The 72089-nt window shown below is 44.9% G+C and overlaps 3 long non-coding RNA genes and 1 pseudogene across 3 annotated transcripts; 1 reads left to right on the top strand and 3 right to left on the bottom strand.

Moving 5' to 3' along the window:
- Positions 1-11086: 11086 nt before the first annotated feature.
- LOC123146372 (uncharacterized) lies at positions 11087-13958 on the top strand. The gene is made up of 2 exons (XR_006472709.1): positions 11087-11368; positions 13586-13958. It is a non-coding gene; the product is annotated as an uncharacterized lncRNA (long non-coding RNA).
- Positions 13959-24814: 10856 nt separating this feature from the next.
- Positions 24815-31988, bottom strand: LOC123142274 (protein SAWADEE HOMEODOMAIN HOMOLOG 2-like; annotated as a pseudogene).
- Positions 31989-44761: 12773 nt separating this feature from the next.
- On the bottom strand, positions 44762-49053 carry LOC123142275 (uncharacterized). Its single transcript, XR_006470567.1, has 3 exons — positions 48987-49053; positions 47354-48526; positions 44762-47118 (listed from the first exon to the last, which is right to left on the bottom strand). It is a non-coding gene; the product is annotated as an uncharacterized lncRNA (long non-coding RNA).
- A 247-nt stretch (positions 49054-49300) lies between these two features.
- On the bottom strand, positions 49301-51655 carry LOC123142276 (uncharacterized). Its single transcript, XR_006470568.1, has 3 exons — positions 51260-51655; positions 50774-50952; positions 49301-49674 (listed from the first exon to the last, which is right to left on the bottom strand). It is a non-coding gene; the product is annotated as an uncharacterized lncRNA (long non-coding RNA).
- Between the last annotated feature and the right edge of the window lie 20434 nt (positions 51656-72089).

Genomic DNA, 72089 nt, shown 5'->3' on the forward strand with positions numbered 1-72089 from the left:
TGCACGTCTACTATCGTGATCGATCTCTTTGAGTAATAGGCATTTATTAAATTCCTGATTTTTTTTATAGTAGTCATTATTGTTGCTATAAGTTTATAATAAATTGTCAGCTAATGTGTCTTGTTTTGCGAACAGTCTTTTTGGAACTCATGAACATTTTTATGTCTCCATGAACATTCTTCACATTCATCAACATTTTTAAAATTTGTGTACTTGTTTAAATTAGTGAAAAATTTCGAATTCAGGAATGGTTTTAAATATACAAAGCACTTTTTTAATTGTTTCACATTCATAAATTTTTTGAATTCGTGAAAAAAAATTCACATCCAAAAGATTTTAATAAATAAACTCGGGAAAAAATAAAAAAAATCTGAAAACTAAAATATGTGTTGCTCGCTGGTCCCGAGCCTGCTGTCGCGCTCCAATAGTTTTTTTGACACTCGCTCCAGTAGGTGGCGACGTTAGCTAGCGATCTCCTTCCTGCGTACTGGGCCCAGTCACTGGGTCACAGTCAGTGTTGCATCGCAGATTGCTCGCTAAGTTTATAATAAATCCGTCCACTAATCATCTGCACGTCCAGTATCGTGATCGATCTTTTTCTATTTATTAGCATTTTTTAAACACGTGAATGTTTTTTCTGTTCAGGAACATTTTTGAAAATTAGTGTATTTGTTTAAATTAGTGAAGTTTTTCGAATTCATGAACATTTAATAAGTATGCAAATATTTTTTTCATATTCAAATTTGTGATCATGGTTTCAAATTCGCGGACATTTTCTAATTTGCGGACTTTTTCACATTAATAAATTCTTTAATAAAATAAATATGGGGAAATAATAAAACAGTTAAAAAAAGCAAAATTAAAACATTTGTTTTTTGAGGCAAATTAAAATATTTTTTGCTCGCTGGTCCCGAGCCTGCTGCCGCTGGCAACATGAGCTAGCGATTTCCTTCCCACGAGCTGGGCCTGGCCCATTCACCGGATCGCAGTAAGCGACCTGTTGCGGATTGCTCGCTACGAGCGACCAATAGCAGCGCCTGCCTCCTGAACATGCAACATACATTGCAAAATCCCACCTCAACATGCAAACATGCATAATAATTTTTATTCTATTAAGATATTTATTATAAATACTTTACAACTATACAAATAAACACAATAAATCGTATGTATTTAAATTTTACTTCTAATATTATTACTCAAAAAATTAATTTTCTTGAAATTGTAAAATATTTTCTCAACAACATGTGGGGTATTATCTAGTGGTTTGTAATTTGGTTCTCCATTGAAGGGAGATATTTAATTCAAAAAATTTATAGAAAAAGGGCACATAGCAACCCTTCCATCCCTCATGTGCATGGGTAGAAACCCATCAAAGGCGACAAGTGACACATGGAGGTTGGGAGTAACATTGTTAAGGGGTACCTCTGAACTAGTGATTTTAAAAACATACACATGCGTGACTAGAGAAAATCGTTGGCATCAAGTGAACCTGGTCATAATGCTTTGGTTTTGCCCTTAGTTGTCTGCACAACCTAATGTCCTATGGCCTGACCACAATAAGGTGCATAATGACTTATTTGGTTGGTGGCTAACTTTGTGTAGTTTGGTACAGTAATTTTCCCAACTTTCTCAATCTTAGGTGCTCAAATTGTTAGCCACACTTTGGCTTACTTTATGGAATCTGGCCACACTTTTACATGTATGGCGTGTGAGGTTTATTTCCCATTAAAAAATGCCTTTGGTGTGGCTAGTACCAAACACCTACCTAACTTGCTCAAACTTGTCTAACTCGAGGTGTGGAATGCTTTGAACCAAACAACCCTCAAATACTGCCATTAATGATGGTAACCTATAGTGGCACACATACTTAGGATTTCACCTACGTGTCACATTCTAGAACAAGATGCTCATCATGAGGCACACCTCTGCCAACAACACCCTTCTTGGAGCATGCGACCTTTTTTGAACGCGGATGTAGGGGAGGGGGAGCGATGCTCAATAAAACTGGCTTTATAATTTTATAATACCTAAAGTAATATAACATTGCACAATGGACCCCTAACTAAACAAAAATCACAACCAGGTGCTCCGGTTTTGAAAACAAGACCCCAAATGATAGTGATATTTGTTGTACAAAAACGTGATTGGGTCGTGAATACCTTGCAAGAGATGTTATGGCCATGTGACCATCCAACTTGATAGTGACATTTGATGTATGTACACACTCGAGGTTTAATAAATAATCCATCTAGGGAAATAAATGAGCATTATGTTCGTCCATATGCATATATACAAGCTCCACATGTGATTTAATTATTTATTGTGCATGAGTATTATTATGTAAATGTATTCTTGGGTGGAGAATGTGAAGCGTGGATATATGTTGTTGATGCTGAGATGAAAGCTTTTATCATGGAATGTGAAGGGGGAGGTTTTTTCTTACATAGACAATTGTGCAAAAGGAAGGCGTGAAGCAATGAGAATTTTGCGGAGTGGTCACTTCTCAATCGTGCAATCTTTCCATGAGCTTGGCGCACTGCTCATCCGACCCCCTCTATTGACGTGCACCCCCTCCACCCATCCAAAGTAAATTATCATTTTACTAGCAACTTGATCAATTTGCTGACTGAAAATTTACTTGGATACTTGTCACCGAATATGTATACGCATTTTGTAAGAAATTTTAAATGAAATAGAGATTTACTTCAATTTAATATGCATTTAATTTGGACTATACGTGTTGAAGGTGCATATATTATGAACACATATTTGCGGGAGAAGCTTGGTGTGTACAAATGGAGATACTAGGTACTTGATCAATTAAAGTTCTGGACTGAAAGATACAATTTTGATGGGAGGAGCAATAGTTTTTGTACCTACCAATATAAAAAGTTCCATTCACTCAAGTGAGATACTATAAATACAAAACATACCATCTTTATCATTGTTAATTCTAATCCAACCATTCTAGATATCAGCTACAATAACCTGTGTCTGAATTTCAAAAACCACCCTGGACCGATGACGGCGCCTCCGCCTCTTCCTCTCCATCCAACCAAAGAAAGATAGGGAACGGGAGATGGTGGGACATGCAGTTTGATGTTTAGCTTATTGCGCACGGTTGTAGTCATTCATTCATGATTATTCCCATGGCTAGAGGTTGGCGAGCAAACAAGGAAAATTAAAGTTACCAATCCAACAGTGAATTGATATTACTCACGTAGAGGTACATACCTATAGTCAAGTAGTACAATTTGCAGTACAAAAGAGGAGGTGACCCAGATAAAAGTACAACCATTAGACTCCCATTTGCCACTCCACCCAGGAACTTATTTTAGTAGTGACTAATACATTATATGAATATAAGCTCCATGTATAATTGGGGGGGGGGGGGGCACTGGCCCCTTAAAAGCATTCTAACCCAATACGATAAATTTCTATTTCGGATTGTTACTACGTTCATAGTATTTGCATAATCATTTTGCTCTGCGAGCATGTGACGATGCATATGTCACTTGTCATGGAGTCAACATATGTTATGTGCTTCAGATTGCAAAGTATAGTCCCGCTCCTCTTTGTCCTCATCATGTGTGTGTTTGCCCGTTTAGTGAGGGCCCTGACTCTAGTATTCATCGTGTGTGTGTTTAATAAAGCTTGCCCCTTTGTGTGTTCATGTGTGTTATAGAAAATTGAGCTATATATGTGTTGTTTCTAGAAAACACCGTTGAGACATGCTCTAGTGTTTGTTCCATGTGTTGCAATATGTTAGTGGTAGTCTATGTTTTGTCTCCCTAAATACACATTTGCAATGCCCCTGTTGCCTATATACTAGAAAAAACTTATTTATGGCTGTAGAACAAGGGTACATATGCATGCAACAATATATATTCTTCGTCACAGGCAAAACAACGAACACGATAGTATTAGAGTATAAGAGGCAAGTATTCACCCAAGAATTAATTTTAGAATTGCTAAGATAGTATTAGAGTATAAGAGGCAAGTATTGTGGGGGTGGAGGGAGGGGGGCAATGCCCCCTACACAACAGCTCTATCCCTATGTGGTACATTTTTGCATTCCAGATTGTTAATACATTCGTAGTCTTCGCACATACAGTTTGCTTTGCGTGCGTCTGACAAGTCACAATGCTATGGACATACGCTAATCAGGCCAGGCTAAATTCATTAACGATGTATCGTTTGCCAATGGGACTCATCTTTGATGATATCAAACAGTTGGCGTTGTTCTTTTTCGTCTATTCATTTTAGTCATGTATAAATCATTTGTCGAATGTGGCAACACATATTCTAGGTAGATCTTGTGAGTTCTCTAGTGACCCTATTCTCTAGTGAACTCTTCATTATCCTTGATCAATAAAGTGTGGTATTCTTTCTCCAAAAAGAAAACAGACAACACCATCCTATGAGTCGCCAGTGCCACTCCAAGGAAAGATATTGACATCGGGAAATCCGATGAATGATTATTCCCATTGACGTGCTGCTTCAAGTTCACCTATGACGAATAACTTGAAGACCCTCGAGACACTGACTAGACACCTAGATCCAGAGTTCCCAATGGCGAAGACAGGGGGACCAGCAGGGGCCTTGGGCAACCCTAACATCACTGATTTAAGCCCAATAAGCATATAAATAGTGATTTTATTTCATCCTAAAATGTTATATTTTGGTGGACTGGCCCTCCCCAACAATGCTTAATAGTATTTGTCCCCCCTCATTTGATTTTCTTGTCTCCGCCATTGAGTTCCCCCACCTTCCGGTCGTTGTAGAGGGCGGCAGAAGGCAAGGAAACCCGCGGCGGGACGACAAGAGATCGAGGGGAAGTGCTGAACGCCTCCTAGTCATCTCTTGTTTTCTAAGCCCTAGAAAAATGATTTGTATTGTTATCCTCCTACGTCGACAAACGACTTCTATAAATACGTTGGACAATTGTGCAGGCTAGCTAGTTGCATATGTACAAGCTCCACGCATGATTAATCTAATGCGCATGAAGTACATGTACGCATTGGAGGGTATACACAGCTGTATCGATCGATCATTCGTTGTAGTATTATAGTACTGATTTTCATGTCATGCAGAGCTATAATTAGTCCCACACCGGTAAGCGGACAGCGAGAGGACCGGCACAAATAGGCGCATCGCGCAAATAGGGTATATACATTGTCGATCTATCGATGATTCGCTAGAGCATCTCTAGCAGCAGATTCCGTAAAGTTGCGTGTTCCTGGTTTCAGGGTCATTAATCGTCTGCACAAATGTTGACCAATGCAGGATAAATGCTATAGGCAAGATAGTACCCTATGGTATAGTCAATAGTCATGTCCATGGATGGTACAGTTGTATGCCGGAGCTTTCCCACTAGCTAGCTGAGCAAAAAGATGAGATCAAGGCAAGACATTGATATCATTGAGAGACCAGCAAATCAAAGAAACAATGACAAATCTATAAATCATGTGAAGCCATTGCTTGAAACACAATGGTGAGTTTGCGTTTGTGGCCAGTGTATTGCTCTGCCCAAGCCACCGGACAATTCTTCCACCTCTAATGCATGCAATCAATACTAGCATGCCCAGCCATCCCATTTCTTCGTTCATTGCCATGAGCTTCTTTGTGTCTTCCTTGTTTGGATCTTGAAGGTACTTCCGGCCAAAAACTCGAATCATTGTCTTTGCAAAACCTGAACGCATTTGATGGTGGTATCTTCTCTAAGGCAAAGATATTCATCGGCGTAGTCGGCGGGAACACCAGATGCAATCACTCACATGGCCACCGATATTTTTTGATATGCACTAAACACAAGCAAACCGGCGGGGCATTCCTACGCCGAGTGAAAAAACGGCAATTTTGCTCGCAAGCTTCAACGATGCGCATGAAAATAGGCCTATGCATTCGATATCGCCTACGAAATAGGTGAGCCGGATATGTCGGTACCTCGACGAAGTAGTCATTTATGAGCATTTCTTCGCCAAGAGCTCGGTTGCGAGGAATGCGGCGCTTTTTTTTCGAGCCCTTCTCAAATATGTCCACGAGAGGCAACAACACTAGGTTGTCAAAATCCTAGTCCAGGATTATCTCTTCTATGCCTGAATCATCTGACAAAGACGATGATGAACTCCATTCTATCTTTAAAAAATTCACGCCAATGAATTTCTGCTGAGACTAGCGATCGAAATTGAATCAAAATAGTTGGTGAACATACCTTCCCCCAAAGCAAAGCCGGCCGTCCCGTTCTTCTCCCCCTCCGCAACCGGCCGCCCCTTTCTACTCTCCTTCTGGCCGAAGTAAAGCCGACCGCCCCTTTCTTTTCCCCCTCCGGACGAAGCAAAGCTGCCCCAAAACCCTTCCTCCGGCGCGCGCGGCTGTCCCTCGGGCGATTCCGAGGCTCACCGTCACCGGAAACAACCGGGTCCGCCAGCTACAAGATTTTCAACGCCATCCTTACTTGAATAGACTTGTTTTCAAATCCACCCCCACCATAGGACCAATTGCCTCGCTGGGGAAGAATCTGAAGCTTCTTTATTCAGTGCAGCCATAACCGCTGCCGAAGCCAAGACGATGAACAACAGAAAAAAAGGAAGCTACTTGGGCTTAACCTAAAGCTACACGATCCACACACATAGATTCAGCGACCCCCCCCCCCCCCCCCCCCCAGCACCGATGACCGAGGTCACCGATGAAGTGGAGCCGCCGGAGAAAGGCGGCGGAGGGACTCTCCTGACAATGGCTAGGGTTTCTAGTCCCCCCCCCCCCCCCCCCCCCCCCCCGAGGAAAAAAGACACGCGTCGTGCGTTTAGATGTATTTGAACAGCAAGCTGATCATTCGTCGCATACGTGATGCAGTGGCGAATCCAGCAGGGAGGCTTTGATAGGCTCGAGCCTACCCTCCAAATTCGCAAAAAGAAAAATTAGCAGTAGGCTTCAGAATATTTGGCAGGTCCAGCCAAGGAAAACTTGTCCAACCAGCCCATCTAAGCAAATCAGGCGACCACGAGTCCACCAGCACACGCAGGAGCAGCCAGCCACGAAGCCTAGCCGCCGGACGTCGTCTATCCACCAGAGGCCGTCATCAACCGAGGGAGCCGGGGAGCTCGTCGCCCAGGGCCCACGCGGCCAGGCCCTCTGCAGCTCGCCGGGTCTGCCATCGCTCGTCGCCATCCAGTCCAGGAGGCCCGGTCGACGGAAGAGCAGGCTGTTTTCCTATGTCTACTTTCTTAGTTCAGTGACTTCAATCCTGTGCAGTGCTTTAGCAGTTTAGCTAGTTCAGTCCTTCACTAGTTTAGTTCTAGATATATCAATCCATCTAGCAAAAAGATTCGAATATATTCAAAATTTGATGTTTTCCAAAAAAAGGAAAAATTCTAGTAAATACTAAATCTTTTCAGCAGTAATCTGGGAAAATTTCATTATATTTGCACATATGGATTAGCGAGAGAGGGTTTGGAAAGCCTAGCCGCTGAAAAGATTCCCAGAAAGCACATATGGATCACTGCTGAAAAGACTTCACGGATAACGGCATCGACGACCTGGTGGTTTGGCTGTACCAGATGGAGCTCGACGGCACGCTCTTCCTGCTCTGCTCCTACGGTCCTACCTACGTCTCCGCCTACAAAAGCTCAGACTGAATTCACTCTCTGTAGTCTGTACCGCACAGTGGTTCAGTTACTGACTGAAATGTTGCATTAGGCAATTAAATGACCTCCCTCGCTGGGTTTGTTCTGTTGGAAGCTGCAAGGAGATCATGGAGAAGCATCTCAGAGCAGTCGGTGCTGTCGAAGCTTCCCTACGGTTATGACTCGGTCCTCATCGAGCACGGAGGATGACATGGGTATTCCATTTGATCTTGAAATTAACATCACTTCTTTGTCACGGTTGTTGCCTCCACTGCACGCTCGGCCTAGCTCCTGCGCCCCCTGCGGGCTCGACCTCCCGCTGTACCTCTCCTCGACCAACTAGCCCGCCTCCCCACATGCATCACTGTGCTCCCCAATGGTGTCCGTGCCTCCGAGTATGTCCTGGTACTACCTCACCTTCCCCCCTCCTCCTCCTTCTGATGATAGGTTCATAGCATCGTCTGCTGCGGCGTTGTCGCTCTCCACTGACGCTCCTTGTGGTGGCTTTCTAGGTCCCTCGGCATGCGTGGGGGTGTTCGTGGCGTCGGGCTTGATCAACGAGTTGATGGAGTCTTCCGGCATGACGGACCTGCCGGAGAAGTTGGCGTTCAAGGACACGGAGCCACTTGCCGATCGTGCAGGAGGTGGAGGCCACGTCCAGGTAGCAGTTGGTGCACAGCTACGACGTGCTCATACATACCGAATCTAACATACTTCAAGAGATAGCTTTCTCTTGTCCTTTAGTTTTCCTTTTTTCTTTCTACGGTACAATGCCTACGAGAAATAGGAAATATGAATTCATATAAAAAATGCAAGAAACAAATCAGAAGGTGATTTAGTTTTTTTAGCAAAAGATTTGTACCCAGGAATACTGTAAGCCTAGCGAATTTTCACATTCTCTTTTTGCTAACATGTCTCAGGGGCTCCATTTTCTCGAGTATGGCCCTGGTTTAAAATCCAGCGCCAGGGCGCAGGCTATGCCGTGCTCTCTTCGACCACGCCTCCAACACGCCCCTCATGGTCGCACACGCTGCTACCTTCCATGACGGCCTCTTCGCCACCAGTGTGTGCCGCGTTGCTGTCATCTCCATGCCACCCATCAGTAGCGGTGGCGACTCGACTCCTACCTTATGCACCTAGACCCATCTGCTTCTCTGATTTGATTTTTCTGGGTTGCACTAATCTCTCTCAGTACATGTCTATTTGCAGAGAAATTATTTAGAATTCAGGCTTCAGGGAAGACTGGTCTAGAACTGGCGACCCATTTCTAAACATTGTGCTTTTGACATCTGTGGGAAACTTCACTGAACAAATTATGATCCTTTAGGTTTATGAACTTTGAATTCTGATTTATTTTAAGCCAAACATTTTGTCGCTGTGTCATTTATTACATACATCTCTTTGGTTCTTCCCAGAAAACCAACGTCCTTATCTGCATTTTTGGGCAACTTCACATAGCCTTCTGATCTACTTATATATATATATATATATATATATATATATATATATATATATAGAGAGAGAGAGAGAGAGAGAGAGAGAAAGTCTATTAGTAACCCAGGGTGAAGAATTACTCATTCCTCACCCGGGTCGAACCGAGACCCTGGCTCCATGGCAATCGCTCTACATGGCTCAAGCCGCACCGCTGTCCGGTCAAGCTTTTTTTTTTCAAGGCGACGGTTAACCCACTCTTCCCGTCGATCAAAAGTAAAGAAAAGAAAAATGGATAACCCCGGCATTTTGGATCTAAGCGGCGAGCAGTTTTTCGGAGGCGAGCGGCGGGAGGTTTCGACGGCGAGCTGCCGGCAGCTGCTGCTGGACACGGATGCGTGTGGCACTAGTGGTGCCCCATTTGCCGGAGGCAGCACCGAGGCGAGCGGCCGGTGCTGCAAGAGGCTTCACGGCGGGTGGCGGCCTCTTCGGCGGCGACAGTGTGGCGGCCCGTGGCGATGGACGAGGACCATGGCCCGACCTCCTTCTCCATAACCCGCACCCGCGCTCCCCTATTTTGGCCGCTGGACTCTCGTCGCCACGGCGGCGGCGGCCCCTGCCTCCACTCCACGCTCCTCTTCTCTTCGTCGCGCACGGCGGCATAAGGAGGGGTTCTGATGGGAGCAAGGCTTGCGACCCCTCCGTCACAACTGCTCCGGAGCCCGGACAAAGCCGAGGCCGTCTCTGTGAACTCTCCAGCGAGCTGACCATTGCCCTCCTCCATCTAAGATGCAAGGTAGCAGCAGCAACACAGGTTCCATGGCCTCTGTCGCATAGCTGCCACCCAAGCCGTCCCCAGGTTCTCTCTCTCTCTCGATGCTTGTCTGTATCTTCTTATTAGTCACTTTGCTACTGCCATTTAGATTAATTAGCATATTATATAGGAAGAGAAGTGTGCACCAAGCCTCATCAGTGAAGTGATAAAGAATTGCAATCATATCTGACTACCTTAGACATTTACTTACTTGCTAGGTTCATGCTTCGGCTGTGCTTTCTTGTATAAGGTTGTTCCCAGTAAGGAAACATCTACTGTATATTCATGATATAGGAGAATGTTTTCTCACTCAAGTTCAGGTTGGGTTGTTGATTAAATATCAGGCTGCTGAGGCGGGGGTAGACAGACCCAGGGGGGCCTTCTAACTCCCTCCTTTAATCTCCTATTGCTCTCCCCATCATTTGCCAAACATGCCGTATATGAGGTGCTCTGTTTGATGGTAGCCTGAACCCTGAAGCAAAACCAGAACCATTGGTATTCCGAATGTTAGGACTGTTGTTTGAATGCTCTTCGGTTTATTAGTCCCAAATTTTGGTTTGCATCAGCCGCTTCAGGAGATGGCCATGGTGCGCCACAAAAATAGCTTGATCTTAAGATAGTACGAGTAGGCATACTCCCTAGCTCCTAGTGTAGCAGGCTGTACTATGCAGCTATCTGATTGTAATTCGGAACTATTGTCTTTGGTAGTTCCAACAAATCAGGGATTTAGTATAAAGCTTATGGGTGTTTTTCTGTATTCGAGTTTGCTCTCCTTAGTACAGGGATAGCTTTGCCTCCAAAATATATAGTGATAACTTTACAAACCAATGAAAAAAAAATTGTTTGCTCAAAGTTCCACCATTGTCCTGTTCAAACTGTAATATTTAGATGACATGAATCGTGATCTAAGAGTTCAGTTCGGATTCAAGGCGTGGAGAAAAATAATAATCAAATAGACTTATGACCATCACCGTGTTCACTTTGTTTTGGTTTCAGCTAGCCTGATGTCTCTGCGTAAATATTGAATTAGCTGCCTGAAACTTTCTTCATAACATGAAAATATATGAAGGGCTACCAGGTCATCTATAACTGGATTAAGGAAGTGCTGAGTTAGCTCAAACAGTCTCCACATAGATTACTGGATAAATAAGAAATTTTATGAAGTAATAACTTCAAAAAGAAAATCCCAGTGCACTTTTACTTATCACTTGCTATGACCATAGTAATACAATCAGTATCGCCCCCTCTCCATCAAATTATATGAGTATGTGTCTTATTCTCCCATCCAATATATCTGCTCGAATTATGTGTTTATTTGCTGTTTTCATATAGAACTTCTGTTCTTGTATAATATTTTAACATCACTGGCAATCATTGTTAGGGTGCGGTGATGGTTGGCATTCTGTTTGATGCGGGCTGCATCTACTCCCACGACAACGGTCAGCAACTAGGTGTTCACCATCGGAGTTCTTCAGTATCGCCCCCTCTCCGTCATGTATGTGTAGTTTACTCTCCCATGCCAAGTATCTGCTTGAATTAAGTTAGATTCAGTAAGAAAATTGGTTAGCTAAATTTAGATGGATTGTGTCCCCAAGTGCAGAGCTGAAACATTATGTATTTTATTTTGGTCTCGTCCCCAAATATTTTTTTTTGGGCATAGCTATCCTACAAGCTTAGTACTCGGGCTGTCATAATTTCTTTTGCGTAGTTTGTATGTGCTTAGTCAGATATCTTATTGGTTTTGTTCATAGATAGAGTCATTTATTGAACCATCAAACAGAGCACCTCATCTATGGCCTGTTTGATGGTGGCCTGAAGAAAAACAAGAACCATTGGTATTCGGATTGGTTAGGAGTGTGGCTCGATTCATCTTCATTTTAATAGTCCCAAATTTGATTGCATCAGCCGCTTCAGGAGATGTTCATGTGCGCCACAAAATTAGCTTGATCTGACAATAGTACGAGGCTACCAGCCAGCTACTCTGTAGCTCCCAGTGTAGCTGGCTGGACTATGCAGCTATTTAATTGGCGTTCAGAACTAGTGCCTTTGGTAGTTCCAGCAAATTGGGGATTCAGTAGCGCACTTCCGTTTTTGAGTTTGCTCTCGTTAGTACAGGGATAACATTGCCTCCAAAATATATAGTGATAGCTCTACGACCAAACTGTAATTGTTGGCTGAAGGTTCTACAATTGTCCTGTCCAAACTGTAATATTTAGATAACATGAATTCTGATCCCAGAGTTCAGTTTTGATTTTCAGGAGTGCGAAATAACTGTAATATCTGCTTGAATTAAGTTAGATTCTATAAGAAATATAGTTTCCTGAATTTGGATGGATTACGTCCCCAAATGCAGAGCTGAAGCATTTTGTATACTATTTTGATCTCGTCCCCGGATGTATGGTGTTTTGGGCATAGCTCTCCGACAAGCTTAGTACTCAGACTGTCATATTTTGTTTTCCCCAGTTGTATGTGCTTGGTCAGAGTTTTTTCTTGTTTTTGTTCATAAATAGTGTCATTTCTAATTTAACTTTACTCGACATGTACATGTCAATTCATAGTTTATGACTATGGTTATACATTCATATTACTTTGCGCCCATCTCCTTATAATAAGAAAATGCTATTGTTTCCATCCTCCATTGATTACGGGAGGAAGAGTGTTCAGCGTTGTCATATACCACACACGTGATGTCTTAAAAAGCTTGATACAGTGCATGATTGAGGGGGGGGGGGGGGGGGGGGGGGGGGAGTATTAGTACCATTACACAGAACCAAACCTACCCTAGGGCCCTTTATAAACTCTTTTGTAAACTCTCTAGTTTAGAGCTCCTTCTCTTTGCGGTTACTCTATAACCTTTTCCTCAGTCATGGGGAGAGAAGGAATAGGGTGATACTCCAGCATTTAATTGTAAATTGTGATTCATGAATTAATACATGTCAGTAGGATTGTACGAATCTTTCCTACTGTCTTTGATGGTTAAAAAAAAGGTTTGATTTCTCAATACATGAAACTGTAGATTTAGGTGACCAAAAAGAGTAGGTTTTGTCCCCAAAAATCAATCTTCAGTGACTTCTGGCTTCCTGTGATGGTTTATTTTGACTACTAGCTTGTTTTAATCTAGACTAGATAGACTGATGGCATGCATCTCCATTACTGATTGAAATTCCCGGCTACAGACTAGTTTGTATGATTCCTTGAAAAAGAAAATGTGGTGTACAAATTTGGGTATGAGTTTAAATTATCATGACAGGCTTTTAGCTCATAATCATACAGAATTTTTATTAGTATACGAAGAGGAAATCAGAAGTTTAAGGTTCCCTTTGTTCTTGTATAATCTGCTCATTTTGATCATTTGCATATTTATATTAGTTTTTGCTCTGTTTGGTTTACTGCATCATTCAGATAATCCACGAATGTTATATGTTCTTGCGTGTTGGCGCCTTGGCGGCCTCTACCTGTTTGTTGGTATGCTTCTAACAGCGGAGTATGTTTTTCAAGTGTCTATTCAAGTGGATGACTGCTAATATACAAGGGATAGAATGTACAGTATTTTATTTCAAACTGGAGTGGATTTCTGGAACATGTCTTCTTATTTTATTGTTTGGTGGGTGCAAGTAATGTTAGATTCAAATTTTGGGATCTTCCTTTACAGTAGCAAAATTCAGGATTGGCGAGAAGAAAGTGAACATAAAGGCTTCAGATCTATTAATAGGATACGATGTTGCTTCCAACTCATGGATATGAATGTTCCAGTCGCCGGAGAGATTGTTGGACAGATGAAATTGATGAGAAATCTTTGCCCCCCTGCAAATTAAGCAGCTTGAAGACCAAGCTCAAACCTGTACGATGGCACTGAAGTTGCGCCTCCAAATCTCTTTGCATCTTGATGTAATTAGCCCAGTAGTATTCAGTTCTGTAGTAATGATTTGTGATTTTTCCTGCTGCTGGTTACCGAGTGCCAAGTGGCATTTAGTTTCTCCAAAGGAATTTCATTTGTACTCGTATGGATGATTTTTATTACGTGAGATATTTTGTGGAATCATCAGTTTTTTTTCTACATGGAATATATTTATTTGGCTTTGTTATTCCTGGGCCATGTCGTTGTTATTCCATGCAGTATGATTTAAAGGCCACCAGGTTAGTTCTTGTCTTGGCTCTCAAATTCTGTACATTAATGCCTCTCACGGGCCTGATTATCACCTTTTAGAGAGGTTCCAATAATTTGTATGTTGGCTACAGATTTTTCTTACGTCATGGTTGTCCAAATGCCTCCTGTACAGATTTGTATGTATGCTATTTTATACGGGTCATAAAATTACTTAAGAGAAAATACAATATAGGAATGCAGGCTTCTTATCATATAAAGAAAATTATGAACACCACCCCATTCATTGCCGTAAGATTACAACACTATCTTTCGTTTTTATAGCATGATTTTGGTGCACGTTTCATGGACATGACGTAACTTACAAGCATGCATTCCGTAAGATTACGTGTCTCTCTTTGTGCGATGGGAGACCGGTCTCTTTTCTCCCCACTGTAATCTTACCTCAATTATTTTCTTTCTTATGCTTTCAAGTCTTGCCGGTGAGATTGGACTGGGGTGAATTCCTCGCCCTGGGTGACAAATAGCGCGACCCTATATATATATATATATATATATATATATATATATATATATATATATATATATATATGGCTGGACTATTCTGTTACTAGTAACAGAATATTATTTTGTTACCCCTCGGTCCTATAAGGGCGCGACGCGCTGGCCATAGCAGAAACTCCCCGACCCGACCCCAACCTAACCCGCCTCTTACCGCTGGAGGCAGCCGTCGCGGGCGAGCGAGCGACGGCGGCAGCCGTAGCGAGGGAGCCCGCGGCGCCGTGACGGGTCGCTCCTCCGACCCACGCGCTGCCGCCGGCCGGCCGTCCACACGCCTCCCCGCCGACGGGCTCGCCGGCCCCTCCCCGCGCACCTTCCCTCCGACGGGCGCCGGCCCGTCCCCGCGCACCTCCCCGTCGACGGGTGCCGGATCCTCCCCGCGCGCCTCCCCTCCGACGAGCTCGCCAGCTCGTCCCCGCCTCCAGCGGCTGCCGTGCACCGTCCCAGCCTCACTCGGCCGCCGCGCACCGCCATCCCCGCCCCGCGCCGCCACCCCGCGCCGTCACCCCGAGCCCCTCCGCCGTGCGCCGCCACTCCGAGCCCCGCCGCCCTGCGCCTGTCAGCCCCCGCCTTGCGCAGCATCCTACCGACCGGACCAGCCGCCGGCCGAATCCAGCCTCGCCCCCGAGCTTCGTCTTCTTCCTCGCCGAGACACGCGACAGCCACCCCAGTTCGGGCGTAGTAAGTACCTCCGTACGAGTTAAAAACGGTGGTCCGTTTGGAATAAAAGAAATGGCAGAAATTCAAATTGTAAAAGTTCAAGCAAAAAAAGAAACCCCATGAAAATCCTGCTTAGTAAATACCTCAGTACAAGTCGTGAAATGAGAGAAGTTCAGAACATCGTTGTCAAAAAAAATTGAGTTCAAAAAAAAGAAACAAAACAAAACATTTTCTTTTTGAATAAAATATCACTCAATTCGATGATACAAACCATGCAAGTACAGGGGCGACGATACAGTAAACCGTTGAAAATTTACAAGCAAAAATATTACCCAAAAACAGAGCAAAGTCTAGTTAGTGAAAACATGCTTAGTACAAACCCATGCAAACATCAGTACAAGTACTCTTTTTTCAGAATAATTCAAAATTACTCTACAAAGAATAGCTCAGTACAAATACACATATATCAGTACGAGTACTCTGTTTTTCAGACGAGAAAACAGCAGGATCCGTCTTGCCGTATTCAAAATTACTCTTAAACAATTGCGAATTTGAGAAAATATTTAACATGACTAAGTTTCGCATTTTCGGTAGCTTTTCAATGGTATATTATTTGCACCATTTCAATAAACTTTTTAACAAAATCATGTTCAAAACCAATTTTAACCGTATTTGAATTCGTATTTGAACCGTAAGGAACTAGAAAAAACTTTCCATACGCAAAAGTTGCGCATTTTCCATAGCTCTCCAACGCCGTATCATTTGCGTCAATCCGACAAACTGTTTGCAAAAAACAGCGAAAATACGTTTCGCCCAGAATTTCACGATTTTTCATATTACTTTTAAATCATATAGAATTTGAAAAAATAGTAGATATATGGAAGATGCGGATTTTCACAAGCTTTCCAACGCCATCTCATTTGCTCAATTCCGACAAACTGTTTGAAAATTAAGTTCAAAATACGATTTGCGTTTTCGGTTTTGAAAAAAACGGTTTTTTTCAAAACTGCTCTTAAATCATAACTTTTTTGCCAATTTTTTTATAAAATTGTAATGTAGATGTCAAGACCTTTCCAACGATATATTACACGCCCCGTTCCGACAAAAACAATTGCAAAACAATTGAACTAAAGAAGACGATTTTTAACAGAAATAGAAAGCATCAGTTCAAGCACTCGAATTTCATCAGTTTAACCGCTTGAATTCATCAGTTCATGTATGGTAACAGAATAATATTCTGTTACGCGAAACAAAATAGCCCAGATATATATATACATGGTTTTGCCATCTAGCTAGAAGCTGATTGGTCAAGCATGCCTCAAAAAAATTAGTTAGGTGCATTTCTCGGAATTAACAGCCCCATAACTTGCGACAATAAACTGATTGTGGGATCGAAACTTGCTGCAATTTACAGCTAGGAAATCTTATAATTGGTCAGCACAATAACAGAGAGGAGAGTTGCTAATTCACTTCTAATGAATGTGCTTTGGGACCCCTAGCTTGATTATTCATTGGGAATAAGAGGGCACTACAGTTCTCATCTGCTATACATTTTTGGAGACTTTCGATTTCCTACCTAGGTGCATGATTTCCTACCTAAGAGAACTGTTAGGTGCATCCACACTCCTGCTTGATGTCTGTTCGAGCTCCCTCCTTTGCATAGCTAAATCTGTTGGTGACTTACCGGACTGAAGGGAATCGCTAAGTTGATGTTCCATGGAATTGCTAACCACCTCTCAAAGGTTTAATGTTTGATCTCTTTGTTATTGATCTAAGAGAGAAATGGGTTCTGCAGCTCTGATGTGATAGTATTTGTAACAAACACTGAAAAATCAATACCTTAACAGGCAATTACTTTGATGCTTGGAAAAAATGTGGAGTCGTTAGTGCCTCTCTTTAAAGTGTACATGTTGTAATATAGCAAAATTAGAGAAACATCTTGAGTACCATGCCCATGTACAGTGTTACTTGCATTGCATATCCCTTAGATGAGAATAATCGAATGTATGCATATATGTATATCTTTAGTAGTCAATTGATACCTTTTTTCTCCGTGTGGAGAGTCCAATTTGTGATATTCATCAATGGAACCAAAACATCTTCAGCTCTGTTTCCTATTTCAAACTGATAGTGCATCGTTGATGGCCTACAACAGTATTTTGTTCCATTAAAAACACAACTACATTTTATTCCTGAGAGGGCAATCTTATAGAGAAAATAATAATAATTCTTATATGCATCCGGCATCAATATGTTTCTCATGAGGAAGATTTTCATTCAGATGATCTTATATCCTACGCGTTGCAGGTATGTGTTTCTCTCTACTTTATGCCTCAGATTTGTTTCCCCTACAATATGGAATATTAATGTATATTCTTTTGATTTGTATCTTATAATGTTGTAGTACATACATAGTCTGTGTGTATTTATTTGTATGCTGCAAACCTGGATCGTGCAGGCAGCAGCTGGTTTTTCCATTTGCTATCTTTCTGTTCTCGGAAGCAATTAAATTTCTCATCGTGTACCTGAGACGAACCTATAATCTACATAGAGCACAAGGAAAATATGATGGGAATCACTTTTGTAATGTACAAATCATATTTCATGTATGGTGATCAGAGTAATTTTATTCGTATATGGTGATCTGTTGTAATGTACATATCATTTCTCATATATGCCGAAAAAGGTTTCCGCCCCGCTTTATATATAAAGCACCACAACCAAACTGATACATGGTGATGAGGAGATCCTTTTACAAAGCAGACCAAAGAAAAATACATGAATACATGAGAGACCACACCTTAGCACAAAGCAACCTAGACTACCGACAGGGAAGGAGACTCGCCGGCAATGGAAATCGCTAGACCTTGTTTCGCCGCTCACATCAAGTTACCATTGGAGAGGCCCCTTGCCCTCCCGCTTCGGGTCATGGAACCGAGCCTGCCTGCAGAAAACGAGGGTCGTGAGCAAAATCAACGAGGTCTTGTGTAAAAGAATAAGAGTCAAGTGAACCTGTGTAATAGAATAGGAGGCAAGTGAATCCGCCCATGCCAAAACCGAGGGAGCTCCCAGACAAGATCTGAAAACGTCCGTCGATGACGACACGGCGCGCCAGAGAAACTTAGGCTCCACGACGATGCCCTCAGGAGGGTAGCTGCGCAACGCGTCACCATCGCCGAGACCGAGGAGACAGTCAAGGGTTTTCACCCGGAGCCCTGGCTCGGTAAGAGGGCCACAACGACGCCCCCAGGAGGAACGCGACACCCACATGCATCATCGTCACCGGCGCCGGAGCACAAGGCTTTCACCCGGCTCCTCTCACCCATGTCAAACCGAGTAGTCCCGATAACCTGCCCACCCTGAGGGAAGGCATGCCGCTGCCAAACAAGACCTCCCAGGGTCGGCTGTGACCAATCCTATCCACCATATAGCTCCGCCCTTGGCTGAGGCGGCATTGTTCTCGGTTATTTTAGCTCCATAAATAACATTATAATATTTTTAAAGCCCGTGGCAACGCACGGGCGTTCTACTAGTCTATTATAAAGATTCACCAGAAGTACAAAGCATCTCAAACATAATAAAAAAGACATCGAGGTCCGTAGACCACCGAACGACCATTGCTATGGCCAGAACGAGCCGCCAATGCGCCGCTGAAACCCGGCAAGTCTTCGTGCACGTAGCCCTAAGGACTAGCGCCTCACAGCCGCAATCGTCGCGGTTGAATCCTTAAATCGATCTGAAGAACCTGAGATCAAATATCCATCGATCCAGTATACTAAGTGCACATCTGGGCACACACATCGGCATAGCGTCCGGATTATACTCACTGAAAATATAAGGCAAATTTAGCTCCAGCTCATATCTTTTCATATTTATCTATATTATCTATGTATGAGTCCCAACGACAAGTTCCTGGAAAACCGATATGCAGCCCAACAACAAGTTGTCTTACATTCTAGAGGGAAGGCTTGTTAGTTGGGGGTATTCCATCCTGTGTGACAAGTTTGTAATGAACTGTACTATGAAATTTTCTTAGTTATTATATGTTAAGGATTTAGAAAAAAAAACATGTCATACATTTCATAGGAAACATACAGATTCTAGATTGTTTGATTTGCTCACACTTTGTGATGGGCAACCATGAACAAGAAATATTTATGTAGATGGTTGTTGGGTTGCACTTCAGACCTCTCAAACAAGATTTTAATTTATCTTCAAATAAATATACAGACTAAACTTGATTCTAGCGGTACACTTTATTTTGTGGAGTCTAGACAGAGGGATTATTAGTTTAATGGAATAATATCTTAAGGGCCAATTGTTAGCAATGGAGTGACTAACCTTCCTTTCTTTGACAAATAAATTTAAAATTCAGTGCAAATAAAATTTTCAAGTAAATATATTAGAACCACAATGTCATAACATTAGAAATCTATTATGAGGTTATCTTGCTAAATATTATTGGAAAATGTTTCATTAATGAGAGTATCGTGGTCACTTCTTACCATACGATGGGCTTTGGAGTTGCTCAAACGTCACCAGTAATACAGTGATCATAATGACAACTTATAGGTTCATCTGAAAGTTTGACAAGTGGCCGGATAGCTCAAGAGAGGGATTTTCTCCTCCGACAATATAGAGATATTCTTAGGGTCCTCTTGGTGTAACGGCATCAATCATCGTCTGGCCAGACATAGGTGACTTCGTCACGGGGATGCCGGAATACAATAATGAGAAAGAAGAACAAAACCAGTAACGAGGATTTCGGTATAGTGAGCATGGTGATGACTCAGGAGGATACTGATGCATCCCGGGTTTAGTATCGCGAAGCAAAGTGAACACCACATGATAACCAAAGGTTCACTCGAATATTATTCATGTGCTCATAGGGTCCGACACGGAAGTCCACAGTCCCAATGTCAGTTGTTGAATGAATGGTTTCCGTTCATCTCTATGAGTTACCGAACCAACGGGGTCATAAGCTTAAGACAATCACGATCTGCTGAGTGTTAGTGGGACGGGATATATTTGTGGATTTGTTTCGTGAATATTCAGAATAGTTCCAAGTGGATCCGGAAGCGTTTCAGGGTCACTGGAAGAGTTTCGGTGAATATCGGGTATTACCCATAAATATATATATAGGTGGAAAATGTTTTCGGGGATGTTAAAATATACATAAAATGATCTAGAGGCATTTAGAGCATTTAAATTTAATTTTTTATATCAATGGGCCTTAAAAGGCCAAGAGGTGTAAGGCAACTTGGGCCACAAGAGCCCAAGTAGGGAAGGCGCCCCCTTTCCTTGTGTGGGTGGGTGGGTGGGTGGGGGGGGGGGATTGGACAAGGGGAGGGTGTCCCTCCCTCCCCATGGCCGGCGCCCCAAAGGGGACGCCCCCTTGGTGGCTGCCCTCTCCTCCTCCTCCTCCAACCTATATATTAGTTTTTTTGCTCTATTGCATACATAGTTTTGGAGCCTCCTCTAGTTCTTCTAGTTCATGTTTTAGTTGATCCTCATTGACTAATTAGAGCATGCCTATTCCTCTTGGTCTCATAATTAGAAGCCCAGTGTGGTTCTAATATCCTCCCTCTAATTCTGCGACGATGATTAGCTCTGGACGGCGAAGCGCTACCAAATCATGGAGGTTGCACGCTTGCAACCAAGTAGAGAGGCCGTGCTTTTGGTCTTCGGTTCGAGGGACTGTTTGTAGGCGGTACAAGGGATCGTTCATCAATGGTTCGAGGGACTCCAAGTAAGATCTACACCGACACGTTCTTCTTCTGCTATAACTCTATGCCGGTAACGATCGTGATCCCAACCCGTAATGCAACTTCATATTGATCTTGGGTAATCGTAGGTGCGAAATTTTTGTTTTCTACTACGTTTCCTAACTAAAGGTATAATAAATTTTAACTCTGTCTATTTTTTTACTAAATCAGTTACCTAGAAACTATCAACTAAACCCTAGAAGCTATCCTAAACCAAAGTGTTATATATCAACTAGAAATTATTAACTCTGTCTAATTTTGTACTACTTGAGTTAACCATACCAAATAAGTGTTATATATCAACTAGAAACTATTAACTAACAAATTGTTACATATCAACTAAACCCTACTAATTCAAAATGTAGTAGGGAGGAGGGGCTGTGGATGGAGGAGGGAGGAGGGAGGAAGAGGAGTGGTTGGAGGAGGGAGGAGGGGCGGCGTATGGAGGAGGGAGGAAGGGCGGCGGATGGACGAGAGCACTGTTCAAGACATCTTCCGATATTCCGATAAATCGGCCGATTTATCGCTTATCTGTGTCTGGACGATAAGATAAATCGGCCGATAAATCAGACGATATGGCGATAAATCGACCAATATGCCGATAAAATGGCCGATTTACCCCTTATCATGGGTCGACCGATAAGTTCCCGATAAGCGATATCCCCAACATTGGACGAGAGAGGAGGAGGAGGGACGAGGGGCGGCAGCTGGAGGATGGAGGAGGAGCAGGATGGTGGAGGCTTACCGAGGCCGGGGATGGTGGCAATGCAGTGATGGCGGGACGAGGACGGTTACGACGGGGAGAGAGTGAGGAATGGGCGGCATAGAGGGGATAAGGCTGGCTTAGCAGCAGCACGGGGCAAGGGCCCACGCTCCTGCTAAGCGCAGTAGCTGTAGCGCGTGCCGTATAACCCCCACCGAGGGAGCCCTAGACTATGGGGTCCTCGGGATGCCGGCCTGTCTCACATGGGCCGGACTGGTGGGCCGCACTGAATCCAAACCGAAGACCTTTTGTGCCTTGGTGTGTACCCCAAGTCAAGATGGAAGATCCGGCGTTTCCTTGATGTAACCGACTATCTGTAAACCCTAATACCCCTGGTGTTTATATAAACCAGGGGGTTTAGTCCGTAGAGGCCAAGAGAATAATCGCCATCCTACTAGTTAGGGTTTTAGCTCATTCGATCTCGTGGTAGATCAACTCTGTAATCCCCATATATAGAAGCAATATAATCAAGCAAGGCGTAGGGTATTACCTCTTAGAGAGGGCCCGAATCTGGGTAAATATCGTGTCCCACGTCCCTTGTTTCCCATCCATCCAAGATCCATAGTTTGGGACCCCCTACCCGAGATCTGCCGGTTTTTACACCGACACCTGCTGCTACTAAGTGGGGCCCACCTGCCGGCCCCGTGTAACAGTAGTAGCACCGCGGGGTATAGAACGCGCGATGTTGCTATCAGTTTAGTTGTAGCGCATGTTTTACACCCGACGCTGCTACTGTGCCTATCCCCGCGGGGGGGGGGGGGGGGGGGTACTATGGGGCCCACTTAGCAGCAGCGGTGTGTGTGTGCGCACCCGCACTGCTACTAGTGTGTACCCGTAGCAAGGTTCGGCTCACACTACTACTACTTAATAGTAGTGTGGGGCTCTTACCTGGTGCTACTCCTAAGGATCTACATATAAGCTATTTTCTAATAGTGAGAGTTTATGTCCGGCTGTAGCGTCGACTATTTGATCAATTCGTGGTAACAGAAAGGGGTCCTTCGGACAGGCCTTGTTGACGTCCTTTGAAATCGACGTAGAGGTACCAAGACTTTTCCTTCTTCGGTACCATGACTAGGTTCGCCAATAGATTAGAGTGTTTGATTTCTCGGATGAATCGTGCTTCCAACAATTTGGCCAACTATTGCCCCATTGCTTGTCTCTTCGGCGTGGAGAATCTTTGACGTGCATGCTTTCCTGGTTTAAACCCCTCGATGATGTTGAGGTTGTGTTCTGCGAGCTCTCTAGGTATACCTGGCATTTTAGAAGGGTGCCAGGATGTCCCAATTTTCGCAAAGAAAACCGCGCAGCGCTTCGTCCAGCGAAGCATCGAGGTGGGTACCGATTAAGGCCGTTTTGGATGTATCCTCGGGATGGACCTGAAATTTCATAATCTCATTGACTGGTTTGAATTATGTGGATTTGGATCGTTTATCAAGGACAACGTCATCTTTATTGACTGTTGCACGTAGCTCGGATAACTCCTCGGTGGCTAAGGCATGTGTATATTTTACCGAACCTGCAGGGTCACACACTTAAGAACCTTTGATCCTGTTGAGTCGTAGATGAGTTAGGAGTATTGCATAATATCACTTGGAATGTTTTGGAGGTAACATAAATCGTCGAGAGGGAGAACCAGAAGATTTGGTGTGTTTGATTTTTTATAGTACTTTCACCGAAACACCTAAAGGTACATTAAAAGATTGGAATAGAAGACACCATCTTTGTGACAAAAAATTGGAACACAAGACTTGCTGAAATGGTGTCGGTGTTCCCATCGTTCGGAGCCGCCACTCCGGCGACCAAGGGGATCCACCTTCACCCATCACGCACCTCGCGGCGGACCACAAGCAGGCAACCGTCCGCCCCCACTGTCGCACTGGCGCAACTCCGCCACCCACTACACCCCAAAGCTTGTACATTGCACCCGCATGGAAATGAACCCTAGATCTGGGTACTGAGCGCCCAGAAGTAGCCACAAGGTCCAGCAACAATGGGAAGGCCATGCCCAAGGAAGCTAGCAGACGGATTAGGAGCCTATTGGATCTGGCGGATCCAACCTCGAGCGGCTGCCAGGAAACCCTCCACGACCGCTGCCCATCCGCGAGTAGGTGCGCCAACATGACACGGTGGTAGTAGCCCGCCTCACACCCATGTGCTCCGAGCGTCGTGCCGCTACCAAGCAGGGCCACAGCTGGGCGAGACGGGGGGGGGGGGGGGGGCTCTGCAGGGGCGAGATCCGTACCTCGTCTTTGCGTGAGATAGAGGGGGAACGCCCGGGTAGCAGGGGGAAGAGGAGGAGGTGGAGGAGGTGCCTTGCCGCCGCCGTGGCCTAGCTGAAGGTCGGCGGCCATGGCGACCGAGAGGAGAGCAAAGGAGGAGTTGGTCGGGGCGGCACCGGCGTTAGCCCCGTGAGTCACATGAGCAACCCACGAGATGCGAGCAAAAACTTGGTTCAGGTATCCTAAACTCAATTGCATATATGACTATAGTTTGGATTTCTATATCTCTTCTTTTCTATAATTAGGTGGGGAACGGTGATGAAAATCGCCATGGTAAAGCAATTGAAAATCGGGTTATACTAAATAAGTTTTTCGAACCTACAATTATCATTTGTCCTTTATACAAAAACAAAATCGTGTTTGTTTGTAACATTGACAAATCTGATTCATAAAAAGGGATCTTACATTCCTACGCTTCTACTCCCTCCATTTCTATATACAAGGCCACAAACTCATATTACAGATACCAAGATAAAATTTAATTTCTTGCTTTGAAAACTCGTTTTTCTTTTTGTTTAGTGGGATCATTAATACAACACATGCATGCAAAGAAGGGATTGAAAGCTGATTGGAGTGTCATTATGACTGCATGCATGCAAGTATTAAATATGTTGCTAGTTCGAGGAATTATCATTAACTTTTGTCTCGATTAGTGTTGGTGGCCTTGTATAGATGCAAAGTATATTTTTCATTGTTGCCTTGTATAAGTAAACGGAGGGAGTATTATCATGATGAAGGAGCGCCCATCTCATCTAGCAATGTTGCAATGTCATAGGGTTCAGGTTTTGAAGCACAACAATATCTTCTCTGACGACATACCTATATAGATATAGATACCCAATCCGACACAATCAATCCACTCAACATGGGCAATTACAGTTACTGGGCAACCAAACATCCTTCGTCGATTGGAAGTTCTTAGGCGAACATCGTTTTGACTAAAGGTCACAAGGAAGTGAAAGAGCTACGCTCCCACATCAATCTTGTCGCCATGTGCTTCATCTGCACCTTCACCATTTGGGGTAGCCTCAGTACCCCCCGCCTCAACATCTGCCACTGAATTGCTGCCAGTGCTAGTAGGCGCGTCTAAGTAAGGGAGCAACCGGCTTGTCAGATGGACCTCCTTGATCTGGTGGAATGGGAACCCCGCCCCCGGTCACCTTGTCAGTGTTGACATCCATCATCTCGGGCGGCTCTTGGGCTCTCTGGTGCACTGATCGACGGCATACCTTGCTCAGTGGAACAAACTCCTGTCACGTGAAAAGAAATGCAAAAATAAATTATTTGGTATAAACATCACAAAACAAACTAAACTCATTACTCTGCTTTCCGTTTTATTTGACTACATAGTACTCCCTCCATCCAAGTGAATAAGTCATCTTAGGTTGTGCACCGCAATCAAGGAGAAGGGAAAACGAAAGAACTTAATGTTTATTTGCTAATTAATAGCATTGCATGCAATGAATTAACCACTCCATGTCGTGTTTGATAGTCTCAAGTCATTGAAAGCACGCACATCCCACATCTCTTATTGGTTGATATGTCAAGAAATAAGAAACGAGGTGTACCGCGCCTAAGTGTTTTGGGATTATTTGATTTTCGTAAGGTGACTTATACACCTAGAGGGATGAAGTAAGATAAGTAGCCTAGAACCAAAAACATAGTACTCCATTCATTCATTTATACAAGGCCACTATGAAATATACATTTTGCATCTACTCTCTCCGTCCAGGTGCATAAGTCATTTTACGTTGTGCACCGCTACTAAGGCAGAGGGGAAAACGAGAGAACGTAACATTTATTTGCTAATTAATAGCATTGCATGTAGTGAAGTGACCACTACATGTCTTGTTTGGTAGTCTCTAGACGCCCCACATCTCTTATTTGTTGATTCATTTATTTATGTCAAGAAAGAAGAAATGAGGTGAGTTAATGTACCGTGCCTAAGTGTTTTGAGATTATTTAGTTTTCATAAGGTGACTTATGCACCTAGATGGAGGGAGTATACAAGGCCACCAACAGTAATCAAGGAAAAATTAATGATATTTTTTCGTACTAGCAACCTATTTAATACTTGCCTGCATGCAGTCATAATGACAGTCGGCTACTTCATCCACTCAGTTTCCTTGCATGCACGGAGCGTATTAAGGGCATGTACAACGCTGGCGCTTAGGCCAGGCGCCAGGATTCAAGTCCAGGCCGTTATGGGTAAATCCCGTTCGATCGAAGGATTTTCGCTGGCGTTGATGCTTTTCTAGCGATCGGGCGCTTCCTTTTTTTCTCCCGTACGAACCTTTTTTAACGAGCACTATCCATTTTTCCCACGCGAAAAAGAATTAGATTAGCACTCGAGTAGGCGCTCCTCCGTTGGGGAAACAAACTCCTACACCCACGCAAGTTCCATAATTAATTTATTTTATTGTCTAAGCGCCTGGTTAAGCGCTCTTGCATTGTAGATGCCCCAATGATCCTAGTAAATGAAAAGAAAAACCGACTTGCAAAATAGACATTAAATTTTACATTGATACCTGTAATCTGAATTTGTGGCCTTGTATATAAAAATGGATGGACTGTTTCTCCCAATCAATCTTATACTCCCTCCGTTCCAATCAATTTTGTAATATGGAATGGAGGGAGTAGAAACTAGATTTCTTTTGTTGGTCGCCAAAAAAATTGCTGATTGGAAATGAAATGACATGGATACTTTGAAGTAAGTTTGGTTTCCTACAGAAAGTGGGATGGATTTTAATGGGTAGAGAAAAGACCGTGGCGAGCTACTCATTTATTGATGTCCAGGCATGTTATGAAGAACAAAACCATAGCCAACTACATATAAATTATAGGGCTGGAGGTCTGATTTGGAACTTCGGTTGTAGTTGGCTAATAACTTTCATGGAGTCCAAGATGAAGTCCAAAATCCATTTTTATTATCTGGCAAACAGCCCGATAAATAATTCCAGGACCCAAGCTTGAATTAATTCTGACATCTAACCATGATGTAACAATGGAACCAGAGTAAATGCATGGACGCTCCACAGTGTAGACAGAAGGAGAATTACCTTAGAGTGATCATGATCATAACAAACAAGAAACCTGCAGCGGCACCCCCTTACGTCATGCCTGCGCCTTTGAACTTGAAGAACATGTGCATCAAAATAGCGGGCCTGCTCTTTACCTTCCTGTTCAATTCAGCACAGAAATCAACTTGATTAAATGATAACACTACATTACGAGACAGCTAAATCAACTTTCCCAGCGACCAAAACTCCTTACTCAGACCCTCAACAATACTCTAGTTTGAGTATATAATGCTGCCTTGAAAGAGTAGTAAAGTCATGCATTTTTCCTCTCAATGTTCTAATTTATCCACCTTATTTGATGAAAATTGGTTTATCCACTTTATAAATGGCCAGAGATAGGTTACATAACAGCCTTCATTTTGAAAACAAAACGAAGCTTTCAGTGCTTAATTTAATAATGAAGTAAAAATAATATTTATTGGATAAATTCACACACAATTTTAGATTAAAAATCAGTTTTAGTACTCAGAAGTATGACATAATAAAATGCATTGATTTTACGGTCCTTTGGTCATTTGCGTCTCGACTAATAAATAGCCAAATCAATGGTGCCGGTTGGACCAAGTGGCATCACAGGTATGTACTATGTAATACGATTACCAAGAATATGGAAAGACACAGGGTTATAGTTAAATGTCCTATGTAATCTTTTTTTTGCTAAAAATGATTCATATCTATTATCAAAGTTCACCGGAAGTACAAAGCACCTCAAACATAATAAAATTATATCGAGATTCCGAGACCACTGAACGACCACTACCGCCGTCAGAACGAGCTGCCGATGCGCCGCTCCCCTACCGGAGCCGGCTTGATGTAATCATATTAAAGATTATTAAAGTACTGAAACTTACAATTCTTAAAGATTATTAAAGTAAAGCCGTTTAATAAGTGTTGTCAATCATAATAGTTTGAAAACTCGCAAACTGGAATCACAACTTTTATAAGTATATACAAACAAGAAATAGAGCCTATATAAACTGCGGAAACCCAAACGACAAACCCATCACTACTCTATCATACGCCAACAAGTAACAGTAAGAAAATAACCGTGGAATAATAAGTTAACTAGCAGAATTTTCAAGTGCATAACAACAGCAAAATGGAGCAGCTGTCATGTTTCAGGAAGACATGAATTATCAAGTTGTGAGCTGCTAACTTGCCAAGTCAGGTGAAGAGAAGTTGTTTCAGATGGATACCTTAAAACACATAATGAGATCCCCAGGCAGCACAGCAACACATCGAAGAGAACGCAGTCTCACACATTTACAAACATCAACCCATTCATCCTCCTCGGGTCCAAGCCAAGTAAATCGAACTAGTACTTCCTGAAACACAAAAAATAAATAAGTGCAAGCACAGTTCACGTAATGCACACATACTGAACCCGCAGTGGAGAGTGATTAAACACAAGAGGAACATGGGTATTGCGTAGTTCTCAAAAAGTAATGGAGTCCAGTTTTCACCCTTGACTGAAAAAAAATGCTCAAATCACTTCTAACCACATGTATCACTTAGTACTCGATGGTTTGTGCAACTCCCACCAGCCCATTGGTGTCCGTCAAACACGTTTGCCTTCCGCGCTTGCTACATACACTACACCTACATGATGCAAACTTCTTTCCATACTATGGCTGTGACTTCTTCCTTTGGTGTGTGTGGAGGCTAAGAGTCTAAAACAATAATACTACTGCTGTTGTGATTCTCCATGGATGATTGGAAGAAAGAAATACTAGAATTATGGCAAATCATCCAACTTGGGCAGACACATCAAGAAACAAACTTTTGGCAGCTAGTACTGGTACCGCCATGGTGTGGATCACATGTAGTAAGCATAGAGGTCAATGGATCAGTTAGTTAATTTGGAAATTAACAGAGAATGATTGTTAGTTAATTTGGAAATTAGAACAACATAGATGCATATGCTTTACAGTTTGAATGCGCATGAGTATGGGTCTGGAATTTGCGCCTGGCTATCCATTGAAAAATTTCACCTGGTTATTCATTGAAAAAAACTCTTATGCAATGATATTTGTACCGAATGTTGTTGCTAGCTTGCTGCACATTTTTTGTATTATATATGTTTTTGCTAGCTTTGCTGCACATTGTATCAACCCGTTCTTCCCTTGTGAAGAAAAGGTTGATAAAACAAAATCCCCATTCACTTCTTTGGGTTTCATTCCCCCCCGTAGAAGATTAAATATAAGGAACCCTCGTTAGTGATACTATGTTTCTGAAAATAACCATATACCCATAGTATTAACAAAATAGTAACGTGGCAATATCTCTAACAATTAATGCCCTTCTTCATATAGGGTAAAATATCAGAAGATAAATAAAACAGCAATCGCGCAATCTACTGTCTGAAAACTAGCAGTCTAGCAAACTAGCAGTACTATTTCTCTTACTTCTTTCCTTAAGGAAATGTACAGTACAAGAACCTAAATAGGCACTTTGGTATGTTATATTGCACGGTCACACCAAATAAAAAATCTATTATTTTCTCTATGCTGATTATAGATCATGAGATTGGTAGAGTGGGGTTCCATGGTGGCATGCAGCTGAATGCGCTCAGTACATGACGAAGCTGTCATGAAAACCACCATTGTAGTTTGATTCGCTTCAATTTCTACAGTTCAAGGATGATAACTGAAGGGGGTGAACTAACTTTTTTCTTTCTAAAACTCTGACATGTCTACACAGCTATATAATCATTGAAAGAAACATTCAATTTATATTTTGTTTTACATGATAAAACACAGAGATTGTGAAAGTAAGTTTTATACCACCAAGTATCAGCTTTCCGTACGAGCCTGAAGTAGCAAACACTCAAGATTCTTTATGTCTTCTTAACTGTTCAATATCTTATTAGTACTATCTTGTAGTGATACTTCCCCAACACGCAGGACTCGTACAACATAAAGTTAGATAGGACTCGTACACCATAAAGTTGGATAAGACAGGTGTTCAAAATGTTATAACATCAATACTGTCATCCAGCTATAAATAGAGAAGAAACGAAATCATCTCTAGCAAACTACTTGAATAAAGAATGGCACAAATGAATTTAGTAGCATCAATCCTATTTAACGAAAAGTTCTAAGTCATTACCGGGTCCTTTGTTCCAGTCAACCTGTGGGACAGAAAGGCAGCAACATCGTACCTGTAACAACAAGAATTGGTCAAGCATGTAAAACTGAAAGGTTCATGCAAGTAACCCACACTCACGTGGAAAATTAAAACAGACATCAAACGCCACAAAAGAGGAAAGCATGGAATATGTATATATATATCTGCATACCATGCGCCATTTCTTGCTGACTTTGCCTCAAACTGGACATGGCCACCATCCGAAGAACTATTCCCTGATTGGGAACGACAGTGTCAATAATCCACAATCAACAAGATACATGCTATATGTTTGGTCTGTTACAAAACTAAAATCTTCTGAACAACATCAAATACTAAAATTGCGCCATGTGGCCTAGATTTCTGAATGAATTAAATAAAGGGCGCACGGACCACGTGTCCTGCAATTGCCGAAATGAACCTCAATGACTGAGACCACACGGCGACAAGTGTTGATGGACGTACAAAGACAAAGAACTATGAGCTAGGCTGTAAAGTCCTAGAATCCGACAACATTAACTTGAGTTCAAAATTTTCCCTGCGGTTCTCAATAAAAGTAATGGGCTCACGAATCACGTGTCCTGGAATATCCCAAATGAGCTTGAACGACTAGGACAGCGGGACGACATGTTTTGAAGGGCCCTCAAAAAAGTACAGGCTAGGCTGTATATGAAGTCCTAAAACCCATCAAAATAAACTGGGCTGCCATTTTTGCCCGTAGTTCTGCATAAAATTAACTGTATGCGTCAACAACTTATTGAGATAGCATCACTATAAGCTTCACACGCATAAGAGTAACGGCGCACGAACCACGTGTGCTGTAATTTCCCAAATGGGCTTCAACAAGTTAACTAGACAGCATTGCAACAGGCTTCACACGCAAAAGAGTAATGGCGCACGAACCACGTGTCGTACAATTTCCCGAATGGGCGTCAACATATATTAGGAGCATAGCACTGATATGCATAAATTCTGCAGTAGACAGCTTATGACATTGTATGATCAGTGCAGTTATTACATTGTAAGATCAGTGCAGTTATTAATTACATTGTAAGGAAATAAACAGCTTATTAAGTTAAGATGGGGATTCAAGCAGCACCTGAGTAAGATCCGGCCACTGGGTGGTGTTCCTCGGCCACTGGGGGCACCATCATCTTCCTAGACTGCGCGGACCTCCGGTTCTGGAACCAATTCCTCACCTGCGACCACCCAACACAAATCCACATATTATAGATCTTAATAAGGAAATAGCTAGGGTGGATGCGGATCTTGGGTTTTGGAGGGAAAGCCTAGTACCTGATTGTACTGGACGGGGACCTTGCCGTCGCCGGAGCGGTCCGGGGAGACGTTGAAGTCGTCGGTGAGGCCCTGGATGACAGGATGCTTGGGCATGGCGTTGAGGTCACGGAGGACCTCCTCCATCTTGGCGACCTCCGTGTCGGTGAACCGGAACACGAGACTTGGCGCCTGCCCCGTCATACTTGTCCGGCCCTACCGCGGTGTGATGTCTGAGAAGATTATTCCCCGCAGATGGAGAAGGAGATGGAGATGGAGATGGAGAGGGGTGGGTGGGAGGAGAAGCTTACGTTACAACCAGCCGCTCGATCTGCGGTAGTGTGTACAAGCTCGATCACGCGGCCGACGCACCCTCTTTTGGCACTCCTCACACACACGCAACCTACTTTTTCAATTAATGTAGTGCAATTCACTCCATTAATTCTCCCGGATAAAACAAGGGGTGCCAGTTCCGGTGAGAATTCGTGCAAGTTCCTGCTAGGTGTTTTGGGGTCCAATGTGGTATGTGGTTCAGTGTGCCAGGTTGTGTACTATGGCACTGAGCTTATTTGCATTGATTTACCCCGTCCCTAGCAAGCGATTCACCATATTGAGATTTACGATTTACCGAAAGGGGTCAAATCATGGTCGCCGGTGACCACACCTAGCCCGCGGGCAGTCGTAACTGCCCAGCCCCAGCGAAATTCCATCGTTGTTCCCAACTGTGAGCCATGCACGGACAGAAATTGACCCGTCCCTCCTCCGTGAACCTGGCTGATAGACGTCCCATCCCTTCACCATTCCTAGATATATGGTTAGTGTATGATTAAACCATGTCTAAAATAGTGAGATCAGCCATGATGTCATCCTAGGACATGAGATCAGCAGTGGTGTCATCTAGGACATTGACATAAGCACTTAGGTCATCCATCTCATTGAGTTAGGTTATTTGTCTTATAATAGCATCTACAGCCATGGACAGCTAATTCGGGTCCTCAAATGCCCACAGCCGCATCCCTCGTATCCAAAACCCCAAACCCATGCAACCCATGGAACGTTACGTATAAACACGATCAACACGTAGTTCATCGGATCACCATTTCATCGCCGGACAAAAGGACCATAGTTCATCGGAGTTCCTCGGCGGACAGTACAAATCCATACTACAAACTACTTAAAACATAGATAAAACGTAAATAAAATGGGGAAGGGAGGAGGAAATCACCATTTCCTCGACGGCCCCTTCCTCTTATGGTTGTCGACGCGGCTGTGGCCCTCCTCCATGTAGGCGACGGCGTGCGGCGGTGCATTTTCGTTGGAGCTAGAGGTGCAGCCGTCCGTCAGGTCGGAGTTCTTAGAGCACGCTTGCCCTGAGAGCCTCCGGATCAGGCAGTCCATAAATGAGCCAAAAACCTTCATTATGCATTGCTACTCACGAATGACCACTTCAAGAAACATGCAAGTATGTATGTCATTAACAATTGCAAACATAAGTTTCTTTTTACTACATTTGTTGTATCTACTATCACAGTATTCCTCATTCGACCTGTTCTCACTCGAATAATAAGAAAAATGAAAAAGGGAGAATATAGATAATCTGCCGCAACTGCACTTCGGTGTCAAGGATTCAGTTTGCCGCTTCAACATCTCATTATCTTGCAGCAATGGAAATTTGCCCCAAAATTACCTTTTGCAACTCTTCAAATCTCTTCATTGAAGCAGACACTGAGATCTTATAACCTACAAACAAAGATTGTCCCGTAAGCATTGCAGACTTCAATCATGGGAGAATATAGGAGTGTACAAGGACATATACAGAAAATGGTACCAACCTTTGAAAGTTCATATTGTAGCTCCCTATTTTTTGCCAATTCCGTGTCATATTGTGCGCATCCGTGATAACCTTGAGGTAAGATATCTACACAAAGCTGCCCTCTCTATCGCTACCTTCTACCTATGAATGAAAACAGACCTTACTTGTCAGAGAAGCAAATGTGAAAGCTGATTATAACATGTATGCTAAGTCGCTAACCCATAGAGACAACTAGACCAAATGTGAAAGCTTCCCATGCTGCCGAGGAAGTATATGAGCACCCCTCAAAACATAAATTAGCAGTACTTGACACAAACAAACTTGTACAGGAAAAAATAACACTTCCGAATTTAATAGGCTTCAAAGATTGCAAGGAAGGCATACTGATGAGCTGCAATGCAATCTTCAATGTTCAGTACTTGTACATGCTATGCTCCTGCGGTGCAACCCCTAGCTCATCGTGGCTTCACAAAATCTGACATTGTATAGGATGTTTTTTAGCAAAGGGTGAAATTGCATACATATACATCTGAAGTCATATGTAGTACGTGTCTAGTCATCCTACGATTGCCCGAGCTCAGAACTGCATTTCTTATAAAAACTTTAGACATGTTCAGGACACACATGTAGGAAACGACAAGTGTACAGATCACCCATTTTTATAGGTTCAAAGACAAATAACAAAAAATAACTAGACAGAGTTAGATGTCAGCAAAGCTTAAAACTGCAGTAAAAAACATTAGATATACACATTTGAAAATTAATCTCGGTGGAACAACATAAGATTGCATTTAGATTTCAGAATTAAACATTGGCATATCTCATAGTTTAAAACAAAGGCACTCAACAGAAAAGTGCATAAAAGATTCCGAAATAATTCAACATGCTGCTTAAGCTAGCATCATAGGAGGGGATGTAGATGTACAAAAATTGAGAGAAAACCTTTGTCTAGAACAGCAACACAACACAGGAGCTACATTCGGTGGCGGAGCTCACTGATCAGTGGAGAAGGCCGGAATACCGAGTACGTAGCAGCACACAGTTGATTTAACTCTTACTAGTTCTTACTAAATTTATATAATCTGGGACAGTTTAACCGACAAAAAAGTGAAGCAAATAGCATCTTCAGTTCAGCAAAAGGCTCTTACTAGTTCATACTGCTAAATTTACATAAACTGAATGTCATCTTTGTTTGTTCGTGTGATTGGCAGTAACAAAAAGCAGATGAATCACATACAACTGACGTAGGTGAACACACGAACTAATTTAAGTAGTACATGGTAGAGTCACATACCACTGATTTTGTTCTTGGATACACTATGGCCTTTGGAATTTTCTGCAGAAACCGTAAAATAGAAAGAAAGAAAAATGAGTAAAATCCATTGAATCTACAGAAATAAACATAAATGCAAAAATATCACATTAAGACACATCTAAATGTAGTTACGGCCAACGAAGAGACAAGCAAGTGGAGCACTAATTGCTAAGGAGTGGCAATAGATACTGAAGTGCGATAAAAAACAAACAGTAGGAACTACTTGCGGTAGTGGCCACCCACATTCTCAACAGCGTCTCTGAACCCAAACCCTTGGTAAATCTCTGGCTTGGCCCAGGCCAAGCGCGACACAGACCAAACCAGAAGAATAATCAAGGCGCTCAACCAGCAAATCAGCTATCCCATCTCCGAAGGCAAGCCCTTGGCTAATAATCTCAGATTCGCGACGCACAAAGCACAGCCCCATCCAATCCAATCGATCCAGTGTCATGTGGGGCGCTGCGTACAGGCGCGGGCCACGCGCCCAGGAGCAGCAGCCGACGGCCACAGCTGGCGAGGCGTGATCGGGGCAAGGAGTCCTGATCCGTATACATTGGTTCCTAGAGACCACGAGTAGTTTGTTAGGCATAGTTTCCAGTTTGTTAGCAGCCCATGAGGCCTTTATATATCGTGTAATCTGCACCCTTTGACGGCAAGCAATAAATCATTATGTCCTACCTCTTCCTCTACTCCTAATCTCATCTCCTGCGCCATTGAGCAGTTAGGCAAAAACCCTAGCGCTCCTATCAACACGTAGTCGAGGTCCGGCTGTCTTGGGCACCGAGGTCCTTGACAACTTGGTATCGGGTTCCCGGCGTTCCTCTTCCTCGTCCACGCCTCCGTAGCCCGCCTCCACCCCTGCGTCCGCGCCAAGCCCACCTCCATCGCCACCATCCGCCGTCGCCTCGGTTACTTCCGCCATGGCAGAACCAACCACCGCTGATTTGGCCAAGATGATCGAGGCCTTGACTGCAACGGTGGCGTCCCTGCAGACGTCCGTCGCCGCACTGCAGAAGGAGAAGTCCGCCTCCTCGTCGGGCGCTGACGGGGCCCACGATGGGCAGCACCACAACGATCGACCACCCCGGTTTCAGAAGATGGACTTCCCCAAGTTCGACGGCAAGTCCGACCCTCTCGCATTCATCAACAGATGCGAGTCCTTCTTCCATCAACAACGGATCGCCGAGGAGGAGAAAGTGTGGATGGCGTCATACAATCTCGAGGGTACTGCCCAACTGTGGTATATGCAGGTCCAGCGCGACGAGGGCACACCTCCGTGGCGCCGCTTCACCGAGCTGCTCAATCTCCGCTTCGGGCCACCTCTGCGCGCTAACCCGCTGGGCGAACTGATGGCGTGCAAGCGCACGACGTCCGTCGTCGACTTCCAGGAGCGGTTTGAGGCGCTCCTTCCCCGGGCAGGCTTCTTATCGGAGACACAGAAGGTTCAGATCTTCACCGCGGGACTCCAGCCACCCCTCAGCCTCGACGTGGAGATCCACAACCCGCAGTCCCTCGCCGTCGCCATGAGTCTCGCCCGCAAGTTGGAGCTGCGCGACCAGTGCGCGCTCGCCTCCGCGCCACCGGTTCGTTTTCAGCAGAAGGGCATCCTGCCGGCGCCCGTACCACGCCTCGCGCCCCCCGCACCGGCACCACCAGCCGCACCCCAGCCTGCCCCCGTTCTGCCGGAAGGGCGCCAAATCAAACGCCTGTCACAGGCGGAGATGGAGGAACGCCGTCGCCTGGGCCTCTGCTTCAATTGTAATGAGAAGTTTGGCAGGGGCCACAACCGCGTGTGTCAGCGCATCTTTCTCCTCGACCTGGCGCCAGACGACGACGACGACGCGGCCTCCGCCACCGCTGATGCCTCGCCGGCCGACCCTCGGATCTCGCTCCACGCAATCTCCGGCGTGCGCACGAGCGAGACCATGCAGATGCATATCACACTCGGGGGTGTCTCCCTCCTCGCCCTGATCGACTCCGGCTCCACCCACAACTTCATCGCCGAGGAGGCGGCCGCCCGTGCTACACTGCCATCCCCCACCCCTGAGAAGATGCGCGTAACGGTGGCCAACGGCGAGCGCGTTCCGTGCCAGGGCGCATACCGCGCCGTGTCCTTCCACATCGACCAAGAGGCGTTCTCGGAGGATTTCCTCGCCTTGCCGCTCGCGGGCTACGACGTCGTCCTGGGCACGCAGTGGCTTGCGACGCTTGGACCGATCCTGTGGGATTTCCGCACCCTCTCCATGACGTTCTGGCGGGAGGGCCATCGGGTGTGCTGGCGCGGCATTGCAGGACCGGCTGGACCAGCCCTGAAATCATGCAGCGGCCGCGACTTCCTCGACGCCATCATCACCGAGTTCGACGGCATCTTCGCCGAACCCTCCGGCATGCCACCACCCCGCGGCCGCGACCACGGCATCACCCTGCTGCCCGGTTCCGCTCCGGTGGCCGTCCGTCCGTATCGCTACCCGGCCGCGCACAAGGACGAGCTGGAGCGTCAGTGCGCCGCCATGCTCGCCCAGGGCATCATCCGAGCGAGTTGTTCCGCATTCTCCTCGCCGGTACTGCTGGTCCGCAAGCCCGACGGGTCCTGGCGCTTCTGCATCGACTACCGCGCCCTGAACGCCATCACCGTCAAGGATGCGTTTCCGATCCCGGTGGTGGACGAACTCCTCGACGAGCTCCGGCGCGCTCGTTTCTTCACCAAGCTCGACTTGCGCTCCGGCTACCACCAGGTGCGGATGCGCGCAGAGGACATCCCAAAGACCGCCTTCCGCACCCACGACGGCCTCTACGAGTTCCTGGTGATGCCGTTCGGCCTCTGCAACGCGCCGGCGACGTTCCAGGCACTCATGAACGATCTGCTGCGGCCGTACCTGCGCCGTTTCGTTCTCGTCTTCTTCGACGACATCCTCATTTTCAGCGAGACGTGGGCCGACCATCTCCGACATGTGCGCACCGTCTTCACCGTCCTGCACCAGCACCGGCTCTTCGTCAAGCGATCCAAATGCGCGTTCGCCGTCGAGTCGATCTCCTACCTGGGTCACACCATCTCCGCTGCAGGAGTGGCCATGGACCCGGAAAAGGTGCAGGCAGTGGCCGACTGGCCGCAGCCACGCTCGGCGCGCGCGGTCCGGGGGTTCCTCGGCCTTGCGGGGTACTACCGCAAGTTTGTCAAGGAGTTTGGCGTGGTCGCCGCGCCCCTAACGGCCCTCCTTCGCAAGGACGGCTTCTCCTGGTCGCCGGAGGCGGCAGCAGCTTTTACCGCCCTCAAGACGGCGGTCACCACGGCTCCCGTCCTCGCGTTGCCGGACTTCACACGGCCGTTCATCGTCGAGTGTGACGCCTCTACGTACGGCTTCGGGGCCGTCCTTCTCCAGGACCAGCACCCGGTGGCTTTCTTTAGCCGGCCGGCCGCGCCTCGTCACCGTTCCCTGGCAGCATATGAACGGGAACTCATCGGCCTGGTGCTCGCTATTCGTCATTGGAGACCATACCTCTGGGGCCGCCAATTTGTGGTAAAAACTGATCACTACAGTCTCAAATTCCTCCTTGACCAGCGTTTGGCAACCATTCCGCAGCACCATTGGGTCGGCAAACTACTGGGGTTCGACTTCACCGTGGAGTACAAGGCAGGTAGTACAAACACGGTGGCGGACGCCCTTTCCCGCCGCGACACGGAGGAGACGACGGTCATGGCGATATCGGGTCCTCGCTTCGACTTCATCGATCGCCTACGGCAAGCTACGTCAACCGACCCGGCGCTCGTCGCGCTGCGCGAGGATATCACGGCGGGCACGCGGCAGCTGCCGTGGTCGCTCTCCGACGGCCTCGTCACTTTCAACGGCCGCCTCTACATTCCGCCGTCGTCCCCACTACTCCAGGAGCTCCTCACCGCAGTGCACGACGACGGGCACGAAGGCGTCCTGCGCACGCTGCATCGTCTCCGCCGCGACTTCCACGCGCCTAACCTTCGCAAGACGGTGCAAGAGTACGTCCGCGCCTGCGGTACTTGCCAGAGGTACAAGTCCGAGCACTTGCACCCCGCCGGTCTGCTGCTTCCGCTGCCGGTGCCCACGGGCGTGTGGACTGACGTCGGCATCGACTTCGTGGAAGCGCTCCCTCGCGTGGGCGGGAAGTCCGTCATCCTCACCGTGGTGGATCGCTTCAGCAAGTACTGCCACTTCGTGGCGTTGGCCCACCCGTACACGGCGGAGTCGGTGGCACAGGTGTTCTTCGCCGAGATCGTGCGCCTCCATGGCGTTCCGCAGTCCATGGTCTCTGACCGCGACCCCGTCTTCACCTCGGTTTTTTGGCGAGAGCTCATGCGTCTCACCGGGACGAAGCTGCACATGACGTCGGCGTTTCATCCTCAATCGGATGGCCAAACGGAGGCTGCTAACAAGATCATTGTTATGTACCTGCGTTGCCTCACAGGGGATCGTCCGCGGCAGTGGCTACGGTGGCTTCCCTGGGCCGAGTACATCTACAACACCGCCTACCAGACAGCGACCCAAGAAACTCCGTTCAAGCTCGTGTATGGCCGCGACCCTCCCACTATTCGCTCTTACGAGCCAGGCGACACGAGGGTGGCGGCCGTGGCCAAGAGCATGGCGGAGCGCGACGAGCTACTCGCTGACGTCCGCTATCGTCTACAGCAGGCGCAGGCGGTCTACAAGTCCTACTACGACAGACGCCATCGCGACGTTCGGCATGTCGTCGGCGATTGGGTGTGGCTTCGTCTTCGCCAGCGCGCCGCGTCTTCTCTCAACTTGCCAACCAGGGGCAAGCTCAAGCCACGCTTCTACGGGCCGTACCGCATCTCGGAGGTCGTCAACGACGTCGCCTACCGCCTTGAGCTTCCGGCGCGCTCGCGCCTCCATGACGTGTTCCACGTGGGCCTCCTCAAGAAGTTCTTCGGCACGCCTCCAACTGCACCGCCGGGTTTGCCTCCGATCCACAACGGTGCGGCTGTCCCGGAACCAGAACGCGTGACTCGTTCACGCCTAGCACGTGGCGTTCGCCAGCTCCTTGTCCACTGGAAGGGCGAGGCTGCATCATCGGCAACATGGGAGGATCTTGACAGTTTCATCGAGCGCTACCCCGCTTTTCAGCTCGAGGACGAGCTGCTCGTCGAGGGGGGAGAGATGTCATGTGGGGCGCTGCGTACAGGCGCGGGCCACGCGCCCAGGAGCAGCAGCCGACGGCCACAGCTCGCGAGGCGTGATCGGGGCAAGGAGTCCTTATCCGTATATATTGGTTCCTAGAGTCCAGGAGTAGTTTGTTAGGCATAGTTTCCAGTTTGTTAGCAGCCCGTGAGGCCTTTATATATCGTGTAATCTGCACCCTTTGACGGCAAGCAATAAATCATTATTTCCTACCTCTTCCTCTACTCCTAATCTCATCTCCTGCGCCATTGAGCAGTTAGGCAAAAACCCTAGCGCTCCTATCAACCGAGACTACGAACTACGTAGTCGAGGTCCGGCTGTCTTGGGCACCGAGGTCCTTGAAATCCAGCCCTAGGACCGAACCCTCCTCCTAACCCTAGCAACCAACGGGGGCACCGGCCAACACTGACGCTACCAGAATCGCATCGATCACGCAGCATCACAGAGGAAGGAATGCTGCGTGGGTGGGGGCGGGATTACCTTGAGGATGCCGAGCTTGACAGAGCCGTAGAGGACGCCGACGCCGAAGGCGGAGACCCTAGCCACCTGCAAAGCAACATCCATCACGAGGACAAGAAACCGGTCCGTCAGTCAGTCAGCCAGCCAGATCTGATCCGCGAGGATGAATCGGGAATCGGGGGAGAGGGACGCGTGGGTTGCCAGCGTGGGTGGTAGCGGCAGCGACCAGATCGTGGGGGAGAGGAGTTTGACCGAGGGGTGGGGTGTTCACGAAGAGTTTGGTGGGGTGGGAGTGGATCGGGTGGTGGGTGGTGCGGCAGTCACTCAGTAGTAGCGTGGGGTGTCTCATTTTAATACATAGTTTCAATCTACACATAGCTAGCTACTTGTAATTCTACATGTGCAATGATTTGAAATATATTCATGGACTTGCAAGTTTAATCTTGATGAGATGTACCACTTCACAAACTTGCCTAAATCATAAGATTTCTCTCTTACATGTATCACGTCAGCATTTTAGGCATCTTACCCACTACTTTCTCATGCGAATATATGAGCTCTCGAATTTTAGCATTTCAATGCAACCAAATGTATCACAACATTTGTTTCCCCTTTTAAAGAAGTATAGATGGATGAATTTTCACACAAGGATAATGAATCATAAATGTGGATCGATATTTGTATGCACATCGGTTACTTCATCATATCTAATATGATAACTTTAGAGCAAAACTTTGTAGCAACATTCTAATGTCATATATCCTATCCAATGCGCTTCTCGACTAACATAAATTCATCAAGTAGAACTGAAGCTATGTAAAAAGACCATTTACTTTATTTGGCTCAAGAACAGTTTTAGAAATCAGATTAAACCCTCTAAAAAAATCAGATTTGGCAAAGTTTCGATTTGTGCCTAACCCCATACATCAACATCATATGAAAAATAATGGTTTTCACTTATCTTGTAAACATTTTAGATACATATCCTCTTCAACATCATAGTATATCAGTATTGCACTCACTCTCAACAACTACAATTGGCGCATCGTATTTGTATCTACAAACAAACAGCAAATAATAGATGGCAATAGGAAAATCAACTGTGAATAACATTTCATGTGAAATAAGCGTAGAGAGATGTGTGAGTAGTCGCTTTCACCTTGGGCTACACTACACCAAGCATCGGCCTTTCTCACTTATCTGGCATGGCAAAGCACGCACTGATAATCACTGAAGCAATATGTTAATGTAGATTACAAATACTTTCCAATCTATTTGAGTATAGTGTGCACCACATTACTCCATAGCTATTATGAAATGAACAAGTGAAAAGAGCCATTGACTATATCACCCCCGTTATGGACATGAAGGTCACGCAGATTGGACTTACTTATTTTGTTTCCAAAACCAGAATAGCAAACTTCATAACCTCTTCCATTCACAAAGTTCTGCTCTTAAACAAAAATGATCCAGGAGTTATTCATTATAAAGAAAAGGCAATTTAGGATTTACGTTAAAGAGTGAAACTAAGCTTTTAATATGGTGACAGTTTGTGTAACATTATTACACAGTCAGCTGCCCGTGGCACTACTAAACTTCAAATCAAGAAATTATAATTCGAACAGAGGGAAGAGCCCAATAACTGCTTGTCGGCACTGAGATCATCATAATTAGTACCAATGCCAAGGAAAAAAAAACCCTAAGCATAGGACTACCTGATGGCTTGGGCAGATGATGCCTCCCACTTCATCCTCGACAAGTCAATGATCACTGCAACCTAATATATAATTACTTCCTGATTGGCTAAAAAATAGGAGAAACTGGAGTTGGCACTATCATGAGAACTCATGATAAACTAAAGGTTATTCATGCAAAATAAGTGTTCTACGACACATGGACATAATTTGTTGTCAACTCTTATTTTGAAGTTTACCGAAACCGATCAAGCAATTCAAATGAGCACCTTATAGTCTAATTCATAAAAATATTTTGAGCCTGTATTGAGCATTCTTTATGTCAAGATTGAAAATGACATAAACACATAGATTTTGCTATATAGATGGGAAGTTCCATGTATGTCCATGGGACATGGCGCATATACATACTTGTGTAGTAGTTTTGTAAACTGAAATGTTAGAAAGCAACAGAAATCATGACCAATGCAGCAAGAAAACTGCAGAAAGAGGAACATAAAAACACCAAATTTTACTATTAACTGGACATACACACTTATCTAAATACAAATATGCCCTGAGATTACTATGCAGGAATGATTCATCTTGTAAAATATTGTAGTTACACCAAAAAAATCCATATAAAAGAATAATTGTTGTCTAATCCTTGGTTAAAATGTCATATCATGATGAATCAATCTAACAACATCAAGATAAAGAGAGAGGAGGGGTCATAACTGGCAGAGGAGGCCGCGACTTACCTTGTTGTGTGGGTGTCAGGGTGGGTGCTAGCGGTTGCCAACGGGATTGGTTGCGGCACTATGTAGGAAAATAAAAGGTATATTAGCTTCATAGATAAGATACACTTGCAATAATAAAAAGTTTATCTTCTAATCCTTGATCATCCTCGACACTATGTAATGCAATAAATTAATCGATCAGAAGTTTAGAAACTGGTCCAAATAATTAGAGAATGAGGAAATGGGGATGTGACTGCATACATCTGTCAAGATGATAAGCTGAAACCCGCCATATGGATCACAAATAGCATTGACTCGGCCTGACCCTAGAAAATAAGAAGCAAGGTGCTGCTATCAGCCTTGAAACATGCACCTGAGACCTTAGTATTCTCGACCTAGATATTTACCTGGAGAATGGGGAGGGCAATGGCAATATTTGCAGCAAAGGAAGATTTTTGCAACAGGCAACACTTAGACAGGTTCAGACAGCAGGTACGCAAGAATCAACTTGCATATGTTAATGTAATAAAGCACGAACACACATCGAGTCATCAACAAGCACGATCTTTCACTTATCTGTCTATCTCTACTTTTTTTGTCAAACCACACAAAGATAAGAACTAATGAATGGTAGAAATATGCTGTTCGGACAGAAGTAAAACACCAAATTTATCTATACCATTACTATCAGGTTGGTGGATCAACATCCATCCAGAATATAAACTTGAATTGTGTGGAACTGTGGATGCATATAATGGCCAGGAGCAGCACACAGAAACATTGTCAGCAAGTATATCTCCCGTATGTATGCTAATAAGTTACTAACTTTAGTTTGCATTAGCAAATGTTCATTCTAGCTGAGAATTGGATGTAGCGGTAGTTGGTAGGAGCTCAAAATTCAATGAGTTACGTGAATGATATTGTAACAAAAAGCTGAACGTTTAATTCCAAACACTTCAGACTAAATTGCCAAAGATTAAACTTGAATCACTAATAAACTGGCAATCCTTTTAGAATATAATTTATGACAGAACAAGGAGCAACTGTTTCCTTGTTGCATCATGACAGCAGACTACTTACCAAGGTACAGAGCAAGAAACTTGTAGCCGAGGGAGCAGTTGGCATCTTGCGTGGAGCACATGATGTAACCGAGGAAGCCTTCTGCAAGGCCTGCTTGAACTTGTCTTCCACCGATCTGTCACGCTATTCACATGCGTTTCTCAGAAAACACATAAGTAGCCACCAGCCGGCAACTACTGCAAACTGTCAACACGGTTCCAATTCTGCAAACTGTCAACACGCTTCCGATTCTGCAAACTATTCCAAATGTGACCAACTATAGCTAACTAGTAGAATGCCCGTGCGTTGCTACGGGCCTTTTAATTTTTGTTCGAATCGCATATATATACCCGTATCGTTGCATAAAACTTGGTGAATTTTGAAATATTATGCTTAAGCCACAAAAGACATACTTTCGAATAAGTAGATGGTCCCGTCCAACATTATTATTCAATGTTTACATAGTATTTCAACTAAAAATATTCAGTTCTTAGAAGTAACACAGTTTCGACCATATTGCAATACTATCAAATAAGTCCTCAAATATGTTGCATGTTGACAAGCTAATAGAATTGTATACTAAGTGTTCACCTAACCAAGAATTGCTTGAATAATGGTTAAACTCCCTCCTATTTAGATCAGACAAAAGAAAATTAGTCACACTTTGTTGTAGGAGAAGCCTATCATTATCCTAGGTAACACACAAGCAGAAGACAAATCCGTGAGTACGCATGCTCTACATTCAATCAAGCACTACTACACATTTATCAAATTCCTGATCCTTCCCCGCCAGGAATACATGGTTACCTTACTAATGCTAAATTAAACCGGTGGTTTTGTAAAAAAAATGTAGTCAAGTAATGCAGAATTTTCCAAAAAGTACTACTGACAAGGTGTAAACCCATACCTGCAGAAGCTCAATGTCTTTCTGCAACCGAGGGAATTTTTTATTCGAAATGTGAGGGAATGGAATGTGAGGGAATTTTTTTGTAGAGAAAAGGCACGAAGGTCCCACTTCAAATTAATTAAGCCAGCAAACAGCTAGGATACAGTGGTGCTGATGACAAAGGCAAAGACTTGCCAAAAACTGAAAAATTACAAGCCAAATTCACTACTCAGGGGCAGCAGCGAACAAAGCACCAGGAGAAATTGTGATCGAGCCGCCGGAGGTCTCGCGCAGCCAGAACAGCAGGGCCGAAGCCACCTGACGACACCAATTGGCGTGGACATGAAGAGCCAGACCGCTTCAACGAAAGCATCGACTCTGCCGCCTGCCGCCTCGGGCCACTGCCGGAGGGAAGACAACTATCTCCCCTTTGTCCAGACCGTGCCAACAGGCGGACACCCACCACCGGCCGGCAACCAACCAGCAAACAAGGCGAGGAGCTGCTGAAAGTTGTGAAAGGACCAACACCGGCAATCAGGGGAGGAGCCGAGCACCGCCACCGCCACCCAACGGCACGCACCAGGACCACAACCCCCAACCACCCCTTGAACGGCGCCTCGAGGGAGGACCGAGACGTGAGAGCGCCTCCGTCGTCCTGCCAAAAGGCAAGACTTTCATCCGGAGAAAGAGGGGGGAGGGGCTAGAAGCTCGACCACAGAGATTAATAAGATAAATTATAAATCAAGAAAATTAGATACTGATGATAAAGATAGTTGCCCATCTTCTTATGGAAAAAATCATGTTCTTCTCTTCAGTTGAGCTGTTTCATGTTTCGACTAAATAAAGTGACTTGAGCGCATTGGTGTCAACCAGGTTGCGAAGAAACATATTTTTAAAATGGGACTTGAGCGCAAGTGTGAAATCAGATAGGTACATGTTGTTTACCTGGTGTATGCGGTGTATCCGATCCTTTCACAGTCATGTATCACAACATTCAGATGGTTGAAAGAAAGTTGTCCCAATTTGCACCCTCCTAATCAGTCACATAAAAACCATAACCGTAACACATAAAAGCAAGTGATAGTATCTTATCTCAGTTTTCTGTATTTACCTCCGAATGAGCCTAACTCACCATCACTATCAACAGAGCTTACAAAACCCATAAAAAGAGTAACTGAAAAAAAATCCAATTGTCAAAGATGCTCTAGCAGTTTCTATCATAGATCTTGAAATATAATCCGCGTCTAGAAATTATATTTATATATGTCAAAATAATTTGCTCATGATACAGGATGTGAATAAATTCTTCACAAATAAAAAGAAAAGTTATCAACAAAGAGTTAAATTCAGAAAAAATATCAAACACACAATATGTAGTTTCTACATGACACCCATTGCCGTGCAGTCACCTAAATGACACCAATACACAACATTATTTGTTTCAGCTAACAATTCCTTTCTTACCACATAAATATGATATGTGTGATCGAGCAGTACAAAACATTTAACCAGTTCTCTAAGTAGTACACAAAATAATTATTGTTAGAGAGAGAGAGAAAACATACCCTGGGTAAGTCTCCTTACATCCCGGTAATGTCTCCTTACAAAAGTTAATTATTGTTAGAGAGAGAATAGCATACTCTGGGTAAGTCTGATCGAGTTTTCCTATTAAGATGGCTGCAGTGTCTTCGGGAGAAGTCATCGAATAACTTCGATTTTTACAAAAAATAATATCACCTCTATTCTCAGTTCATTCAGTGCACAAATATTTTACCTTCATACGAAGTATCAGTTTACATACTGAGTTTTCCCACACACAAAAGGTTAGATACTGAGTAGTAGTAATATAGATGTGCTGGAACAAGGTTCGTTCCTAGGTTAATTTTGTGTCCTACATTTAAATAAGATGACCCAGACATGTCAGGTATGTATCCATGATACATATTCTTCCAGTAATTTACCCGCTTAGAAGGGGATTCATGGACTTCCAGTAATATACCACCACCCTTAGAAGGGGAAAGGGCTTGATCGTCTTTGTCAAGCAATACATTGGTCTTCTCTAATAAATTTTACCTTTTTGAAAGAAGATGTAAGCTTGCAGCAATATGTGTTCCAGCAATGTTATTCTCTGATGCACCAGATCCATATTTGTTATAACTTGCTTCCTGCTATACTCCTTTTCATTCATCCCTTCTCCATCCTGCAACTCTTTTCCGTCTGTCCCTTGTCCATCATGCTCTTAAGCATCCTTGCTATCGCCCGGATCACGAAATCCATCTGCTCGTCCATCGGTGGCTCGGTGCTAACAACTTCTTTTATCATGCCATCCTGCGTTGACTGAGAACTGCCAATTCCCACACCAGTCACCTGATCGGCATCCCGCGACAGAGGCTCCTTCCACTGTATTCCAGCACCAATCTTTTCTCAAGGATGGCTCCTGGCTACCTCAACTGCTCGCCAGGTGTCAGTCGCTGATAGCACCCGGTTCTTGTGTTCCCTAGCATCTCAATTGTCAAATCTGCAAAAGCAATTCACCCAGAGTTCCAACAAAAATCAGATGCAGTTACCCATGGACGACTCAACTGTCAGACTGCTTTACCAAAAATGTGCATGAAGTTGGTTTATTTGTTCTTACTGAGCAGACTCAATCTATCTCTCTACCATTTCACGATCTACAGTCAATGAAACGCATCCATTCCCTTCAACGCGAGATTAGGCTAGCAAAACGAAAGAGGGAGGAAAAGTAGCCTCACCTTTGGCGAGAGAAAACTCGGACATGGCCATATGCGGCCGCACCAGATTGGAGTTCGACCCATCTCCCCAATCAAAATCCCCCCTCGCCACTCCAAGACAACACCGCCAAATCAAATCAAGAACGAATCTTCGCTGCAACGGCGCCACGCCCTGCCCTGGGGTTACGCGATTGCCTCCACGCCCTTGCGGCGCTACTCGCTGGCCGCAACGGCGCCACGCCCGGCCCTGGGGTTACGGCGCCATGCCCTTGCGGCGGTCTGCGCCATCGTCCCACGATTCGGGGCCCTCGACCAGGGCATGCTCGATTAGTCCGACAGAGGCGGCATCGGTGCGGAGGGGTGGCAGCGGAGGAGAAAGAGGACAAGAGGTCGGGCTACAATGCATATAAATGAAACAAAAAATGATTAAGGTTGTCTCCAAGGTCGAAGATCATTTCTCCCTCACAAATGGACATTTTCAGACCTCAAAAGGGCGCCCAGTGAGTTCCCTCAACCGTTTAGACAGTCCGGGGTCCCCAAAATGCAGCCAATATGAAAATACCTTTGATAGCTAGCAGTATATAAGCCAACAAAGAACTTAGTGCTTCTCAGCCCCAACCTTCCACCTTGAGACTTCTCTGCTGTCAAAAGAGAAGCACGCTTTGGCGGGAGCAGCGATGCAGGGTCTAACAAAGGTCGTCAATATAATGAGCAATAACAACTCTCTATTCCGCTTCTTTCTTCCCCGGTAGTCGTCCAGCATCGGTAACCATCCTCCTCCTACAAAAAGACAAAGCGTCATCTTTCTCCCTACCTTTACTTTTCCTCCACTTTATTCTTTTGATCCGCCCATTCTCTAGCACTATTGTCGTTCAAAAGTCTCATCTTGTCTTACCATACACAATTTAGTAACTTTAAAAAAATCTATGAAAATAGTTCTCATGTGCACCTCCATTTCTAGTGACACTATCCCCTTCATCCACCACCACCTGTAATACCAACCGACCCTCTATCCAACAATGCAAATTAGTACTACATTTTATGATTGGTCACTATTTTACAACATATAGTGATGAAATGTTAGTAGGCAAAATTATTATCACTTATCGTGTTACCAATTTGACATTTATTAGCCACCTTGACATCAACGGATTCAGCGGGTTTTGTATCTTCGTCATCAAAGAAAACTACTTCCTGAAAATGTTAAAAAAACATCACTGGAATACATATTAGAAATCTTAATTCATGTCAACATTTGCAGCCAACATCAATGAAAAAAATGATGAAGTGTATACACAACAATGACGGTCTTCTCGGTAAATAAAATCCAAGCACTGTACATGATTTGATGACAATTATTCGTATTTGGCAGATATAGGTTTTAACTCAATACATTTTTTGTTCAGTGCAGAGGGCTTCTCTGTTGTTTATGCTAAGGAAAAAAATATTATTCAGAAAACGTAGAGATGGATGAAAAACAGAAACAACTTTTTCATTTGTCCCCATAATGTTACACGATGATAAGTATAATGGTAGATGCGTATATGAATTTTAGTCCAAATAACAGATTTCATTTTCACAAGGAGTGTGAAAATGGGAAAAAAAATACCACAGAAATATCAAAGAAAGGCGTGAAACCGCTCAGCGTATTCACCTTATTCTCGTTTCTTGCATTTAACCTCTCATATTGGCAAGTCTGATTCTCGGAATGGTCCGACCTGCACATCAGTAAATTTATCAGAGAAACATAATGTTACATGGGGTACGCCCCACGTACCAATGGGAGACCGGAAGAACGACTCAAGCAATAGTGGTTTCAAACACGCTTAGCAATAGTGGATTCAAACACGCTTAGCACTACCAAGGCCTACTGGATCCATCCATCAACTGTCAATAAAATGTATTGAAGAAGCTGCATTTAGAGAACCTTTTGGGTTTTTTTTATTCCCCTCTCCTTTAACAATTCAAGGTACAAATTAATGACCTGAAGACAAGGGATCCCACTTTCCCCATTACGTATAAAAACACCAGTGCAAAGTTTACATGTTTGCAATCAATAAGGATGGTTTAGTACATGTAAGATGAATATTTAGCTCGTCATTTAACCTGCCATGTGGTCTCAAACACTGATTTTTCCCCCTGCTAACCTGAATGTTAGACGGTTCATGCAGCACCAGGACTTTGCTACTGTAAGTGAAAAGGAGCAATGTTGAGTTGTGTTAGCAAGGCACATAGGAAGCTTCAAACAAGATGCAAGCATGTCATGAAACGTACCCTGAACCGTTGCCATACAAACAATCGTGAACTTCATTTTTAGCTTCAGTAGTTAGAGGTTCAAAGAACTGAGAAAGATCAACATACATAAATCAAAGGGTTAATGGAGAATAGAAAGTTGTACAAGCCACAACCAAGCAGGTCAATCAGACACATATTAAATAAAAAAATAGAAGAAGAACACTGTAGTTGCCTCTTTTAAAATTTGAAGCAGTCAAAACAGATTTGACTCTAAATACGCCAAAACTATGAAACTATCTGCATCAGTTTGCTACTTCCATCCCCAAATAAGTTTCAAGTCACCGGCTAGGCAAAAGGTGCATCCCAACGCACAAGCATGAGGAGGAAGATTGAAAAAAAAGAAGGGTAGTTACTGCACCCGTGACTTGGAGCAGACTTGGTACGACTGCCACATCAGATACGCCAAAGCATCAGCGTCCCCTGACTGGTCCGTGGCACACGCGATGACAACGTCGACGCATCTGATAGACAAGGCAAAGACGGCGGCGACACTCATCTACGGGCTATGGGAAAAAAGCAAGCAAGCAACGCTGACCCCAGATCGGGCAGCAAGATGAGTTGCCCAGAAATAGAGGGAACCAGTTTTCTGTTGTCAAACAAAAAATAAAAAAAGTTTAAAACAGAGCACACCAGCCATGATCAGAAACCATGAGTCTTTTCCACTTAATATGACACATTCATGCAGCACAAATACAGGAAAACAGTACATTCAAGAATCAGTAATTGTCGCACATATATTGCCACCCGAGAGTCGGAAAAGAATTCTATGAGACCAGGTCTCACGCGAGACCCATCCTGATGGATGACACGTAGCATTCACAAATCACAAAGCATCTACCCCCACCCCCACTTAAAATCAGGGGGGAGGGGGGGGGGGAGATTAGATGCTTTGTGATTTGTGAATGTCACGGGTCATCCATCAGGGCAGGTCTCACCTGCTAACCGTGAGACCTGGTATCATATAATTTTTTTCCTCGAGAGTCAGAACTAAATTGCAAGAATTATGTACATCAATGGCATCATTTTGACTGAGACGGACCAAACCAAACTGAATGTTATAAGCAACGGATAAACAGAGCACTAAATTTCAATCACAGATAGGGTTGATTCTTGAATCTGGCAAGTTATGGGAAGGTGTGTGCTTACAGGGAAGGAGAAATCCCCAACATGACGACACCGATGAACCAGGTGAAGAAGGAGACGATGACCCAGCCCCGCACGAGGCTGGACGGCCTCGCGTACTGGAGGATGCTACCGTACAAAGACGTGATCCCAGTGAAGATCATCATCCTGGAGAAAGTGATGGCCAGCGTCTTGAACAGCGTCTGCAGCACATGCAACAAAAGAACTCCCTCTCTTGAGAAACCAGAAAAATACGACTGGCAAAACGAAACGCAATTCGCAAGCCGGTCATGCACAATCGCATCAAGCTTCTCCAGGCGAAGAAAATAGCCACCGTTGCCACAGTTTTACTGAAACGCGCAATGTAACCAGGTCTCATATCTCATCAGAAAATACAAGTGGATGCAATCCGCAAGTGCCTAATTCTCTTTGCCAGAAATAGGACATACAGAGCAATACAAAGCCGATTTGCAGGGTAAAAATATATGAAGGAAATGATAATGTACGTACCATCTCCCTCTGGAGCTCTTCCTTGTAACCGAGCTTGTTTAGGCGCTTCTCACCGGATTCCACCTCAATCTGGGACGGCGCTACCCTCCAGGCTCGAACCACCACATCGCTATCCCTCTCCTCCGCCCCAGCACGGCGCCACCGCTGCCACTGCTTCTGCACCCAAGCGGCCGGTGGCGCCCCAGCCGCTCCACCCCTTCAGTGACGCGGCCGCAACACGAGTTGGCGGCTAGGGTTAGCCGCAGGGGCGCGCATAGGATGGGATTGGGAACAGCGAGGAGGTGCTGGGGGTCGATGGGGAAGAAAGGGGTGGAGCCGCACTGGCGGCGGCAGCGGTTCCTCTCGGATCTCAGAGGCGGCGAAGGGCTCCGCGGCTGGGGCGTCCTTGACGATGGAACCAGGAAACGTTTAGAAACAGCCGGATGAATTCTTGGCTTCGTCAGCCGCGTCCGTCACCGTGCGAATCGTGTGGCGCGGAGTGCTCTCTGTCCCCCAAGCGAAGTAACTGTACCTATCGTGACGCCTGAAGCTGACTGGTCTCAAGATTGTTTAACAATTTCCTCATACTCTTCTCACTTCTCACACGTAGAGCTTAGCCACGTACCTACACATGTACGTGACTAGTAAGCATCAAACGACGATTCTATAACATCATATTTCTTGACGTTGATTATGGTTGTTTCAGTGTTTGTTGCATTTGGTACTAGGATGCTCATGGGTTCATGATTGCTTGGATATAGCAATGCTTAGAGTAGTGTTCTTGACGTCTCCGCCGCCGTCGAAGCATATACATCATCATAGCTTCATCGCAATAGTCGGGTTGTCGTCGCAGCATCGTCGAAACAACCCTGCCATCATCGTAGCACTGCCATGGCCGGGAAGCACACCGTCGTAGCAGTCGGGCCTTCATAGGACCAACGCCGCGATCATCGAAAGCACACCCTCGTAGCTTGGTCGTGACCGATGAAGCACGTCGTCAACGCGGTTCATTGTAACATCATTGCGGCTGTCACAACATCATCAAAGGATCCGGGTTGTCAACGTAGCGTCATCATGATTGTCGAAGCACCCACAACGGCCGTCGCAACATCATTGAGGGAAATAGGTCGCCGTCGTGGCACCGCCTCGGCCGTCGAAGCATAAACACCATCATATATAGCATCATCGGAGCAGCTGGGTTGTTGTAGCATCGCCGAAACAGCCGTGCCATCATCGCAGAACCGCCATGGCAGGAAAGCTCACTGTCGCAGCAGTTGGGCCTTCCTCAGAGCATCGCCGCAATCATCGAAGCACGTCGTTGCATCATCGACGCGACCGTTTGAAGCATGTTGTCGTCGTGTTTCATTGCAAATCATTGCGGCCGTCAAAAGCACGGCGTCGCAACATCATCGAAGGAGCCGGGTTGCCATCGTAGCATAGTCACAGTTCTCGAAGCACCCGCCGCGGCCGTCGCAACATCATTGAAGTAGACATGTTGTCATCTTGGCTCCGCCGCAACGATCGAAGCACATCGCGGCCGTCAAAGCACGTCGTCGCGCCATCGCCACCGCTGTCGAAGCATGTTGCCGCAAACATCATTGAAACGTCTGGGATTTCGTCGCAGCACGTCTCGTAGCATCGCCGCCGTCATCGAAGGTGTCGGGCTGCCATCGCAGAGACCGTCGTCCAACGCCGCAACACTGCTCGCGCCCTAACACTACACACGCAACAGCCGGACCACCCCTCCCGACATTGTCGTCTCATCTTGCAGCGCGTATGGCCTCGTATGCAGCAGCCACCCCCGCCGCTGGTCTTTTGAAGCAGCTCGTGTCGCTGCGTGAGCATGGAGGTTTTGCTTTTTTAGGGCAATGGCTGACTTGCTACTTAACTGATACTGTACTAGACTAGAGGAGCATAGATGACTTTGCTACTTATACCTAAACTAGGAGCGCCTCTGTGGGTCACGTATGCGTTGATGCGCTAACCAAGGTTATGTGGAGTCTACCGCTGGACTCGGGTGGATCGAACGGTTAATAGGATGGACAGGTCGAATGAATCGAGTGGCTGGCAACCCGGCTGATCCCACGCATGGATCAGCCGGATGACGCCTAGCATCCGCGATAGGGCTTGGTCAGCGAGATCCTATTTTTCTTGGAGGGGCTATTGACGTGGGGGCGAGGGGGGAAGGAACCGATCGTGGGGTGGGTCATCAAAGGGAGGGCAAGACGCAGTCATGGGCAGGAAAAGGAACCTTTATTTACACATTAATTTTCTTAAAATTAGTTATTTTTGTTTCCTAATTAATGTGATTGAGCGATTTAAGGTAAGATTAATTAATTTAGATTTGATCTTTAGAGATTGATTGTGATTGATTTTTCACATAAAGACATTACTAAATAATTTGCGCCAACATTGAAATTTTTGATCCGTTCAGATTTTTTTCGTTGTGTGAGAGGGTGACGCGAAATTAAACCGGTGGGGGCGGGGAGGGGACGAAAAAAAACCAGTCGAGAAAAACCCGGATGAAAGTGGTGGGACGAAAAAAAACGTAGACGCAATTCTACCAACCGCTCCATTAGAAATAGAGATTATCACAAGAATAACAAAACCAATTGACTAATCTTTTCATCACTAAATTATCTTGAAACTAATTTCTTCTTAATTGCCTAATTGGTGGCGGAAGGAGAGGGGAGGGGAACGGGGAGGCACTCACATATGAAGTCGAGGACGACGTGGCCGTCAGAGTGCTGCCTGGTGGGGTGGTGGAAGAAGGCACGCGCCCCTCCGGCGGCGCGATGCACAACCCCCTTATCGCCGCCACCCCACCAGTGCCCGAGTTGGACTCGCCGAAGTTGAACACCACCACCTCCATCGGCTTCGTCACCACCTTCGCGGCCGCCTTCGCTAGTGCCGGCGCCATGCTCTTCTCTTCCTGTGCTAGCCCATCACGACTCCGGTAGGCGCCGCCGCGGTGGCGAGGACGGAGGTGATGGAGAGGGACACACCGTTACCGACAGCCAGCATGTAACGGAGCGTGGCGAACAAGATGGCCCCGGCCACCGTACCCAGCACGCAGTAGTACTACAGCCGCCGCAGGCTCATGTTCGTCATCAGCCCGCCTCTGCCGCCTCCATTGCCTCACGTACTCCTCTCGGGCGTTAGAGATTTTGCCATTGAAGGATCGCGTTGGGGCAGGGAGCGGGAGCGCGGCGGTTGGGAGGGGTTAAGGCAGGTGTGGGAGGAGGGATGCGGTGAGCATGAGTAATACGGCTGTCGTGGGCGCCATGGGGGAAAGGGGCCGAGCAGGCGCGACGGCGGGGGGTCGAGCGCCACGGGGTGAAGGGGCTGAGCGGCGGCGAGCAAGCGCGGCGGCGGGGGGTCGAGCGCCGCGGGGGGAAGGGGCCGAGCGACGTGAGCAGGCGCGGCGGCGGGGAGTGGAGCATCTGGCCAGAAGGGGCGACAGCGGAGTCGAGCGGTTGGCAAGAAGGGGTGTGCGGGTGGCGAGAGAGACAAAGCGGTAGCGGGGTTCGTTAGCGAAGGGGAGATTTCGGTAACGATAGTTTTCTTTAACGATGATTTTAGACCTTTAGATTGTTGATTAGATGGCTAATATATGTAGGGGAACGCAGCAGAAAACAAAAAAAATTCGACCTACGCACCAGCCCAGGACCACTATGGAGACTGCATATATGGTTTGATCTTTTTCGTTACCGACTCGTAGCGCAGCGGGAAGTAGAGTCGATGACGATCGGCGGTGCAGATCCCCGCAGCTAGGATTTACAACCTCCCAACCGCGAGGATGTATACCTTCATCTGCTCCTCAGACAGCCCTCCGGGAGGCGGTCGAACAGCCCCCCGGACGGTGTCGCGGACAGCCCTTCGGGAGGACCTTCGAAACTCGAACGGTCACTCGGACAGCCCTTCGGGAGGACCTTCGAAACTCGGACTGTCACACGGACAGCCCTTCGGGAGGCACTCACGAACTAAGACCGAAACTACGATCTCTCTACAGAGTTGCACACATACGGTGTCATCTATCCGGCAGGGCTTCGCCGTCCAGAACTAGTTCCTGCCGGAACCCAGACAGCCTTACGGCTCTACGAAACTCTTTCGCGGGGAGGGAGAGAGAAGCCAGATAATGCATGGCATGTGTATGAGAGCAAGGGATGAGTGTGGAGGGCTGCCCCTCCACCTCTATTTATAGGAAATCCCAAGGGGGTAGGGTAGTTTCACAAAAAACCCAAAATGCACATGAATGAAGTCCTTCCACAAGGACCTAGGAGTGAAACCAAGGAACAAGAGGGTCCCCAAGGGGGGATACCCCATGTGGCCGGCCACACCCCCATGAGGGGCCCAAAAAATGGCTCCTATCCATCCATGTCATCCCCAAGATCTTTTGGAGCAAAGCCCCAAAAGGTGGCTTTCCATAAAGTAACCATAAAGCTGATTTTCACTATTCACGACGACATTTTTCAGCGTCTGATCGAACTAAAAATATTTATGTGGGCTAAGAACATTTCCAGTACCCACTAAAATGATTTTCAACGCGTTCCGAAACAATTCCGGTTTTAGTGATTTTCATATGCGAAACGCATCTGAAGTGGCTCCGGCAGCTCCGGAACATTTCCGGTTTTTATCTCAGAAAATTCCAAAAAGCTTCCAGAATGATTCTGGCATCCTCCAAGAATTATCAGGCATGTGCCGAAACCAATTTGACTTAATGGTGTATCCCGAAACAACTTTTCGGTATCATCGAAACTTATCCGATGACCTCTCTCTGCGGTACGATTCCGCTGTCCGAAACTTTTCGGTGTCCGAAACTTTTTCGGTGATTTTCTCTCAGACTCCTTGTCTAGTATTCAGCAGATAGATGACCCTTAAGCGTGTGACCCTATAGGTTCGGTGAAGTATAGACATGACCCGGAACCCCTTCCGATCAATGATCAACATCGGAGCCGTGGACACCCATATTGACCCCTATACCCACACGAATAAATATTCGAGTGAACCTCCAGTTGCCGTGTGCTATTCCTGTTGCTTCGCGATATGTTACAAATACCCGAGGTGAGACATGTTGGCATTCCCGTGGATCAACAACTTGTCCACTATGCTAGTTACCTCGTTACCGGTATTGTTCTCTTTTCTCGTTATCGTGTTCCGGCATCCCCGTGATCAAATCACAAAGTGTCTGGCCAGATGATGATGGATACCGTAACACCGAGAGGGCCCAGAGATATCTCTCCATCGTCGGAGGAGCAAATCCCAATCTTGAGCTATCAAGTTACTTGACACACTTTTCCATGAACCCGTAAGCCGCCGTAATAGCCACCCATTTACGGATGACGTTTAACAAACCCCAAAGTTCATGAAGCAAGCATGAAGAAACTCGATACTCTCATGGTCTAAGGAATCATGCAAACGTTAACCATCTCTGTGTTATGTACCAATAAACTTGTGACGAATGAATCTCATAGCATAACATCATGCCGGGTCGATTCAACACAAATGTTCTCTTAACATTATGCCCTCAAGGTTGCTGACATAGACATGCCCATGATCAGGAAAACATAACCATCATGCAACACTTGAGCTAGTCTTAGAGGCCAGACTAGGAATACATTTTACCGTTTATTATTCCACACGTGCATATGAGTCTTCCTCCGAGCCTCGTGGTTATTGCAGACTCGAGAACCATAGCAGTTATAGCATGGAACATAAACATAATTATGAACTCGGAGATAAATAATATCATTTATTATTGCCTCTAGGGCATATCTCCTACAATATACTTAGTTGGATCTGCCCTCTCGTGCTTTTATAGGGGTACTAGATTCAACTAGTAGTAGCGCAGGTTCTACAACCCATGTTACTACTATGCGCTATCCACATCAGATATTTACCATAACACGTTTCTTTGCCATGCACTACCAGTAATGTTTACTAGTAACAAGTGATTAATATAGCATGCTACTAGTAATTAGCAGTAGCCTGGGTAAATATAGCGCACTAGTAGTAAGCGTCTATCCATATGGTTTTCCCTGGTAGTGTCGTCGGGCTCCGCTTTGTGCAGCAGGTTCGCCCAGTCGTTGGAGCCACCGGATTCTACACGGACTGTTTCCAAGCCGGCCATAGATTTGGATCGGATGGGCCTGGATGTGTAGTGGACGGAGAGGGAAATGAAGTGAACTATGGATTGACTGCTATCTAGGGTTTTCTGGATGGAGATATTTGTGGGGCACGGGTGGGCCAGCACTAGGCCAAGCCGACGTGGCGGATGTGCCCGAGCTGCCCCATATCTGCCCTCTATTTGGGCTGGATATGAGGGGCGCTGGACAGCCTGGGCGTCTGAGGCTGTTTAAGGTGTCCGTCTGGGTCGGGTTTTTTTTTCAATCAGGCATCGACCAGGGCGTCCACCTAAGAGTTGGTGGTGGTTTGGGGTGCCCGGATGTAGATGCTCTAAAAGGACTTGTATTTCTTCGTCGTAAGCAAGAAAATTCGAGAAAGAAAATATCCCGCTTCAATCATTTGTGTTCAAGTAGTAGCACACGATGATCTAGGTATTGAGAGTGCTCCGAGGCACTCATAGTTTCGGTCCCGAGAATAGTAGTTGTTGCAAAGAATTGGCATCAGAGCATTATACAGGCGACCATCTCAAGCAGAGGAGCACGACAGTGGTTAGCCTCTAGCGGCTATAAGACAACACCGCGTAAACTGTTAGGCTCCAATGGCTAAGACGCTACCGTGGCAACAATGACATCGCTTGCAGAGCCGTGGCGCATTATGACATGTCGCGGCGCTGACAATGAGATCATGGTACGGAAGGTCATGCGCGAGACCAGTGGTGATAGCGTCACTAGCCTGTCCCTCCCGATGCTCAAATGCAGCAACTCTAATAACTGGGTGCTGGTGATCGAGGTGAATCAGCAGTCGGCGTGAATGTAGGAAGCCATTAAGGATGGCACTGTCTTGTGAAGACACAACAACTAGGCTGCTGATCTACACACTCCCCCCACCAGAGATGCACAACATGCTCGCGGGGAAGGGGGAGCACCAAGGAGGCATGGGGTTTCATTAAAACCAAACACCTTGGCAGTGACCGCGTGTGCGAGGCGAACGCATAATTGCTGCGGGTGGAGTGTGAGTCTGAAAGGATCGAGAAGAGGTGTCTAGAGGGGGGGGGGTGATTAGACCCTCAACAACGAAAGGTAGCAGTTTTGAAGTTCTTCAAGTTAAGGTGGAGTTTTAACACAAGTTTAAACATTCACAATACATTTCAAGCAAGCATGGCAAGAGTATATGGGCAGCGGAAAGTAAAGCATGCAAATTGCAAGAAAGTAAAGGGATGTGATTGGAGTGTGCAAGCGCAATTGGAGACATGGAGCTTTTTGGCGTGGTTCCGATAGGTGGTGCTATCGTACATCCACGTTGATGAAGACTTCAACCCACGAAGGGTAACGGTTGCTTGAGTCCACGGAGGGCTCCACCCACGAAGGGTCCACAAATAAGCAACCTCGTCTATCCCACCATGGTCATTGCCCATGAAGGACTTGCCTCACTTGGGTAGATCTTCATGAAGTAGGCGATCTCCTTGCCCTTACAAACTCCTTGGTTCAAGTCCACAATCTTGACGGAGGCTCCCAAGTTACACCTAACCAATCTAGGAGACACCACTCTCCAAAAGGTAACAGATGGTGTGTTGATGATGAACTCCTTGCTCTTGTGCTTCAAATCATAGTCTCCCCAACACTCAAATCTCTCTCTCATAGATTTGGATATGGTGGAAAGATGATATGAGTGGAAAGCAACTTGGGGAAGGCTAGAGATCAAGATTATTGTGGTTGGATTGGAATGTCTTAGTCTCAACACATGAGTAGGTGGTTCTCTCTCAGAAAATGAGTAGTGGAAGTGTAGGCACGTTCTAATGGCTCACTCTCAAATGGAGAAGGGGGTGGAGGGGTATATATAGCCTCCACACAAAATCTAACCGTTACACACAATTTACCAAACTTGGTGGGACCGAATAGTGAAACTCGATGAGACCGACCTGGTTCAAAATGTGAATGTTAGGCTTTTTGGTGGGACCGATATGACCAATTCGGTGGGACCGATGTGCTAGGGTTAGGGTAAAACCTAAACTCGGTTTGGTCGATTACACAAACTCGGTGAGACCGATTTTGGTAAGAAGTAAATAGAGAGTTGGTGAAGCAAACTCACCGACTGCATATCTCGGTAGGATTGAAATAATTGCAACAGACAACAGAGAGTTTGCAAGCCCATCTCGGTGAGACCGAGATCCCATCGGTGAGACCGAACTGATTAGGGTTTCTGGCAGTGGCTATGTCAAGTGAACTCAGTGGCGCCAGATAGATCAAATCGGTGGGGCTGAGTTTGACTTTAGGTTTAGGACATATTTGGAATTGAGAAAGTGGTTGAGGGCTTTGGAGCATACCACTAAGCAGTTTGAGCAAGTAGACCAGTAAGCAACACTCATCCCCTTTTAATAGTATTGGCTTTTCCTATGGACTCAATGTGATCTTGGATCACTAAAGTGAAAATGTAGAGTCTTGAGCTTTTGCCAATATGTGTCCTTAGCATCTTGAAGGGGTTCCACATCCTCTTGTCCATGCCACGCCTATGTTGAACTTTCTGAAATATACTAGATAACAATATTAGTCCAATAAGAGATATGTTGACATTAATTACCAAAATCACCCATGGAGCACTTGTGCTTTCAATCTCAAACTTTTTGGTAATTGATGACAACATACATCAAAGCTTCAGATAAAGATATGAAGGATAACAAGTAAAGCTTTGGAAGAACATGCAATCATGCATTGGCTCCCCCTACATGTATGCAATCATGTGAAGATAGATTATAAGAGTATGTGAATGCGTAAACATGTCAAAGCAAGCAATGAGTTACATGTATCTTGGCTATATGCATCAGAGCAAATGATGTGAAGTGAAGAAAATATACCTACATGTTCATGAGTTCTTCTTGCAAACAATATGTACATCAACAAGAGATCCTCATGCACATGAGTGTGATGCATATACTTACCTCGTGATCTTGAGCTGATTTTGGAAGAGATGATCCTGATAAAACAGGGTTAGATAACACAGTAGCATCTACTAAACAGAGCAAGAACAAAAAACCACAAGAGTTCCAAGACTGGGATGACATGTAGTGAGTGAGTACTTAGTACTCTTTTTGGATATTGACATGTCCCCAAGAGATAAATATATGCAATGAATTCCAAAGACTTTCTTCCTCTAAGTGTGTTTCTCCCCCTTAATCTGCTATTTGATAATGGGAGAAGATAGGGAAAAAGAAAATCAGGGCAAAACAATCATAACACATACTAACATGTCTTTCCCCTCTTGAAGACATGTGACTTCTCTCCTCTATGGATAATAAGCATCTGGAAAAGTTTAAGGCATGCTTTCTCCCTTATGTGACAAGCTTTGATGTGCTCTCTCTCCCCCTTTGACATCAATTTCCAAGAAGGGATCTTCTGGAGCATGAGTCAAGTAAGTTCGGTCCTTGAGTCACATTACAAAGCAACATGTAATTTAAGATGCTGGTATAGGACAAGAATCATCGAGTCGAGCTAGAAGAGATATGCAGGATGCAAATGGCAAAATGTTTTCTCAGTATTGAAATCAGTTACTCCGATTTATTCTCATCAGTGACACCGAGTTGGCAGTGTCATAGATGATGCATATCGATCAGACCAGGTTTGTCCTTGTTGGTTGAACCGATGAACAATCTACAATGTAGCATTGTAGTCCGGTCTAGCCGGGATGTATAAATCGGTGAGACCGAGTTCAATATAGAGGAAAGGTTTTGTCATCTCATCTCACTAGGCAAATAAGATCTCACAAAATTTGCAGGGAATTAACTAAAGGATTTGCAATGAATTTGATGCAGGGAATGCAGAACATAACAGAGAAAAGAAAGGAAATCTGGATGAAGTTTTTTTTGAAAGGGGAACAAGCATGCAAGAGATAAATGCAAGAACATATAAAATCACTAGAGAACTTCATCTAGAATTGGTCGGCGACAGAGTCACCTACGTTAGAGTATATTGACTGAGGAGTCAAGTGAGAACACTTGATCGTAGGTCATACTCATCATTTAAGCTCAAAATGGGGTTGCCATTTTTCGTTTAAGCATTTTGATGTATTCACATCTTGTTGAGCTGCTTTGACCCATGTCTTGGGGTAAAGCTTCTCTAAGATGGAATAACATACCTTGGGTGGTGGTGTTGATCTTGATCATGTAGTTGAACTTGTGTGGGATGCTCAAGGTTGATGTAGCTCATCAATGGTTGGGAGCACCACTTGTAATTTGAGTTCATCTACCTACATGGGTTAGTCTTGCAAGGAAGAGCACTTGTGTATCCAAAGTGACAATCATGAAATTTGATACCAAATGAAATTTGATATAAAGAAATTGTCAAAGGATATGTTGAAAGGTTTCATGCTTCCTTGTCTTCAACCACCATATTGTAGAGACTTGGTGATTTAAAGATTGTTCAAGATATGAATGAGTTGCAATCTCATAGATTTGGATTCATCCAAGTACCTATAAGGGTTAGATGACATGCAAGGGTACAAATATAGATCCAAGACATACGATCATCATCATAAGAGAAATATCAAGGATTAGTCAAAGGCTCATGCCTTGCATGCATCCAAATGGAGTTTCTACTCCAAGTTTGAGGCATCAATGATGTTCAATTCACCTCTCAAACGGAAAAATACTTTCTCATCAAGCGGTCTGGTGAATATATCCGCCAATTGCTTATCGGTACAAACATGCTTAAGATCAATGTCTCCTTTAGCAACATGATCTCAAATGAAATGATGACGAACTTCAATATGCTTAATTCGAGAATGTTGCACGGGATTGTGAGCAACCTTAATAGCACTTTCATTATCACAAAGCAATGGAACATGTTTCACATAAATCCCATAATCTTTAAGAGTTTTGGTCATCCAAAGTAATTGAGCACAACATGAACCGGCGGCAATGTATTCCGCTTTAGCGGTGGATAAGGATACCGAGTTTTGTTTCTTGGAGGACCAAGACACAAGAGATCTATGAAGAAATTAACACGTACCCGAAGTGGACTTTCTATCAACCTTGTCCTCGGCATAGTCCGAATCGGAGTAGCCAACAAGATCAAAAGAGGACCTCTTAGGATACCAAATGCCAAAGTTTGGTGTATGAATTAAGTATATCACTATCCTTTTCACAGCCTTAAGATGACATTCTTTAGGGGCCGCTTGATATCGTGCACACATGCACACACTTAGCATAATATCGGGATGGGAGGCACAAAGATATAAAAATGAACCAATCATAGAGCGGTAAACCTTTTGGTCAACCAGTTTGCCATCCTTAGTCAAGTCAAGATGTCCACTAGTAGGCATGGGTGTTTTCATACCTTTGCTTTCTTGCATGTTGAACTTCTTGAATAAGTCCTTGGTATCTTTTTTTGGGAAACAAAGGTACCCTCCTTAGTTTGCTTGATTTGATAACCAAGAAGGAACTTGAGTTCACTCATCATAGACATCTCAAACCTCTCCGACAATAGCCTTCCAAACTTTTCACTAAAATGAGGGTTAGTCGAACCAAATATGATAACATCAACATAAATTTGGCACACAAATAATTCACCATTAACCCTTTAAGAAAAAGGGTTTCCACCCGCTTTGTATTACAAAGCAAACACCGATACATCCAACGATAGGTGCTGGGGCCGCAGCATAGATAAGCCCAAAGAAAAACAAAGAAAAAAGAAAGAGAAACAAATGCCAACAACGGCAGATCAACGGAACGAAGACGACCGGCGACCGCTACACCCTCCGGAGAAGTACCACCACTCTCCCAGCACTCCGAAGCGCTGCGTACCAAGCAACACCTTCAAGAAAGAGGCGACGACGACGCCGCTGTTGCCCGAACTAGTCCTAGGGTTTCCCCCGGTACGCGGGGGGCAGTGAGGGGAGGGTGTACCCGACGCCCTTCAGGAAGGTCCGGTGGCACCCACAGGCGTCGCCGTGTCGGGGCCGGACGAGCCGCCAGAGATTTCTCCCAACCCAAACCCCCACCACCACCCAGACGAATCATAGTGCACCGCCCATCACGCCGCCCACCAACATGTGCCACCACGGTCATCGAAACAACTTCGCTGTCTCCCTGAGGTCACTGACACGAGGCCTGGAGGGCGGGAGAGGAGATATTGGCCTCGGGGGCATCCGCAACATCGCCGACGTGAGGGGACAACCACCACCGCCGCCGCGGAGCCGACTAGACGCACGGACAAGGGGCCTGCCGGGTGCCAAGGCCCGGCCGAACCCGAAAAGGGGTCCGGACAGCCTCTGCCGTCAGGCTGCAGCTCGCCGGCCGACGAAGCCGCCACCGCCCGCCGACCACCATTAACCCTTTTAGTAAAGAGAGTAGAATCAATTTTTCCAATCACAAAGCGTTTTTCAACAAGGAACTTGGTCAAGCATTTATAGCACGCTCTAGGAGCTTGTTTAAGACCATAAAGAGCTTTGTGAAGTTTGTAAACATGGTCGGGTTTCTTAGGATTAACAAAGACGGGAGGTTGTTTAACATAAAATTCCTCCTCAATTTCACCATTTAGAAAAGCACTTTTAGTGTCCATTTGATACAATGTGATATCATGATGATTGACCTAAGCAAGTAAGATGCGTATGGACTCAAGTCTAACAATGGGGGTATATGTCTCACCATAGTCCATACCTTCGACTTGAGTGTAGCCTTGAGCGATGAGACGGGCCTTGTTGCGTACAACTTGTCCGTCTTCATCTTGCTTATTCCGAAACACCCATTTGGTACCAATGACATTTTGGTTGCTGTCCAGCTTTTCTACCAATATCCACACTTGGTTCCTTTCGAAGTTGTGTAGCTCTTCATGCATAGCGTTCACCCGTCCAGATCATCAAGCGCTTCTTCAACCTTCATAGGTTAAATACTAGAGATGAATGAATAATGTTCGCAGAAATTTGCCAAATGAGTTTTAGATCGAGTAATTCTCCCAGTTTGGATATCGTCAAAGATTTGTTCGACGAGATGGTCTCTTGAGACTCTTGCTGTAACTCGTGAGAGATTTTGTTTGCGTCGGGGTGGAACATCCTCTTCATCATCTTGTTCTTCCTCTTGGCCTTCTTCATTGTTGGTGTTGTCGTTCTCTTGTGGAGGTGGAGAAGGGGGTTGATGAGGTTCATCTTGATGTACTTCCTCGTTTTCTCCATCTTGGCGTGTCCCACTTGTGGATGCCTCTGAGTCAACTCATGGTTCACCTTGTCGTGAGGTAGAGGCTTCCACTTGAATGGACGAGGTACTCTCCTTCACCTCCGTTGGGCGAATCTTGCCAATAGACAAGTCTTGGTTTGCTTCCGGAAGATCTTTGTCCCCTACATTAATTGGCAATTGCTCTACTTGCAAGCCGTTAGATTCATCAAACTTCATATCCACTGTCTCTTCAACCTTTCGGGTGAAAATGTTGTAGACACGATAAGTGTGAGAGTTTGAGCCATAACCGAGTAGGAAACCCTCATGAGATTAAGGAGCAAATTTAGAGCGATGATGCTTATCAATAATATAGCACTTTGAGCCGAATACTCAAAAGTATCCAACTTGGGGTTTGTTACCGGTGAGAAGCTCGTATGCCGTCTTGCTGAGTAGCTTGTGAAGATATAGATGATTTGTTGCATGACAAGCTGTCTCAACTGCTTCCGCCCAAAAGTGTTTTGGCGTCTTGTACTCATCAAGCATCATTCTCGCCATCTCAATAAGAGTCCGGCTCTTCCTCTCAACAATTCCTTTTTGTTGAGGCGTGTACGTAGCCGAGAACTCATGTGAAATCCCTTCTTCGGCAAGAAAGGTGTCTAGATTTGCGTTCTTGAACTCTGTTCCGTTGTCGCTCTGAACCTTCTTGATCTTCACTTCAAATTGATTTTGGGCCTTCCTAGCGAAGTTCTTGAAGATCTTTTGGACCTCCGATTTATCATCAAGAAAGAACACCCACGTAAATCTTGAAAAATCATTGACTATGACTAAACCAAATGAATTTCCACCGAGACTTTTATAGGCATTTGGACCAAAAAGATCCGTATGAAGCAGCTCGAGCGGTCTTCTCGTGGTCATGATGTTCTTCACGGGGTGGCTTCCTCCAACCGGTTTTCCTGCTTGACAAGCACTGCACAATCTATCTTTGTCAAATATAACGTCTTTCACTCCAAGAATATGATCACCTTTAATAAGCTTATCAAGATTTCGCATGCCCACATGACCTAACCTTCTATGCCACAACCAACCTTTAGAAGATTTAGCAATTAAGCAAGTTCTAGGTTGAGCCTTTTTAGTGAAATAAACAATGTATAGGTCACCTCTACGTATACCGCTGAAGACCATTTTATGATTATCTGTTGGAAAAACTTGGCAATCTACTTCAGTAAATAGGACATTGAATCCAAAGTCAGCTAGTCTAGATACGGAAAGTAAATTATAACCAAGAGATTCAACGAGCATAACATTTTGGATGGAGCTGTCATGTGAGATGGCCACCTTACCAAGGCCAACCACCTTACCCTTTGATTTATCACCGAAAGTGAAATACTTTCGAGGGCCGTTGTTTTCAGCAAGCTCACGAAACATATCCTTGTCTCCGGTCATGTGATCGGTACATCCACTATCAAGAACCCATTCCTTTCCTCCAGCCATGTAGCCGCGAAGATTAGCCATAAGACCAAAGTGTCTCATAGACTCATCGAGATCAAAGTCACTATCATCATCCTCATCATAGTATCCATGTTCAACTTCGTCTTGTGATTGATCATCACCTAGAGAGAGTGATTCATTAGATTTATGATCATGACAATGTTCATCTTTATGAATTCTAATGACTTCTGAGATGATATTACTAATGATTCCAACATCTCCTTTGGCACGCATAAGGTCACGAAGCTCAAATAAACAATCACCAAACTTAGGATCATTGGGATTCATCTTACTTCAAGCAATTGACTTTTGAAGAATCACATCTAGATTTTTCAAAGAATAGTTTGGGAATCGTTCCTCAAGAAATCTCCATATGGTGTAAGCACATTCAAGAGTAGGAAAGCGAACAATCAAGTTCCTAGGCAATCCTCTAATGATAAGATTGATAGTTCTAAGATTGTGGATCATGTCAAGGGACTCATCAGGGGTAGGATGCAAGGGGTCAACAAGGGGCGCACAAGGACTAGTAATGTACTTGTTCAAGTGATATTCATTGAAAATCTCAAGCATCACATTTTTTCAAGCATCAAAGAACTCTCCATCAAGCATAGGCACTCTACGTCTAAAACTCCCCATCGTAGACTCATCCATGTTCCTCCAATGGTGATTAAACCAAAGCAATGGAGAACAATGCTCTGATACCAATTGAAAGGATTGAGAAGAGGTGTCCAGAGGGGGGGGGGGGTGATTAGACCCTCAACAAAGAAAGGTAGCAGTTTTTAAGTTCTTCAAGTTAAGGTGGAGTTTTAGCACAAGTTTAAACATTCATAATACATCTCAAGCAAGCATGGAAAGAGTATATGGGCAGCGGAAATTAAAGCATGCAAATTGCAAGAAAGTAAAGGGATGGGATTGGAGTGTGCAAACACAATTGGAGATACAGAGATTTTTGGCGTGGTTCCGATAGGTGGTGCTATCGTACATCCACGTTGATGGAGACTTCAACCCACGAAGGGTAACGGTTGCATGAGTCCAAGGAGGGCTCCACACACGAAGGGTGCACGAAGAAACAACCTCGTCTATCCCACCATGGCCATCGCCGACGAAGGACTTGCCTCACTTGGGTAGATCTTCACGAAGTAGGCGATCTCCTTGCCCTTACAAATTCCTTGGTTCAACTCCACAATATTGACGGAGGCTCCCAAGTGACACATAACCAATCTAGGAGACACCACTCTCCAAAAGGTAATAGATGGTGTGTTGATGATGAACTCCTTGGTCTTGTGCTTCAAATGATAGTCTCCCCAACACTCAACTCTCTCTCATAGATCCAGATATGGTGGAAAGATGATATGAGTGGAAATCAACTTGGGGAAGGCTAGAGAACAAGATTCTTGTGGTTGGATTGGAATGTCTTGGTCTCAACACATGAGTAGGTGGTTCTCTCTCAGAAAATGAGTAGTGTTGGCACGTTCTGCTCAAATGGAGAAGGGGTGGAGGGGTATATATAGCCTCTACACAAAATCTAACCGTTACACACAATTTACCAAACTCGGTGGGACCGAATAGTGAAACTCGGTGAGACCGACCTGGTCCACAATGTGAACGTTAAGCTTTTCGGTGGTACCGATATGACAAACTCGGTGGGACCGATGATCTAGGGTTAGGGTAAAACCTAAACTCGGTTTGGCCGATTACACAAACTCGGTGAGACCGATTTTGGTAAGAAGATAATAGAGTGTTGGTCAAGCAAACTCGGTGGGACCGACTGCATATCTCCTTGGGACCAAAATAATTGCAACAGACAACAGAGAGTTTGCAAGCCCATCTCGGTGAGACCGAGATCCCATCAGTAAGACCGAACTGATTAGGGTTTCTGGCAGTGGCGATATCAAGTGAACTCTGTGGCGCTGGATAGATCAAATCGGTGGGCCGAGTTTGAATTTAGGTTTAGGACATATTTGGAATTGAGAAAGTGGTTGAGGGCTTTGGAGCATTTCACTAAGCAGTTTGAGCAAGTAGACGAGTAAGCAACACCTCATCCCCTTTTAACAGTATTGGCTTTTCCTATAGACTCAATGTGATCTTGGATCACTAAAATGAAAATGTAGAGTCTTGAGCTTTTGCCAATATGTGTCCTTAACATCTTTAAGGGGTTCCACATCCTCTTGTCCATGCCACGCTGATGACCCACAAGTATAGGGGATCAATTGTAGCTCTGTTCGATAAGTAAAAGTGTCGAACCCAACGAGGAGCAGAAGAAAATGACAAGTAGTTTTCAGTAAGGTGTTGTCTGCAAGTGCTGAAATTGTAAGTAGCGGGTAGTTTGATAGCAAGATAATTTGTAACGAGCAAGTAATGATAATTGTAGCAAGTATGCAACAAGGTAGCCCAATCCTTTTGAGGCAAAGGACATGCCAAACGGTCTCTTATATTAAGCAAAGCATTCTTGAGGGTACACGGGAATTTCATCTAGTCACTTTCATCATGTTGGTTTGATTTGTGTTCGCTACTTTGATAATTTGATATGTGGGTGGACCGGTGCTTAGGTGCTGTTCTTACTTGAACAAACCTCCTACTTATGATTAACCCTCCCGCAAGCATCCGCAACAACGAGAAAAGTATTAAGAATAAATTCTAACCATAGCATTAAACTCTAGGATCCAATCCGTCCCTTACGGAATAGTGCATAAACTGGGGTTTAAGTTTCGATCACTCTTGCAACCCACCATCTATTTACTGCTCCACAATGCATTCCCTTAGGCCCAAATATGGTGAAGTGTCATGTAGTCGATGTTCACATGACACCACTAAGGGAATCACAACATACATACTATTAAAATATCGAACACATATCAAGTTCACATGATTACTTGCAACATGATTTCTCCCGTGACCTCAAGAACAAAAGTAACTACTCACAAACAACAAACATGCTCATGATGAGAGGGGTATTAATAGGCATAATGGATCTGAACATATAATCTTCCACCAAATAAACCATATAGTAATCGACTACAAGATGTAATCAACAGTACTAGTCACCCCCTAGCACCAATCTATAGTTCCGGTAACAAGATTGAATACAAGAGATGAACTATTGTTTGAGATGAGATGGTGCTGGTGAAGATGTTGATGGAGATTGCCCTCCCCAAGATGGGAGATTTGTTGGTGATGATGACGATGACGATGATTTCCCCCTCCAAGAGGGAAGTTCCCCCGGAAGAATCGCTCCGCCGGAGGGCAAAAGTTCTGCTCCCAAGTTCCGCCTCGAGACATCGGCGCTTCGTCCCGAAAGCCTCCTCTTTATTTTTTTCTAGGTAAAAATGACTTATATACCAAAATATGGGCACCAGAGGTGGGCCGAGGAGGCCACAACCCACCAGGGCGCGCCAGGGGGGCCTGGCGCGCCCAGGTGGGTTGTGCCCACCTGGTGGCTCCCCTCTGGTACTTATTGGCTCCAATATTTCTTATGTACTCCATAAAAAATCTCCGTGAAGTTTCAGCCCATTTGGAGTTGTGCAGAATAGGTGGCCTGACGTAGCTTTTTCATGTCCAGATTTCCAGCTGCCAGAATTCTCCCTCTTGGTGTGTACCTTGCAAGTTATGAGAGAAAAGGCATTAAAATTACTCCAAAAAGCATTATTATGGATAAAACATTATAAATAACAGTAAGAAAACATGATGCAAAAATGGACGTATCAACTCCCCCAAGCTTAGACCTCGCTTGTCCTCAAGCGAAAACCGAAATCGAGAAACATGTCCACATGCTTTGAGAGAGAGGTGTCGATAAAAACAAAATACGAACATAGAAGCATCATGTTGATTATTATAACAGCCACAAATTTAAACATAGGACTTTTATCATAGAACTTGCATCATATACTTCCCATGAATAAGTAATAGTTCATCACACAATCGAAGTATAAAGCAAAAGCTCTATTAGAAACCAACAAACTATGTTCTCAGTCAACTTTCCAACTACAATTCATCATCTTTTCGGGAAGGGTCACGTATCGGAGCTCTTAAGCAAGTCCACACACTCAACCATCATATAGTCTTTTATGATTGCTAACACTCACCTTGTACCCCTGAGCAAAACGTTTCAACCGGACACATAGAAAGATAGGGGCTTATAGTTTCGCCTCCCAACTTACTCACCTCAAGTGTGATGTCAACAAAAATAACTCATGCTATCTATATTCAACTGGACATATGTGCCTAGATCTTTCCTCACCACATGCGCTTATTTGTTTGCATGCTCAATCCCTTCGTGCAAAAGAACGTCACGTTGTATTGCCCCTTAAGATGACAACCTTTATTATGCAATCTGTCGCTTTTATTCTTTTTCATCCAAGTTCGTACAACTCTCAATTTTCTCTTATAATAAATGATCTTACGTATTTAGAAGCAATTTTTATTGCCTTTTTGCACCGATGAAAACTTACTTGAAGGATCTTGTTCAATCCATAGGTAGGTATGGTGGACACTTGAAAAAGGTTTGGGTTTAAGGGTTTCTGGATGCACAAGTAGTATCTCTACTTAGTGCGGAGTTTTTGGCTAGCCAATATAGGGGCAAGCATCACATGTTAAAGGATCTATGACAATATGACTTCTATGTGAATATAAACATACATAAACCATTACGTTGTCTTCCTTGTCCAACGTCAACAATTTTGGCATATAATATTTTGATGAGGGCTCACAATCACAAAAGATTTCTAGGATAGTATATTTATACGTGAATCTTCCCTTCCCTTACTAATTCTTTCATGCGTTGCATCATTGACTAATGCTATGTTTGTCAATCTCTAATAAAATTTTCTTACTTGTACTTTTCCTTATGTAGTGTTATCACCTAGCATAGGATTAGTATATGATCTTATTGATTTACTTCCTTTCTTTTATTTGCTTCCTTTCTCTTTTTATTTCTTTCTTATTTCTTTTCTTTATTTGCAACATGGAAGTAAAGAAAGTAAAAACTCAAACTAACTTTATTATATAACTTGCACATGATTATAATGATAGATTACTAAGCAAACTTCTAAAAGAAGAAAATACCGAACTAAACTTTATTCATCTAAGCAAAAGATTGAACTAAGTTAAGTAAAAGTAAAAAGATAGTGGGATGATACGATACCGGGGCACCTCCCCCAAGCTTGGCGGAAGCCAAGGAGAGTGCCCATACCCGACACTCAGTTCTCCTTTGGTGGTGAAGAAGATGGTGGTGGTGATGAAGAAGGTGACTTGCCCTTTGCTTCCTTCAGCTTCGTTTCGATCTTCATCAGCCAAGCATCTTCTTCCATGTGGTTGGAGGAGCAGGAAGACATGGTGCTTAGCTTGATAAATCTGACCGGAAACAGCAAGAAAAGAGAACAGAGGTTTTTCTCCGCGATACGGTGGTTAACAGATTCAGGAAGTATATATAGAAATTTTATTTTGCAAGACAAGCATATGGAAGAAAAACGGAGTACGGGAGGTGTCCCAGGTAGGTACAACCCACCCGGGGGCGCCTGGTGTGCCCTGGTGTATTGTGCCCACCAGGGGACGCTTCCTGGGAGTTTCTTTATTTCCAAAATTTTAAAATATTCCAAAACTGATAAAAAATATTTTTGTAGATTTTTTGGAGTTCGTTTACTTACCGTATCACGTACCTCCTTACTTTGACGATTGTGTTTCGGAAGGACTCTTTTATGTGTTCTTCCGGTGTCAAAGTTTGGATAATATTACTTTCAACATTAATAGGTGTACCTGAAATATAATGCTTTATTCGTTGCCCATTGACAACCTTCGGGTTAGTGCCTTCGAAATTATTTATTTTGATGGCACCTGACCGGTAAACCTCCTCGATGACATAGGGGCCTTCCCATTTGGAGAGGAGTTTGCCTGCAAAGAATCTAAAACGAGAGTTGTACAAAAGAACATTTTCTCCGACTTTAAACTCACGTTTTTGAATTCTTTTGTCATGCCATCTTTTATCTTTTTCGTTGAATAGCTTTGTATTTTCATAAGCTTGGGTTCTCCACTCATCTAATGAGCTTATATCAAATAACCTATTTTCACCAGCAAGTTTGAAATCATAGTTGAGTTCTTTAA

Source organism: Triticum aestivum, chromosome 6D (assembly GCF_018294505.1).
Source record: "Triticum aestivum cultivar Chinese Spring chromosome 6D, IWGSC CS RefSeq v2.1, whole genome shotgun sequence".
Classification (NCBI taxonomy): domain Eukaryota; kingdom Viridiplantae; phylum Streptophyta; class Magnoliopsida; order Poales; family Poaceae; genus Triticum; species Triticum aestivum.